Source organism: Sinohyriopsis cumingii, chromosome 3, assembly GCF_028554795.1.
Source record: "Sinohyriopsis cumingii isolate HCF-2022 chromosome 3, ASM2855479v2, whole genome shotgun sequence".
In the NCBI taxonomy this organism is placed as follows: Eukaryota; Metazoa; Mollusca; class Bivalvia; order Unionida; family Unionidae; genus Sinohyriopsis; species Sinohyriopsis cumingii.
In genome coordinates this window covers 149,513,130-149,579,463 of record NC_142963.1, presented here as the reverse complement: position 1 = coordinate 149,579,463, position 66,334 = coordinate 149,513,130, and the positions used below count along the sequence as shown (strand labels likewise).

At 37.8% G+C, this 66,334-nt stretch overlaps 1 long non-coding RNA gene across 1 annotated transcript; it reads left to right on the top strand.

Moving 5' to 3' along the window:
• Window positions 1–27,578: 27,578 nt before the first annotated feature.
• Window positions 27,579–53,291, top strand: LOC149804135 (uncharacterized). Its single transcript, XR_016420014.1, has 5 exons — window positions 27,579–27,624; window positions 28,638–28,729; window positions 30,014–30,137; window positions 31,356–31,425; window positions 53,187–53,291. It is a non-coding gene; the product is annotated as an uncharacterized LOC149804135 (long non-coding RNA).
• The last annotated feature ends 13,043 nt before the right edge of the window (window positions 53,292–66,334 follow it).

Sequence of the window (66,334 nt, the reverse complement as noted above, 5' to 3'; positions counted from 1 at the left end):
GACTGAAGACTACCCCGCATTATATGGTTCAAGCGTGGATGCGATAGAAAACATCCCTACACTGTTTAGAGTCGGAACGCTAAAATAGTTTGATTTGAGGGATAGCGAGAAGACAACGAGCATCGTTCATGATATAAATGGCAAACAAACGACAGACGCATTGTTTCAAAACTCAACATTTTTATTCAAATAACTAACAATTAACAATCAACAAATTTTTAAATTAACAATTCAATAAACAACAATCATTTTTTCTAATAACCATCTATTTTGGACAAGGTTGACAAACTTGTGAAGTGAAGTTAGACTTCCATTGATGGAAGTCATTGGGCTGTTGATGTACAATACGTTTTCTTGCTAGAGACAAAAGATAACCATAATGGTCACAAAACCATCGTTCTACTTTCTCATCTTTTCTAGAGGAATGACGTTCAAAATAGATCATTAAATCCTCCAAAGAATATCTAAGACTGAGTTGATGAAGGAAATACACACAATATTGTTCACACACCATGGAATATGTGCCTTGTAATTTCACGTTATTGAATCGTGTTATCTGAGCATTTCTTCTCATAAAGTCAATGATATCGTCTTCCAAAGGGGGCAATCCATACGAATGAAAATACTCCACACAGCCTTCTTAGGAAAGTAGACGGTTACCCAGTGGGTTCCTGGGAGATGACTGTTGTCCGTGTTGATCACATAAGCTTGATGGTTTTGAGGCTTGCGATGAGGCAGATCATCTTTAGCGCACACGACATTTTTTCAAGAAGCAGTGTATGAACTGTGGTTCAAAAGATAATAAAGTTCATAAGATCCATTTTTGTGTTGTTTTTCTTCACAGGCAATGATAAATGATCAATTCAATCATGACTTTCTCTTTGGAAATGTCTGACAAGTAACCGTTAGCTCGTCTTGTCTCTGCACTCTGAGCCAAGATATCTTCGATGCGATAGATCTCTAGAATCGTTAATGGAGGAAAGGAATATTCACGCAAGTCTTTATACCACTGACGCAACACATCTTTTTCGAGATCTGACTCCAAGCTTCGTCCAGATACTCGTTCAATTTTCCTTCTTGACTCAGTATCAGACATTTATCGTGTTGAATTTGACTGGGATGGTCGTTTTGCCATCCATTGCAATCTTTCTTGATCAATTCCGTATTTTTTTCTGCCAAGTGTTTGGCAAAGCAGGAGACAAAATGTTGTTATTGTCCTGGCCATATGGACTTCATGACTATGACCTTTTCGTCTTTGTCTTGGGGTTCTACCTCCATGGTCTACTCCCATTCCAAAGATTCTCCACTATTCAAAGAGGGATAACAGTCTTCCATTGCTTCTAATAGTCTAGAATGACTTCTCTTCAACTGTTGATTTCTATGGAATTGTCGAATTCGGCATACATGATGACATTCGCTGTGTTATCCGGGGGTAGTGGATTTGCAACCTGAATTTCCCCACGAATCTGACCGGATTTTAGAGGGTTAAAATGCCCCTCGTCACTGCCTTGGTCTCTAGTGAAATCATAAGACCACCAAGCATAACCTCCTGCATAATCTTCGTTGGTCCCTAACTCTCCGGTGTCTTAGTACAGGGACAAGTAAAATCTCAAGTAATTATTGTCACCAAACGTAGGCTCGAAGGGTCTGGTACACCGTGTCTTGCCTTCGCGACTGACTTCTATCTTGGTTACGTTGTAATGTTGAAATTGGAAAGGGTTTTCATTGTGAAGTCCATTGAAGGCTGAATTCTTGACGATGCCAATGATCAAACGTTTAGGCAATTGTCCTCGGAATAGATGATCTTCGATCATGGATCGCTGTGCAGCGGGAATAGTGAAAGTTTTCACTTCCACCCGTCGTATCGGATACTTGGCGGCCGTTCTACTCAAAGTGTGACTGATGTCGTTTCCTACTTTAGGTAACACTTCCACACGACGCACGTAGAGCCTGGCTTCTTGGATGAGGGTTTTGTATTCGTTGGCATGGGCCATCAAATGGAAAGCGGTACTGATACGATTCAGTCTCAGGCGGATATCCAATCCGTTCAGCAAATACGTTTCTTGTAACCACATGTCCAAGTGCAAACGATCCAAAAGTTTTAAACTACGTCCTTGTAGGATTTTCTTACGACGGTCATTAAACCCCACATTGTGAGGATCGTCATCTGCTGTCAGAACTGTGTCGTTAAACGTGTTCTCACCCGCTGTGTCAGGTTTCCATACCACGCATGCATCCAGATTAGTGTTGTTGGTCTCTTTTCCGTACGTCAATAGATTTTCCAGGTATGCTCGGTACGGGTAGATATCCATACTACTGCTGACGAGTTTGCTATTCAAATACAAATCCACTTCACTGAACGAGGAATGCATGAAATTGTTGATAGGAGCTACTCTAGCATCTGCTCCTGGAGGAGTGTTGTCCGTTTTGATCACTTTGACATTCAAGTACAAGTAACTGCTATTCAGATCGATGTATTCTTCGGGCTGTCCTTTGATAACAAACTCAATGGGGCTGAATCCGTCAGTGAGAAGACGGGATGAAATTCGACCCATTGGGATTCTTGCATCGTCATCATAGTGGATGGCATGGCAAACATATCCAGTTCCGACTTGCAACAGACACAAGACTCTCGGTGCATCATTTTTGTTTCTATAATTTAATAATCAAAAACGTCTAAGTCTCGAGCAAGTCTTCTTTTCTTAGTCTTTCCAGCTTTATGAGTGCGAATTCTTGTGAAGGGGTGTTTTCGTCGTCTTTTTCTGCCGTGTCCTAGCTGTGGCGTCAGCGAAGCGCGAATGCCTGACTCAGTAGCGTTCAGGGTATTTATAGGAGTTTCTAGTCGGCCCAAAATGTCTTTGCCTGTTTGAAGCAAGACATTTTTGCCTGTTCTCAAGAAAGTTGCTTTAGAGTTTTGTTTGTCGATGATGACATTTTAGAGAAATTCGTTGCCTTGCGTCAATGTGGCATCTTTCAAGGTGTGCAATCTTCGTGTCACCATTGGTTTCAACACGGGAGCCAAAGGCCGATTTCAACATATCTCCTAAATCATGTCCCGGCTGTCGAGAGATGGCTCGGTACACTGGATACATGACTCACAACTCGTTAGAGAATAGTTTTCGAAAATGGAGTGCACCGTGAATTTCCGTTTGGTGAATGGAATATTTTGTCCCAGATCTCCTTTCATAGCATTGTTGACAATGTCAAAATACTACTTGCTGACTGGTAAATGATGAAGATGTACAAATTCGCGGTGAACGTGATACGTGTTTGCACATTCCTCGTCAGCGTTCATTTCATCTTGATTGCAAAAAGTAAAATGACTACATTTTAAACGCCACGGGTCACTTCATATCCATGGCAGAGCAGCGTATGTATAAAAGGGTGTGTGTCGTCCCTTCCAATATTCATTTCACTCTCAAACCGAGCAGAACAATGGAAGAGCCCACACAGATCGAACTTTTGATCAGAGCTTTGCGAGGTGTCATAAGAAAATTTTCTTCAGACAAACCGACGGACTACTCCCTCTCCTTTCGAGATAAAAGTCAAGATACTTGTTATATTTTGTAGGAAGATAGGACATTGGTCTTCCGAGTGTCCAGACCGTCAAAAGAGCAAAACAGGTGTCAGCAGAGACAAAAGTCACGATACTTGTCATCATTGTCAAGAGAAAGGACACTGGTCTTCAGAATGCCCTGAGAAACAACAGGAGAAAGAAGAAGAAGAAGAGAGGGGCTCAGAACAGGAAGAAGAGGTACCCTCCTCAAAGGAAGAACACAGACACGTTCAGAAAGAAAAAAAAAGAGAAAAAAAGAAGACGTGGAGAAAGTGAGAAGAAAGAGGTGCAAAAAAGTGTGAAAGTGAAAAAATTCAAAAAGGAGAGAGTGAACACAGACACAGAAGAAATCTATGAACTTTTTAAAGTCTTATGTTGTGAATTGGATTGTAAACATTTGTACCAGAATAGACCAGACATAAAACGTAAGTGTCTCTTAGTTTTGATTTTTAGAATAAGAACCTACACTCACGCACTCACTCAAACATTCACACACGTACGTGATGGGTAAAAAAGGGCTTTTTGAGTTTTAATTAATTTTGGCAATTGAAATACTATCTCTTTTCGAGACAAGTGGGTGGTCCTAAAAAGGACGATTGGGGATTTGTTTGTTTAAAAAGCACACTCAGGAACGGGACGTAATCATCTTTTTCTGCCTTAAGCCTTTGCCAAGGCCAAGGCCTACTTCAGGACTGGCTACTGTCAATGATAATTTGGTAAAAATCACTTGGGGTGGTATGGCAGGCGTAGTAACAAGCTGGGTTGTTAAGCTCGAGAAGGTCTTTATCTCTTGGGTCATAATAAAGAAGTCTGATACATTTGTTTCAGACTCCTTAACTCTGCTAAAATGTCTAAGAGCACCGTGACCGTGTGACTTTCACTATTCTCTCTTAGACCTTGTTTCTTTGCTGCTTCTTTCTGTCGTTTCCTTCTTGCCTCTTCTTCTTCTTGCTTTTGTTGTTGAAGGAGAAAAACTTGTTGTGCCTCCTTCTGCTGCTGTAAAAATTTCTCCAATTCTTCTTTCTGTCTGTGTTTAAAATCGGCGACGTGTGGTAAAGAAGAAAAAGATGGCGGAGGTACTGGTTCTGGAACAAATTATTTTGAAGAAGAAAGAAAATCCACTAAATCCCAATTATAATCGACTACTTCTGGAAGTAGAGCTGTGTTAACTTTGGTAGCCGCTGATATTCCATCGCTTCTCGTCTCCATGGCTGGTGCACCCCAATTCATTGTCTTCTTAGTTTCCTTATTCGTGTGGTCCGCCTCAGAATTACATCATTTCGCGAACCCCCTAGATCCTAAACAGTAAAGTATTTTATGTCTGTTTATTTTCTATTTTAAATAGGTGTGTTTTATGTATATTTTATTTTAGAAATTTCGTTTGGATAAAATTTTGATAGGGTTTGCAACACCGCCCTATTCTAGTGTTTCAAAAACTCCATTTCCCTTGCTGGTTTTGGAGTTGTTTACATGAGTGATTCATTGCCAGTGGATCGGTATTGCCCGGTGTGTGCTATATGTATGGTGCTATATTGTTTAATTGCTTGTATTCTTGTGTTTGTGTTCGGACTGGCGTACTAAGTCAAATCTTGTCAAGTTGTTCTTAGCTGTTTTTATTTAATTGTATATGGAAGCATTTTAGTGTGGGTAAGTAGTGGGTTATAGAAGATTCGTACTTATTGATTGATTGATTCGTTTTTATTATTATTTTTTATGTGTGTGAGTAAAGTGTGTAAGAAGCGGCGTATGTAGTATTTGTGTGTTTATGTGTGCACTGTATGTGTAGTTGTTGTCAGAGATAGTGTAGTCTTGCAAGGACCTCTTTTTCCCAGAAATAAATCTGTCACCTTACATCATCTATATATATAAAAAAAACTTTTTTGGAGTTTAAGTGTATTTAATTTAGAATTATATTTTAAAATTTAGCATTTATTATTCAAAATCTTCCCTTCTTGTTTTTATAATGGAGTTGATATACCATATTATGTCATTGTATTAACTCTTGTCCTCGATATTGTTTGTAATAATTAGTTGCATGGCATTAAAAGTTCCCTATTGATTTATGATTTTGTTTTTTTATAATTTGTCTCTCCGTGTCTTTCTTTGTGCATCTTAATATTAATTTATTTAACTTTTTTTTTGAAACAATATGGTTTTTACATAACCTAAATCTTGGTATTGTGTTGATTACATGTCTGTTAAAAGCCGCCTCACTGGTCATCCAGCTTAAATGTAGATATAAAAATAGTCTACGTTGGACAACTGGTGATTTTATGTTCGTATAATTTTTCCATATTATCGGCCAGTTTAAATTCGGATACTTGAATTCTATTGTGTGTTTATCTTGGCTTGCTATTTCATTTAGTATATTGTATGTCTTCTTGTTTTTATCCCATATATCTTTGTTATCTCTATATTTATATAATAAATCAATTGTTCTTTTACAAGTCCCAGGTGGTTTTAATAGTTTAGTTAATAATTTATTTTGATATATTGTATTGTTAAAACGACATAGGTATCTATATAAGAATATGTAAATAGCTTCCCATGGTATTTGGGAAGGGTTTTTTATATATTTAAATCTATTCAAAATGTTAGATTTTTGTGTTATACTTAAGTTGGGTAGGGCTAATCCTCCTTTGTCGTTAGGGCTGCATATATTGTGTTTCTTTAAATGGTGGATTTTGTTATCCCAATTAAAGATCAGTATTTTTTTAAAATCTTATTTATCATTGATTATGTTAGCTGTATCGAGCTAATTTTATAGTTCAAATGGCTATACATGTAGGTTTTAGCTACCTGTATTCGATCCATGAGTTTAATCTTCGTATGTGCGCCAGTTCCTATTTGTGTTTCAATCTTGATTAATAGCTCACTGTAGTTTTTGTGAGTAGAGTTCGTTCTTTATATGTTGTTCCTAAAGCTTTTACTTGTTTCTTAATCAGGTTGGGGTGGGAAACCTGGGTGGTTACCCTCCAGTTTCCTATTAATAAAATCTCTGTCTTATCGTGATTAATAGCTGAACCAGAGGTTTTTCCAAATTTTGTGAATTCGTATTGTAAATGTTTGAAGGATAATCCATCTCTGGTAAAGTTAGTGCAGTCATCTGCATGTAATATAGTTTTGAAATCTCTTTTCATATTTGGTATTTTCATTCCCTGAATATTGCTATTTTGGTTGATGTTTATGTTCAGGGGTTCTATAGCTATTATATTTTGCAGCATAGAACGGGGACAGCCCTGTTTAACTGATCGTTGTATACTTATTTCTTTGGAAAGATCTCCGTTTATTATTATTTTTGAACTTATATAGTTATATATGGCTCTTACCCAGTTTATAATGTTGAGTCCAAAGCCACATTTTCCTAGTGTTTTAAAAATGAAGTCATGCTCTATTCGATCAAAAGCCTTTTCTTGATCGCATAGATACATGGCTCCTTTTTCCCATTTAGCCTTTAGTAATTCAATTATAGCACGTATAGATAGAGCGTTATTCATGATATTTTTCCCTTCCCCTCACATCTTTGATTTTTATCAATAATTTTATTTACACAATTTTTTATTCTGTTAGTTATAATTTTACTTTGGAATTTGTAATCATTATTTAGCAAAGTTAATGGTCTCCAGTCCTTTAAGATTGTTTTTTTTATCTCCCTTCCCTTTATATATTAGATTTATATATTAGAGTAATAATTCCCTTCCTTAATTTTTTTAGGCATTTCCCCTTTAAACAGTATATTATTATATAGTAATTCTAACAAATCTAAAAGTTCATACTTAATTTGTTTTTAAATTCCACGGTTATGCTGTCCGATCCTGGTGATTTTCCTTTTTGTAAGCCATTAATTGCCTCTAAAGTTTCTTTGTTAATTATAAAATTTTCACACATATTCTTGTCATCTAATGATATTAGTTATACACTGCTTCATTTATATACCTATGTATTACCTTTTCAACTATATTTTGAGATTTATATATCTCAGCAAAATATTGTCTTATACCTACCTTCTAATATGTCATTTTTATTTTTATAAACATTATCATTAGTTTGTATTAGGTCTATCATTTTGTTTTCTCCCCTTTCAATTTCTAGTCTTCTGTATTTTCCCCTCCCTTTTTTGTATAGGTTTTCGTACTTTCCCGCCCTTAATTTAATCCCTTGTGTAATTTCTTTTTCCATATTCTCCCATTGTTTAATTATTATTCTTTCTGGCTCTGTTAGCGTTCTTTTACGGGTCATAATTTCTGCGTGCTTTTCTTTTAACAATTGTTTTTGTAATTTGTTTTGTCTTACTATAGTATTTAGTTATCCGTTTTATTTCATTTTTAATGTTTTCCCATTCTATCATTATGTATTCAGTGCGTTCTTGTTTCACCCTGCTTAGGTGGGTGCGAACATCACCGAGCACAAGAGCACTGTTCATCTTCCACACCCAATGTCCCCATTTAAGTGTGTTCGGAATTTTAGTCTCTAGGAGTACTGATTTGTTTTCTGAAATCTTTTCTTGTAGAATTTCACAGTTTATTAGTGCATCGGTTTCACTTTCCGATATTTAAAAGATATCAATTTTACTTTCTTTAATTTTGTCGTATTTATGTGTAATCTCTCTTATTATTATTCATAAATCTAAAATTATCTACAATATTGTTTGTTTTTGTAGCGGTCCTAATGCATTTAAAAATGCTCCTGTTATTTTCCGTTATTCCTTCACTTTTATTTAGATCGGTAGTTTACCAGTTAAAGTCTCGCCTAAAATGCAGGGATCCATGGCAAATTTTTGAATATGGCTGTTCAAATTTTGTATATAGGTCGTCTTTTTTCTTGTGATTCCAGGTGGTATGTATTAGTTGAATATGTTCCAGTTGTTTAGTTTTAGATGGACGAAGCGTCCTTGTAAGTCATTCGGTATTCCTATATTTTCAAGGTTTAGTCCCTTGGCGGTCTGCCTGATAATTGTCGCCACCCCAGGTTGTCTCTCTTCTGGGTGGTTACTAATAAATACTAAGGCGTCTAAGTCCTCCTCCAGTTTTTTCATGACATGTATCGACATTCCGAGCCTATTTTTGGGGGTTTTGTTGTAATACTTTCAGTTTTATTATTTACATCAGTTACATTCATTGTAAGGATTTTCAGATTTAACTCCATCTTGACTATGCGACAGTGCTTAAGTTATATATTTAATTCTTACGTTATTGTTCAAAACAAAATTTTTGTACGTTCTATAAGATATTTATGTAGTCATTTAAGTTTTGATTTTATTGGGTAGTTTTTCTCGTCCTGTATTCACCTATCGTTAGGACTCTTCTTTCATCATCTCTGTTTTATCGTCTCTGTTGAGACTTACTGTCCTTCTTTGTTATTTTTCTCTTGTTTCTTTCCTAGGTTCTCTTTTTTGTGGAGATTTACATTCTTTAATGAGATAGTTGATTTCTGATTCGGACGGAGCTCTGGGTGTAGATGCCGCTCTTTTTCTTTTTTGCGTTATCTTTGGCGTTTCGGCTGTTTTGGGTGCTGTATTAGTTTCCACTTCTACTTGTTGTTCTATTGTCTCCTCTATCCTTGATACTTCCAGATTGGTTTGGGAATTTTCTGCTCTAGGCTATTTGAGCTGTCTGCCAAGTTTGGCTCTTCAAACACAAAGAACGGTGCGGTTTTTTTCTCTACCAGTTTTGCTTATCCTCTTTTCCTCTGGATTTTTTTGCTCTTGCCTTTGCCCTCTTTCTCTCAGCTAAGCTGGTTTGGTCAGCTGATTCCCATTTAGTTTCGCCATTTATGGTTTTTATTTCCTGTCCCGGTTCGGGAACAGTTTTCAGAATACTCTCCGTCTCTATTGGTATTATCTTGGGCGCTATATTTGTTACAGCTGCTGCATAAGATTTTGTAATTGTATTGCAGGGTGCCTCCTGTGTGGCCTGTTGCGGTGCTTGTTGGAATTCCCTGGCCAGGTGGCCGGTGTTTCTGCATTTATAACATTGCCTATGGTATTGACATCCCCTGTACCAGGTTTTGATTAAACACCCCATGAGGTAAAAGAAGGATGGCATCTTTTTTGCGTATTCTAGAGAAAGGCTTATTGCTCTGACTCCCGTGTATACTGATGAGAATCCCCAGTAGGTAGCCATATAGGATCTTATCGGCTTAACTCCCTATTTCTTCTGTATTTTAGTGTGGAGCTCTATAGTTGGTATTTCCAGTGGCAGTCCTGAGAAGTGCACTTCCACTGCTTTCTCTCCGATATTTTTGATCTGGAGCGGTGCGGCGTAGTTGTGTACAGCTTTTCTCCTAAATTCCATTCTTTGGTCATTCTTGTACAGCGGTACGTCTCCCTTCGCAAACAAGAAGAAGATACCTCTATCTCCGTTCTGCGGTTCCTTTATGTCGCTCATTTTTGTTGCCTTTGCCACCAGGTACTGTAATAATTCGGCTGGCCTTGGCCTTTCTTGTTCACTAAAATTTGTGCAGTCCAAAACCGGACCTCCTGGCGTTCTGTATGCCAGTAGCAACCTTCATTCAAGTGGGTAGTCCTCGCAATCTAAAATGGTCACTACTTCTTCAAAAAGCCTTCAAGGAGTGAAGATCAGGAATTATTTTTCTACAGAGCTACGGAACAAGGAAGGCTGCTATTGGCTTATAGATCTTCAGGATGCCAAGTGTTGGACCTGACCAGATTTACAGAGGCAGAAAGGCCAAGACCAGAAGAAATTTTGCAATATCTAATAGCGAGAGGAACTAAGACGGAAAACATTCGAGGCCTTCAAAATGGTGGAAGAGGTTTATAATTGTTATTTGCCAAGGGAGATATACCCCTCTACAAGAACAACCAAACAATAGAAGTTAAAGGAAAGGCGGTGAAGATATACGTCCCCCCCCACTGGTAAAAGTCCTGCGACATAAAAACGTGGAGCTCCACTTCTCTGGGCTTCCGTTAGAAATCTCACTGAGAGAGTTAACAAGTGGAAAAGAAATTCGGAGTTAAAGTCACCAGGGCCCAGATGGCGTCTTACTGGGGTTTCCCCACCGTATTCACAGGGGTAAGGATCTTGACCCTAGCAGCTGAAGATGCCAATAAGATTCAGCCATATTTCTATGTCATGGGTTTCATGATTAAATTATGGTATAGAGGGTGTGAGAACCACAGGCGATGTAATAGGTGTGGAAAAATAGGTCACCTTCTAAGGGATTGCCAAAACCACAACCAAAACAACCAGAAAACACAAGACACCGTCCCGAAATCATATGCGGTGGCAGCAGGAAAGACTACACAAGAACCCAAAGTCGATGAGGCCACGGAAAAAGCTGTACAACAAGTGCCAGAACCGCCAGCAGACAAAATAGGAGAAATGATAAGCTCTCCTATCCAGGATAGCCTGGAAGCGAGCTCATAAGTGCCATCACAAGATACATCATAAAAGTGGGAAGATGCCAGCCAAGCAGGCTCGGCAGAAAAGAAGGCCAAAGCCAGAGCACGGATAATTCTGAGATAGAAATAAATGGAGGCAAAAGAATAAAAAATCAAAGCGAAAAACTCTGTTTCATGCTACGTCATAGAGGAACCAAAATTCGGAGAAGAAAAAGAAACACCGGAAAGCCGTAATGTCATAGAAGAATCCATAAATCTAGAAGGATATACATGTCCAAACTATCAGGAATCTGAGGAATCCCCCTTGCAAATGCAGAAAGATACATCAACTTTTATCATTCCAACAAAGAGGAAAAACGCAGCCTCCACCCCCAGGACTCCCTCAGAATCCAACATAACGGAATTTGTCAGAGAATCTAGAACTGAGAAGAAAAAAAAGATCATGAGCAAGAAAGAGCAGTTTCTCTGAACAGAGACAGGAGAAAAATTAGTATAGAACAGAACAGAGCAAGAGGACTGCCCACTAAACAAACAAAATTATCTTAAATATAATTGCTTTTATAAGTCACAAGACCTTCACTTTGAAATTTACGAATTAATATATAAAGAAACTAAAACACCTGTCCATAGTCAATATGGAGGGATTAAACCTACATATCTTGACTATGAACATAAATGGAATTACAAATAAAATAGAGAAAATCATAAAACGATCATAATTTTAATACAAGAAACGCACAAAAAGCCTGAGCATGTGGTGAAGAAACTAGAGGAGGAATTAGACGCCTTAGTTATTACCAATAACCACCCGTCCAAAATCTTTTCCGGGGTGGCTACAATTGTTTGGCGTTCTGCCAAGGATTAAACTTTGAACAGTTAAAAATCCCAAATGAATTACAAGGTCGTTTAATTCATATTAAGTTGAATAAGTGGAATGTATTTAATATCTATGTACGATCTGGAAGCGTAAGCCCTAAAAAAGTAAATGTTATTATGAATGTAAATCATTATATCCAAAACTATGTTACAGACACTTGTATATTAGGAGGAGATTTCAATTGGATACAAATAGAATTGGACAAAAGTGAACAACAGATAATAGGCTTCATAAATGGATTAAATTATTCACAAAGACCAATAACATAACGGATGCATACCGATACTGTAACACAAATGTCAGGCAATATACGTACATGTATGGAAATAACAATGGAAGTAGGCTCGACATTTTCTATATCTCAGACAGCTATATTAATGTAGTTAAAAAGTGTGCAATTTTGGATGAGCAGATTTCAGACCACATATTGGTTACACTTGAGATACTGATTGCAAATACAATAATATGGGGCGCAGGCGTATGAAAGTTGAATAATACTCACATTTTAGATGATGACTATGCACATACCATACGCACACATATGAATAATTTTAAAACAAAATATGTCGGAAATATAAAAAGAGACTGGGAAATAATAAAGAATGAGATTAGGAGAATAACAAAATATTATAGCAAAACTAAAACAATACATAAACAATGGATTAAAAAGAAGTACTCTGAAATTAAAACAAAGAATGAACTTTTAACACATGAAGATAAGGAAGTTATTAGACAATGGGAGGAATTAGAAAAAGAATTAACCCAAGGTATCAAAATTAGAGGAGGAAAACATTCGAATTTATATAAAAAGGGAAGAGGACTGTATAAAAGACTAGTAATAAAAAGAGGGAATTTTAAAAAGATTGAATCAATTCGTTTTAATAACATAACATACAAGGATAAACAAGATACACTAGAATGCATTACAAACCACTACTCAAATATATATAAATCCCAAAATATTGATGTTAACGTTATAAACAACTATTTACAGCAAACTCCGTACAAACAAATACCTATAAGTGAATATGAAAAATGTGATATGTTTATCACAGATGAGGAAATAATAATGCTATAAAAAGTCTCTTGGATCCGATGGAATCACATCGGACTTCTATATTAAATTTCAGAACGAAATGGTAGATTTTTTAGAATTACTCTATAACAACATTTTACTAACTGGGGAAATGCATAAAAGCATGGGGTAAGGAATAATTACATTATTATATAAAGGGAAAGGTGACAGGGAGGAAATCGAAAATTGGAGACCGATAACTTTGTTAAACAACGATTATAAGATACCGAGTAAGATAATAACTAATAGGATAAGGAACTGTTTAAATTTAATAATAGATATAAATCAAAGCTATGGAGGGGTAGGAAGGAACATTTTAGATAACACACTATCAATATCAGCTATAATAGAATATTTAAAGATTAAAAATGAAAAGGGAATCATGTTTCTATTCGATCAGGAGAAGTTTTTTGTTGATCGAATAGAGCATGACTTCATATTTAAAACCTTAGAGAGGTGTGGTTTTGGTAGAAACATAAATTGGATTACATCCATGTATGCTAATATTACGTCCAAAATAATTATCATGCATTCACAGATGATATAAAAATAGAAAGATCAGTAAGGCATGGCTACCCATTATCTGTGTTGCTTCATGTGATAGCAATAGAATCCTTGAACATAAATATCAACCCAAACACTAATATTAATGAAATCAAAATACCAAGTTTGAAACACGATTTTAAAACCATATTACATGCAAATGACTGTACAAACTTTACCAGAGATGAATATTCCTTCAAACATTTACAGTATAAATTTCAACAATTTGGAAAAGCCTCTGGTTCCACAGTTAACCATGACAAAACAGAAATTTTATTAAAAGGAAACTGAAGGGGCAACCACCCTCGTCTCTCCCCAAACCTGATTAAAGCTGATGTAAAAGCATTAGCGATATTTTACGGAATGAACTCCACTCACAAGAACTACCGTGAGGTCTTAATCAAGATAGAAAAGCAGATTGTAGCATGGCTGCACACAAAGATCACTTAATGGACCGTATACAGGTTGCTAAAACACACATGTATAGTCAATTAGATTATGTTATGAATTCGGTGCAACTAACAGAAGCCATAATCGACAACATTGAAAGGAAAATAATGAACTTCATTTGGAATAATAAAATCCACTACTTGAAGAAATAATACACATGCCAATCCAAAGAAAAAGGAGGGCTAGCCTTTCCCAACCCCAGTATTAAGCAAAAAGCAATTATTTTAAATAGGTTTAGTAAATTAAATGGTTCTCCCAAGTTACCTTGGGAAGCAATAAGTATTTATATATACGGTTATTCATGCCGTTTTGATACTGATATCAATAAAAATAACAAATTAATTAAAATACTAAAACCCCCAGGGTCATGGAGAAGAGTTAGTGAACTGTTATACACCTACAGAGACAATACCAAAAGTATGGGACAGGAAGAACAATATTAATGAAATCCTGAATGAAATAGTCTCTCAAGATAAACAAGAAATTGAATATCGCTACCCTGACTTGAACTGGAAGGCCATCTGGAAAAACTGGGCAGGTATAAGGTCAGCCTCCGTACAAGGGAGACTGTTCCTATACCTGCATGACAAATGGGTAACAGGCGAAGTTGCCTTTATTAGACACTTAATAAATACCCTACCAAAATGTAGATTATGTGGAAAATCTATAGATTCAAAAACCCACCTAATTAATGATTGCCCTAAAAACTCAACAGAAAGACAGGCTCTAAAAGATAAAATTAAGAATAAATATTGAATAATAGATAAAAACAACTACTCTACACAAATAACATTCTTGATAAAGACATATATAAAGAGTTAACTTTATATATTAATTCAATCAAGAAAACATTAAGAGAAGATACTGAATTATAATTTACAACTCCTTCAACTATTTTATTCATTAATTACAAATTTCTTGGTAATGTTATACCTGAGATCCTTGTGTATCAATGAATAGACATTGAACAATAAAGAACATTACGAACACAGAAACACTGTACCTCATGCAGACATACCTACACGCAAAAATACAATTGCAAATACATATATCCAACATATTAATTCTACCAATCTTTCCTCTATATATCACTATCTTACAAAGCACACACATTAAAGTAAAAAAGGTTTTATCAACCAGGAAGAACGGTACAGATGACAACTAAGTCACAACCGAACTTCCCGAGTTACAAATGAACCAGTAAATAATTGACAACTCTTAGAATCTGATCCATATATAGCCAGTCCTTACAACTAAACAGGATAACATACAAACAAATAGCACATACACATTGCACACACAGGACACTACTGATCCCTGGAAAGGATCACTGTATATTAAATGAACTCCAAGACCAGCCAGGGTTGAGGAAAATCTATGCACTAGAATAGGAAGGTGTACAAACCCTAGAAACAAAATTATTAAAAAAGAAATTCTTCATAACTCCAATACAACATAATCATACATATTGTGGGGGAAACAGACATAAAATCCTTTAACTATTCGGAACTAGGGGTCCGTCAAATGATGTTAATTCTGAGACGTACCACACCAATAAAAGAATCATTTACTCTCGTATCGTCCAATGTCCCTGTAAATCTTGTCCCTACAGCGACCTTTTGACTGGGATTTCCTTGTCCGAATACCGACCCACTTAACTACTTATATGTACGGTCCATATGTGGCGGTCGGAATTACACATATCAAAGGTCGGAATAAACCACAACACTGTCGGATTTATCCCTGCGTATATAGTCATAATAAAATAATTTTACAGTAAGAAGAACTCAAATTATAGGCTTTTTTAATAATGAAACATTTTGCAAGAAGCCCGTTTGACTGCTTCCCGTATCACAGTTAGGGACACAGTAATCGGTATCAAATAATGAACTTGTCGATCTCAAGTCAACGACCTCATTGGTCGGATCGTCACTGCGATAAAGGGATAAGGGGGCAGGGGCCAGCTTTTATGCACAAATTGAATGCCACAATGAGTGACCTAGTATAAAAAAATGATGAAAAATCAAATACACAAGTGAGGTCAAAAAGGTCAATATTTTTAGATATCTATATTAAAACAAAGCATAATAATATTATCCACCTGACCAGAGAAGTCAATTGCAGTTCATAGCAGAAGAAGTTTATGCACCTCAACCCCAAATAACTACCTGCAATTTTCATGTCCGAAGGTCATTTGTTGACACCATGTGATGCTCACAGTGCAAATATAAGCCCTTTTCCTGGATGACAATTCTGCAAAACAGTGTGTACTAAACATGCTGATGCAATTGAAAATAGTTGTCATCCAAGCCGTTTTTGAGATATTCTACTTGCTCCCAACCCATGTGTTTACTGCTATGGGAGGCCCGCTCTTCTTCCTAGCCGACTATTGGTATTTCACTATCAACAGACTGCAGAGTAACTATGGAAGGTGTACATGCCTGAGATAAATTTCAAGAACAACACAAGCCCGAAACACCAAGTTCACAAATATATCCATATCTTTAAATAGTAAACAATAATAGCTTAAAAAGTCATACCATAGCCTTAAGTTAAGAAATTATACAGGGGCGAATTTACGAAACTGGACCCTGCCACTGAAACTAAACTAAAATGAATTTAATAAGAATAATAAGAATATTAAAAATACTAATTTAATGAACCATAAAAACAACAATGATATATTATCAACATATAAATTATATTGTTTTAAAAGAATAATTCAATATCTAAGGACTTTGTTCATTGGTTTAACCTTTAAATAACAGGTAAATGTTTACTGTAAATTGTATTATCTTGTATAAAGAATTGTAAAAAGATACTTACAAATCTCAACTTGAGTAAAAATGAGAAGTTTAGTGAAACCTGGGTTAGAAATTGGGACGAAAACAAGAAAGAAAGAAACTGAAAACATGGCATAAAAAATTTAGATCACTTGATCACACTTATAAGCATTAATGCTGGTGAAGATATATATATATATTTGCCTTCCTATTGTTTTTGTTTCTTTTGTCAAAGCATACCAAGCTGGTGCCTGCATCTAACGGAGCACGCAATCCGATATAGAAAATGTTCATTTAAACTGGCTTACTTAAAGAAACTACATATTCTTCTGACAAAATTAAAACTGGTCGATACTGGCAACCGCTATAGATAGACTTGTCTTAGTGCATCGATCTCTCCACATCTCGTTTTTAAAAAAATAATGAAAACCTCATCTCAGCGATAACATATCAGATGAAATTGGAGATTAGTATATTCTAAGCAGACAGGCACATACACACAAATACGAACATATACATCCACACACCCAAACACACTATTCATAGATATTTAAGAGATAGGATGCAGACATAACTCACAACTAGAAGCCAAACCCGTTACGAATTGCCCCACAATCATTAAATCTGTTGTTTAACGTTACGTTTTAAATCACGTTGGAGCGTTCTATCACTTTTTACACTACTCCAACCCTAGCAATGTTCAGTGTGTCAATATGCGCAAGAATTGTGCTGAAGAAATTAAAAATCTCTTCATTTTCATATGAAAATATTGATTACTTTAACAACAAAAGAATTGAAGAAGAATAGTAAGCACACACTAAATTTGTTACAAAAATTGCTGCAATACAATTATTGTAAAATGACATGAAATTTTATTCATGTAATGATGCTAGCATTACATGGCCACAGAATCGAGAAAGGAATCAATATAAAACAAAGGTGTTTGATTTAACAAAATATGTAACAATAAGAAAATCCACCTTTTATGAGTCGATAAAAGGAAAAATTTCACTCACGAAGGGAAAACAGTATTGTTACACATTGCTTAATTACACCTGACAATATAGTGGTTGCAATTCATTCATGAAATATTTCTTTATATCTACACGCTATATCTTTTGTAAGTAACTTCCAATAATTTGCAGTATATATTAGTTATGGCGGATGCGTCATAACAAATGACCGTAGGTTTTTCCTTCTTATGCATTATTTAGATAAAGTCAGTTCTTGAAGGCCGGAAATGTTGCAACAACAAAAAAATCTGTTCAATATTTACATATTTTAGTTGACATCTAGGTGTATTTTATTCTCAAGAGATTGATGAAGGAGTTAAATAAATATTATCAGATAATTTCAGGATTATCGGATCCGTGACATAACTTAGATTTGACGGACACCGATATGAAGTCATGAACTATTGACCTTTCAAGGCCCCAGTCAAATTACAGGAGAGACGTCGTTCAGAACCATATTGCGATATTGAGCTTAATCATGACTCTTCCAAGCCCTAAACGTGTTTGGGACTGGTTTGGTTTGGTGCTTTTACAACACAACTTGGTCATTTAGTGCATACGTAATTGGAATCAAGTGTCTTGCCCAAGGAGACAACTGAGTAGTTGACCCAGACTGTTCCGATAGCAGAATTCCAAACAGCGCTGTTTCGGTCGTGAGAACCACTGGGCCACCGCGGCTTCGCTGAATCTCGTGCGCTTGTATTTATTGGATAGATTATATGGTATAACGGTACGAATTGCGCAAGTCCAGGTGGGCGCAGCTTAAGGTGTAGGGAACATTGAATTCAGAATTAAAGAACAACACTATCTGTGATTGGTGCATTATGTAAGAGTTTTACTTTCTGTTAGGCTTAAAAAAGTTGAGCCTCTTGGCAACATGTGAGTTTATGTTTATTTCTATCTAGATCATATTTTGTAATTTTTATGATTTTTTTAAAGTATGGTACACATGGCTGAAAATGTGCCTGTTGTGACTAGATAACTCTTACCCATTTCTAGTTCCTGTAAAGTTATCTCTCTTAAATGCAAGGGAGTACCTGGTTCTGTCATTGTCAAATTGACAATATAACACTGCTCTCTAGAAAAGTGTGTGACATGCACGCTAAAGTAGGATAGAAAATATATTTATTTCCCCAAACATTAGCATTAAGGTCCATGGAAAAACAATTGGTACCGTGATTCCTAAAGATAATATCAGCTTCACAGTGTATCCAGAGTAACGAGTATACGTAGCCGCTATTTATAAACTGTCATAGTGTTATTTTGTAAAACAATGGATATTGAGAAGTTTTGGTCTAATATTGACAGACTTTTACGTAGAAAATGTATAAAATCTTCAACAAAAACACATGCTGGCGTTCGAGGGGGGCATTTGATAAAGACGGCTATGGCAGACAGAAAGTTGTATGGCCAGATGGCTCAATGTCAGTGGAGTCTGCATCTTAGACTGTCATACATGCGACAAAATAATTTATTTAAACACAATATACCACGTATGGATGATTATGTTCACCTTTTAGATATTTCACATATAGGTCAAAATAAATCATGTATAAATAGTAAACATCTAGTTCTAGAGCAGCATGCCGTAAACCAGGATAGAGAACACTATAGGACTCAAGGAAGGTGTATCGGCTGCCATAGACCACTTTATGTCATATATGAAATGCAGGCTTAAGTGGTTTTTGTAATTTATTATATATATGGTCTTCTTTTCCCCTTTTCTTTTTAACATTTGGCAATAGCCCTTTCTTGTAAGTTTTTCTCTCTTGAAATTCTTCATACAATTTATAAAGATAAGTTCTTTTCTCACATCTTCTTCTTTTAAATGCCTGTGACTTTTTGTATGCTTTATATCGTGTAAAACGTTTCTGCTCCTGATCTAGTGTTTGAGCAACCCTAGTTCCGGATGAAATGCAACAACCAATTGCATTGCATAGTTTTAGTATGGATTCCCCAGGCCCATTATTGAAAGAGTGCACTGCACTGTGTGCTCTACCAGGACAGTTTCTTGTCCATGTTATATATCTTGGCAATGAACGCCTTAAAACCCTATTTGCTGCCTCGACCTTTTGAGTATTTGTGTTAGATTTTTTTCTTCCAAATTTAATGGTCCCAAACGATAATTAATACAATCCCGCAATATGCCATCAGACTATTTTGTTACATGCATTTTAAAATTAAATGGCATGTATGGACTTTTCTCCAACCAGTAACCTTGCATACATATGAATTATCAGTACACAGACATTGATCTTCCTGGTGACACTGTAGAATATCATCTACACTGTATGATAAGCAACCCTTGACTCTGTCAGTATCCCCGTTAAGTTTATTAAAAGCATTTTCAAACTCCACCTGACACCGCTGACTCAAGTCAATGGCAAACCTGTGACACAGTGTGTTTGTCTAGCAGCTTTCGTAAGCATTGGCATCATGTGAACCAAATTTGGGCACCTTTTTATATATTTCCTATGGTTTTCGTCGAAAAGTCTTGTGTCGATAAAGTGTTTTAGGGACAGTGTGAGTGATCCCCTCATTGTATAGGTTGACTGCAGCCCTATAGCTGCTTGTATCTGGATGAGTTGTTATGTTCCGCACTTCAAAATTATTTTCTTTTAGGTTGAGAAGACATTTCAAGGCCCAAGTTTCCTCATCATCCATATTAGTTTCCATACTTATGTTTGCAGTGCAATCACAGGTCTTGTTTCTTATATTAAGTTCATCTAATTGGTGCTGTATGTAATAAGAACACAATTTATTTGTAGTTGTTAGGGCAATAATGTCATTCTTTGATGTTACATTTTCAGCCTGTAAGTAGCTGGATGAAAGGCAGTTTTTCCAACACCAGAATACAAAGGATTATTGTACATCAATGATATCAGGTGGATTTTCCCTAGCGATAATAATTTCTCTTAGCTTTTGTCTCCAACCTCTCATATCCAAAATATTTTCTTGTATGATCTCTTTACAAATTGTGTTTGAAACCTTTTGCATCCCCTTTGTGGAAGGGGCAGGAATAATGGCAGGCATTAGTAATTTCCTTAGGCCAGCATTTCCCATGGACACTTGTGTCAGCCCCACCTGTAGCCCTCTATTTATATTGGCTGCTTTGTGTCCAGGGTTTTTATGATACATTTCTTCATACAGATTAAACATTTCTGATTTATAACTGCATGTGTTGCATATTGCCTGTTCTCTCCAACCAAGGCCTCATTGTTCCTCAGACTGTTGGTCCCATTGCAAAACCCCCATACACTTTGGGGATATTTGTGCATGTTCCCTGAAGACGGTGTTCCACATTACTTCATTCTGATGAACATTTATAATGCGATTAGTGGATGACTCCTCATCTCTGACAAAAAACAAAAACAATAATAACTACCCTGAGACTCTCTGCTATACTTATATAAAGATATATGTATAGATCTCTGATTATGTAAGCACTCACATTCTGACATTGTAATTTTCCTTGATTTAATGCATATAATTTAAATCACTTTTATGTGAACTGACTTGCATGACATGAAGAATTAAGACATGAAAAGAAAATTACTGCACATGTGAAGGTATCTCATTAAGTTATCTCCCTTCATAGAACAAATCTTTTCAAGAAATAAAAAGTTACATTTTCAGTACTTTTTCTGTCAGTAATCAGAAGATTAATAATACAATATTACAGTATTTCTAAATAACTATGCAAATTATAGCAAAACTGCTTTCATAATTTGTCAGGGCAAAACTTTTGTTTGTTTGGTTTGTTTTTTAAATTATTCTTGCACCGGTTTAATTGAAGCCAATTAATATTAACTTAATGTGTATGACCCATACAAATTACTTACCCTTTTATTTCAGATGGATATGCACACTGTTCCACCTGAAGTTTTGATGCAGGTAGTTGGCGAAGCAGTACCGGTGCCAATGGACTTTCATTGTTATGATTTGGTACAGCCACCACATACTGATCCTATGTGAGTCTTATAAACTTTCTATTCTCTGTTTTCTGTTCATTGTTGTTTTGATATGTGAACCCTTTATTGTGAGGTACATGTCCCTTTTGGAAACACACTGTCCTCCTGTTTTTATCTCCTTGGATTTGCTAGGCTTAGTACTTTTTCTTGGCATTTTTCTGTTCTTTATTCCCCAAATTATTCAAAATTCCAAACCAAAGTGGTTACAAGTTATACTGTATAAGGTATGATCAGAGAGTGGCTAATTGCATGAATATTAGTCACTATTTAAGGGAGGAAAGTTTTGTTGTTTATGTTACAGAAAGGATGGGGGAGGCTGAACTGTGTGAAAGGACTGGGTTAGTGACCTCATTTATTAAGAGGCAGTAAAAGTTGTTGATAGCCTAGATTTACTTTAAAGGTTGGGTCATGTCCACCTGTCCCTGATGTTAAGTTCTGTGTTATAAAACAACTATAAAGTCCTTTATTTTAGATCAAAATGACCTTTCAAGAGTAGAACAGGTAGATGCTAACTAGTGCATTGACCTTTGACCTTGCTATTACATACTATAACATAATGTGATTTATCCCATATTGCCAAAGTGAAGTTAGATAAGTGCTGATATGAATAAGACACAACTCATAGTTAATACAATTCATTTTATTTCAAAATATGATTTTGCTAGTGAAGCAAAAGTATGAAAACAAGAATTCAAACAGCTCAATGACATTTCTATACACATTCATAAAAGACATAGCTTAGTACCTCATAAAATTGTTTTTCACAATTGAGACTAAGTACATTTGCTACTTATACAGTCCCAAACTATTTCACAGGTTATTGGAAAAATTAAGTTTTGCTATAGGTATAACGGTACCAATTGCGCAAGTACAGGTGGGCGCAGCTTAAGGTGTAGGAAACATTGAATTCAGAATTAAAGAACAACACTAGCTGTGATTGGTGCATTATGTAAGAGCTGTACTTTCTGTTAGGCTTAAAAAAGTTGAGCCTTTTGGCAACATGTGAGTTTATGTTAATTTCTATCGAGATCATATTTTGTATTTTTTATGACTTTTTTAAAATATGGTACACGTGGCTGAAAATGTGCCTGTTGTGACTAGATAACTCTTACCCATTTCTAGTTCCAGTAGAGTTATCTCTCTTAAATGCAATGGAATACCTGGTTATGTCATTGTCAAATTGACAATCTAACATTTCTCTCTAGAAAAGTGTGTGACATGCACGCTAAAGTAGGATAGAAAATATATTTATTTCCCCAAACATTAGCATTAAGGTCTATGGAAAAACAATTGGTACCGTGATAACATATGCTTAAGGAATGCGACCTTGCTAATAAAAAACGATGCTTGTATAATAGAGTGATTTGTTGCATAGGTTATTATAAATAGGTGAACCAGGAATTCCAAAGTTCAGCACAACACCAACCTCCATGGACGCCCAATCAGACCAACATTTTAGAACTTGATCTCGAGTTTAATATAACTGATATTTAGAGTTTAAATTGCACCGAACTAAAGGTAGATGTCAAAAATTAAAATTTCCTGAGCAATCGTTCTCTAGTATATTTCTTTAAATATCAATTTTACTATGCAATTAGTTTAAACAACTACTCTCTACTTTCAGTCTGATCATATAAAAATATCCTTGCCGTTATAATACATGTAATATCCTTGCTATTATAATAATATCCTTGCTATTATAATAATATCCTTGATAAAATAATATTATCTTTGATATTATAATATCCTTTCTGTTATAATAATATCCTTGCTATTATAATAATATCTTTCCTCTAATAATATTATCATGGCTGTTATAATATCCTTGCTGTTATAATAATATACTTGCTGTTATAGTAATGTCTTTGCTATTATAATAATATCCTTGCTATTATAATATCCTTGCTGTTATAATAATATCCTTGCTTTTATAATAATATCCTTGCTATTATAATAATATCCTTGCTGTTATAATAATATCATTGCTCTACTAATATTATCTTTGCTGTTTTAATAATATCATTTGCTATACTAATATTATCCTTGCTATAATAATATTATCCTTGCTGTTATAATAGTATCATTGCTATAATAACATCCTTGCTAATATAAAAATATCCTCGCTATTATAATAACATCCTTGTTAGAAGTAAATCGGAAATACAAAGTTCACAAGATTTTTAAAAAAATATAATCAAATAAATATTTCTTAGCAGGCACCTTAAGGACTTAGAGAGATTATGAATGAATGATAAATGAATGATAAATGCACAATCGCTTATCGAATTCAAACGAGAACGATCAAACATCTGAGAAACGGAGTTCCCACCTTGTATCAAATTAATTACGAAACAATAGGAAAGCTAATTTTAGGAGGCAAATTGAATGGAATGAAAGCAGAGCATCTTGATTGCATTACTTACTAAATTTGTCTATTCCGCCAATAAAGCACCTATTCTAAATATGTTGACTTCACATGAGGTAATAAAGATAATATAGCAAGAAACTTTGCACTAGTTTTAATATTAGAATCGTTACGGTAATCGCTATATTTCTTTTCTCTTCTGTCCTGTCCCTATGTTCCTTTCATTGGTGTCCCAAGAAAATTTTTCTCAGGATGGGGTTAAAGCCAAATTATATATATACTGCACAGTAGTTGTAAATAAAATATAAAATAAAAATGGGGTAGGCAATGCTCACTCCGGCAGGCTTCCTTTTTCCTTTTTCCTCTTGTCTCCACCTTCATCCTTATTATCTCAGCCCTTCTATTCTCAAATCCCTCAGTACAATAAATGAAAATAGTACATTATAGTAAATATGTCAGTTATCCTTTCCTTTTCTATTGGGCTTTTTTTTTCTCTATTATTCATCTGTCCCCACGCCTCGTTGTCCACATAGATCAGATATTACTGAAGGTCGGATCAAACCCCATAATGTGGATTTGCTGAAAATCGGATCAAACCTGACATTGTCTAACACCAGAATACAAAGGTCCTATCAGCCCTCACAATGTCTATTTGCTGAGGTCTTATCAAAACTCATAATGTCTATTTGCTGAAAGTCGGATCAAACCTCACACTTTCTACTTTTACAAGTACAAGAAAAGTGTACTGTCCTGTAAAGAATCCGTGCGCAAGTTTACAAAGTTATTGAAAGTGAGACCAAGGTTGAGGAGGCACATATCTAAATTGAAACACTACATATTTACCATGCGTATTAAATGTCATAGTTGATCGAAATTTGACTTGATGCGATTTAAAACATAAAAAGAAGTTTCATATGAAAATAATATCAAGAATTATTAAAAATGCCCAAAGAATGTTCTAGTACATGCTATCCACACCGACTAACGACCGCCAGTGGAACGATATGATCAGTTTATATATTTTTCTATTTCCAAAAAAGCACCAATATCTGCTGAGAATGTTCGATTATATAGTGTTTTATGATCTTTTTCATTAAATATATTTCTAATAGAAACTAGATTTTTGCTCAGAAGGTTGTGTTTCTTGCTGTGACCGATTAATTCGTGACCCGGGCGATTGTGGCTCTTTTTGTTCTTGCTCTATTTGTTGTTGCGGTGGAGGAAGTCGAAAAGAAGGTTCTTGCTGTGGAGGTTGTGGTTCTGATTGTCTTGGTAGCCTTGGTAGTTTTTATTTCTCATCTTCTAAATGCTGTAAAAAAGTATTTATTCCCCTAACATAATTAATGTAGTTTACATCGTTACTATCTACCTGATCAAATCCTTGATGTAAACAATACACCCAAGTATACCGTGTATTACGACTAACACCTTTAACATGTTTAGGGTTTTAAAAATTTCTTCTTCGAGCATAACCTAACACAGCAAACTCAGATAAATTAACTATATTATTTTGACATTTTATTTCTTCAACACCTTTATCAGTAACTTTTACCATAAATTTAACACCTTTTCTCCCCTTTGGTTTTCCTCCCTTGTTTTTCCTATAGATTCATTTATATCAGCCAATTCATCAAGTATTTCTTCACCTACAGGAGGAGGCTGAGCAGCAACTATTGCTTCTGGAAGTTTTTGTAAAAGTCTTTTTGTTCCCTTATTATATTTAGCCGTCTGTTCTAACGTTGGACGAAGACTTTCAGTAACTGCTGCAGCTTTTGCAGTAACCTTTGTAATGGGTTTAAATAATTAGTCTGTGCTTTCGGTATATTCAACCTGTGATTCCTGACGTTCTTAAGTTTTCATCTAAGAGAATCACGAACAGGCAAAAACATTTTGATTGCCTCCAATCTTTCTCGAGGAAATCTAGCAGTACAAGATTCCACACCAGGTGCCATTATTGATATATAAATAATGATTTAATTATAGAACATAGATGGCGCGACCTCAATGAGACGTTAGGCGTGTAAACGACAATATATATACAAATTTAGAAAAACACAAACGACAAAGACAAAGTAACAAAAAAACTAACCCCAAGAGAGACTCTGGGAGAGAAACTTTCGGTAAGTTAGAGGCTTCGGTTTAGCGTTAATGACTTTATGTTTTTATTTTTTACTACAGTTTTAATTTTCAAAATGACGTTTCGGCAAAAGGTTTGTTCGACATCTGCTGATATATATATATATATATATATATATATATATATATATATATATATATATATATATATATATATATATATATATATATGTATGTATGTATGTATCTATATATATATGCATATATATGTATGTATGTATGTATGTATATATATATATATATATATATATATATATATATATATATATATATATATATATATATATATATGTGTGTGTGTGTGTGTGTGTGTGTGTGTGTCTGTGTGTGTGTGCGTGTGGAGAACAATTGTTAAAACAAAAACAAATAGAAAAATTCCGGATTGAAAAGAAAATTCCAGTCCGCCATCAACAACCACAAACACACCGCTCCAACAAATGAAATGCTTGGTCCTTTATGTAACTCGTGTGAAGTATATTATGTGAAGTGACTCCTTGTTGCATGCGATATCAAAGAGTAAACCCAGAGAATCGGCGAGCGCATAGCAGTAGGTTAAATTGCTCTTTAAACAGTCTCAGCTATTCTCAGTGTCTTTAATCCTTATTTAAGTAAATGCCGCCATTTAAAATATCTTTTGATTTTTGGTTCAAAGTCAAAACGATTCTCGCACACCACATCCACTTACCGTTTTTAACTTCTAAGGTGACGGCCGATACGTAATCAATGCCCTGACAACGGATTTATTTCAGTTTGGTCATGTCTCCACCAAAAGCACAGACATTTTTAAAATTATTTATGCTTTAGGAAGAACAAGATGTATAATATACAAAGTAAAATGCAAATCATCTATGCAGGGAAACATATTCATGAGTGACATATCTAAGAGTAAGGTCTATAAGAGATACATAAATAAAAAGAATGTGGATAATGAATGACATATATGAGGATAAACATATAACCGCATATGGATGCGTTTACATATATGTACGCATATAGACATACAGAAGGAAATACATACAAAATAATTATTGATACATAATCATAGTTAGCATCATTAAGAGTCACATAAACGTTTAAACAGTTTATAATTACGCAATCGTAACACTGCCCTTATTTAAGTAGGTTGGAGTGGTACGGTCAAGATAAAATTCCTTATCCAGCGCATGTCACGATTTGACGTCAAAACACACCTAAGAAATGTAAACCATGCAAATTTCAATAAAAATAAATCAAGCGGTTACATTCAAAATGTAGGATATGTTTTCCTTAATTTGATTCTATTGTGTGTACGATTACATTTTGTAAAATTTATTCATGAGATATAATTTTTGGTTTGTACTACTAAAGATCATACAATTTGTTTGGCGAATCAATTTTTAGAATGTACGTGCAGTTTGGTTCCATGTCCGTGGCTCAGTTTTGTATAAATAGCAATAAGAGCAGAACATCAGTCACAGCTGTGGGTCAAAGTACAGACAAGACGCGTCACAAAAAGGTGAGTCAAACTACACTGAATTATTGTATTTTTTAAAAGATAAACTTATAGTTCTGTATTTCAAACTTGACTGTGTCAATTTTATGATGTATATGCATGTGGTTAACTCAACATCTATAATATAATGTCCTTTGTTATATTATTATATTAATTGGCTTGACAAATTGTTTTAAAAATATTTAAGTCCTTAGATTGGGAGGAATTTACAAAAACAAAGAGATTATATATATATATATATATATATATATATATATATATATATATATATATATATATATATATATATATATATATATGAACGAGAAAAAATTATATGATGTATGTACAGAGACCTCACGGTTCCGATCTAAAATATGATGTAATTACTAAAATATGATGTAATAACTAAAATATGATGTAATAACTGTTGTTGGATCCTAGATATACTATACCTACTCTATAGTATTTAATTTGCAAGACAATTCAATTTGATAAATTTGTAATGTTATTTAAAGCCTGATTTTTACATAATGCATTTATTCAGAACAGAGATTATTAATATGTACTTTGTGTGTGCCGAACTACTATTACATGTTGGGGTTGTCACTAATTCATACAATCATTAGAAAACACACACACAAGATGCAGTTATGCAACATAAAATCCTATGCAAAATCTATTTGTTTCGCAGCCGGCGATCTGTATGATAAATAGGTTGTGCGTTTTTATTTTTACAGAAAACAATTAGTGACTCTATAACTATATGATATTCAAATAATTTGCTGAAGAGATGTTATTTAAAGCCTCATAACGAATCTTAGAAAAAGAAAATTATAAACGTGAAAATCGATGTCGTTATTTTCTCTCAAATCATCCACAAAGTATATACTGAGGAAATATTCAAAGCTACTATGTTCTATACATTGCTAAATTTACACTGTATCCAGCACGAAAACATCAAATTCTATTACGTTCTATACATTACTAAATGTACTGTATCTTGAACGAAACCATGAAATGTCTTATATTTGCAGCATCATGAAGCTCGCCTGGGTTTTTCTAGCCGTGCTCCCACTTGTTCTCTCTGGACCTGTGGAGGAGAAGAGATTTCTTGAGGCTCTCCATCGTATGTCAATTATTCTTTTAGTTTAGTTTTGTATGTTGCTTTTCTTGTGTTTTTTTGTGGTTTGTTTCGTTTCTCTTGTTTGTTGTTTAGAAAGGTACTTAATGCATTCTGTTTAAAACATTGTCCAATAAAACTTTGATCATCTAGTGACATAGAGATTATAAATATGTACAAGTGTTTCCTTGTAGCACCCCTCTCTCTCTCTCTCTCTCTCTCTCTCGTCAATCCTTCCGTTACATCCCCAAGAAAACAGCTTAACTTTGGAGTCTTCCGAAGGAAATAAATGGGATCGGGTTGCAGCATGAAAACATTGAAAACAATCGCGTCCAACATTTCGTGCACGCGATCTGCTCATCATCTTTACTATAAAGCGGGGAACTGTACATTATGTTTATATTTTGTTATACATGTCGTTCAATATTCACTGATGTTATTCTCTTCCATGTAATCACATATGTTTATAGTTTATATGCTTCGGATTACAAGTAAATGCTAACATCACTTGTTTCGAAGGATACACTTTTCGGCAATTGTTAGCCAAGATATTTATGTACATTTGTCCTTCACAGAAACAAAAAGTAGATGCAACTTTTCCTATCTTAACAAACGAACGTTTGAAAAATAAAATTTTGAAAAAGACAATTAGCACACAAGTTCAAATTTTTTGATGATCTTTGGAAAGATATCATATTGTTTTCGTTAGATTTATCTAACCTAAGCTTCAATAACAATACATGTACAGTCCCTGTAATCAGAAAGATATAATGATTTGATCGAGGTTTAAAACAGGAAGAGACCTTGTGTGGGCTAAATTTTTTGGATAGTTTATTAATGGCATTTAGCATATATCTGAGTCGAATGTTTCATTTTGTCCGAACATCATGCAATGTGTTGGTAAGTGATCAATATCATCTTCAAATCTTCTTCAAGATATAAATTATTGTGCTCGCTGAAATGTAAAACACTTTATAACTGCGGCTGATGACATACAAAAATGTTGTTTCTGTCAATATCTTTGTCGCGTACACATGTTTGATTCATTCTTTACTCTCTGTCTGTTATATATATATATATATATATATATATATATATATATATATATATATATATATATATATATATATATATATATATATACATACATACATACATACATCTCTCTCTCTCTCTCTCTCTCTCTCTATATATATATATATATATATATATACCATCTCTCTCTCTCTCTCTCTCTCTCTCTCTCTCTATATATATATATATATATATATATACTCTCACTCTCTAAAGTCGATGGTTTGGTTGAACTGCTAAGGACTGTGGTTTACCCTGATATGTCACATGCTGCGTGTGTAACCCTCTGCCATTCGATCGCCGGTACTCGGGGTTTGTTCTGTGATGCTGCTTGCACCAAGTGAGTCACTTCGCATATTTTGCCTAACATGAGTTCCGTAAATGATGGACCATTTTATTTGTTGGAGGGTTGGTGGTGGTGGGTTGGGATACTGGAATCTTCTTTTGAATTCGAAATTTGTTTTTTATCACAAGATAATTCTTGCCAACTAATACAATAGATACATTTGCTCATCAATTGTATGTATTATGCATTAACTAGTTTCTAGTTATAAAAGACAATAAAAAAATGTACTGATATCCAGTTTGCGAAAGATCGAAATAATAACATAAATGGATTCTACTTATATAGTATTTCGTTTGTCAAAGCTTACTAAATTGACACGTAATCTAGTAGACTCTTCCTTCCGATATAGAAAATGGTCATGTAAATGTACTTACCTAGACAAACTATATATTCTACTTATCATCAAGCATATTAAGGGATCTGATACAATTTAAACTAGTCGATATTGGTAACCCTACAGATCAACTTAGTGTATCGATTTTTCCACATCTAGTTCCGAACAAACTAGTGAAAACCATTTTATCTTTCATTTAACCGAAACAATAATGACATTAGATGAAAGTGGATATTTGTATATACTATTTGATGTAAACACACACACACAAACACACACACACGCACACATTATTAATAGGTATACAAGGTGTTGGATGCCGACTTAACCCACGAATAGAAGCCTCAATCCTTACAAGTAAATTCAGAATCATTCTAATCTGTTCTTTAATATTACACTCTAAATTCTGTTGGAGCATTCCGTCATGTGTGTACACTACTCCCACCACAGCATTGTTCACTGTATCAATATGCGCATGAAATGTGTTGACATAAGTTAAAATATCTTCATTATCAGATGAAAATATTGATCAATTCAACGACAGTCACAATTTGAATCATTATATACACGATCGAAATTGGTGAAACAATAGTTGCCTTAAAATTATCGTAAGATGTCATGTCTTTTTATTCATGTAGTAATGTAGCCATTTAATTATATGACCACAGAATGGAGAAACAAATCCATGCAAAACGAAGGTTTGTGAGCAGATATATGGCAATAGTTCATTCTAAAATGAAAACAGCTTGTATTGTTTGTGAAAATACAATGTATCCACTTCATTCGTGAAACATTTCTTTATATCTGTTAAAAAATAGACAGCCTATACATTTTTATCCTCTCACTTATAAATGGCAAAAGATCATTTTTGTTTGCAGGGTCCTTGCCGAACTTTCAGGACGCAGATAATGATGTCACGATTAGATATTAGACACCGACACTGGAAATGTAATTAACTTTCGATACTTTTCGGTATCTATTATATTGCCGGATTCACGAACAAACGGCGTAAGACTCTGTTTTCCTGTGTGTCTTATCTATATAAAGTAATTATTGAAGACGAGAAACGCTGCAAATTTCAAGATTTGCATATATTTATGTGCGTGTAGGTATATTGTATTATCCCGAGAGGGATGAAGGATGCAACTAAACATAATCAAATAAATTCAGCAATATGATTTCAATCGGGATATCTGGCATGATGTAGATCTGAGGTCAGAGACTGTTGACCTTTCAGTTCGCCTGTCAAACTGCAGATCATTCTGTGATATTGTGCCTAATGATGATCCTGCTAAACCCGAAACGTGTTTTGGAATTGGTTTGGTGCTTTCACAACACAAATAGGTCATTTAGTGCTGGGACAATTGGTGTAAAGTGCTTTGCTCAAAGACATACCATGATTGTTGACAGTAGTAAGGTGGGACGGTCTAGGGACTAGGGGAGTTCCATGTTAGAAAGGCAATATCCACTCTGGGGACTACGTAAATTTAACATGGGAAGCATTATCCACTCTGGGGACTATATCAATTTAACATGGGAAAAAAAAGGCATCCACTCTGGGGACAAGGGAATTTAACATGGGAGAAAGGAAATATCCATTCTAGGGACAAAGGCATTTGAACAATGGGAGAAAAAAAATATCCATTCTAGGGACAAAGGCAATTGAAACATGGGATTATTTTTTTTTAAATTAAAAAAATAAAAAATAAAAATAAAGAGGGTTGGCAATGGAAAGTCAATCTCTTTTCGAGACATATGAGTGGCCCTGAAAAGGGCCTTTGGGTTTCTTCTTCTTCTTTTATTTCCTCCACTTCTTCATCCATCCCCTTATCTTTTCTGATAATCCTTTCTTCTTCTTCTTTATATCTGACTCCGGTAACCAGTCAGGATGGCCCAACTCTCTAAACTTCGTCTGTATCTTCATCCAATTGTTGTTAAGCCTCTCAAACTCTTCCTTTTCTTTTTGTTTTCATCATCTTTTCTTTCTTACCTCCATCTCTCTTTAATCTTCTCTACTTCTTCCTCCATTACTTTTCTCATCAGATCTTCCCCTTTCTTCATCTTGTCCAACCCCCATTTTACATTCCTCCACTCTGTCCAGTACAATATCTTTTCTAGGAAGCACCGGACTTGGATGACATGATCCAGTGCTTCCTTCAAACTTCCCACTTTGAAGTAAGGTGGGTTAATGAAGCCTCTTGACTTATTGACTTCTTCTTCTATCATCCCTGCTATGATATCTCTTGCTGTCTTTAGGCCTTGAACTTGACTGGTTACCAAGTCTTTCATATCTCCATGCCTCCATTCCTCTTCTATTCTTCCTACAACATATTCTACATCCATTATCCAAAAATAGATGTCTCTCAATAGATTAAAACAAAGCTGATATTTGAGTCATTTTGTCTCAGTTATTCCTTAGAATGGTTCCAACATCAAACTTTGTGGGTTCTTACAGTGAAAGCGCGGACGTGATGGAAAACATCCCCTAAAACAAAATTGATTTTACCTAGATCATAACCGAACAACGCGCGGACGTGAAGGAAAACATCCCCTACTTTTCTCATTTCATATGATCTACTATCCACATACGTGAAGCATCAATAAACTAACCCCTAATCTACTATTTACACACGCAAAGCTTTAAAATGAAACCCAAATCTACTATCCACACAAACCTACGTCAGCGCTTACAAACACAAACACAAACACTATTGAAAAAGAGTCAGTGTTTATATTCACACTACTCTACATACACACATTGGCAAATCGATTGTTATTTCTTTTCTAGAGTATTGGGTAGCCCTGAAAAGGGCTGTTTGTTTTTGAACTCCAGTGACACCTGGTTAATGATAGCACCTTCCAGGCCTGGCACCACACACACATCTTCTTCCCCAGTCTCCTTTTACTTTTTCTCTTGAAAGCGCAGAGGGAGGATGATTGGCTTCAGCACCCCAATCCTCTGTCTCTGATATCTTGTAAGCCATCCTCTCTCCTATTTTCTTTTCCTCCTCTTCCCTCTGTCTTCTCTCCTCCTCTTTCTTTTTTATTCTTTCCTCTTCTACTATGGCCTCCGCGGCCAGTTCATTTAACAGGCGCATGACATATTCCAGATGTATCTGGAGTTCAAGAAGTTTGCTTATTCTGGTATTCATTGTCTTGTTAACGAATGAACAGGGTAGCTAGACTGCCCAGCGAGATTCAATTTATACTGAAAGCGCGGACGTGATGGAAAACATCCCCCTAAAACAAAATTGATCTTACCTAGATCATGACCAAACAAACGCGCGGACCTAAAAGAAACACTCACTCACTTTTTTATACTGCCCATTACTAATTTAAAAATTTTCATTAATCACTTCAATATACTATCCACATACGCAAAGCAATCAAACCCCAAATCTACTCTCCCCACACGTCAAACAGCAAAAAAACATGATCTTAATCTACTATCCACACCAACGTACGTGAGCACTTACAAACACACAATCCTATACACAAACACATACCCTCACACTATAAAAAAGAGCTAGTGTTTATATTCACACTACTCTACATATACACATTGGCAAATGGATTGTTATTTCTTTTCTAGAGTATTGGGTAGCCCTGAAAAGGGCTGTCCTCTGAGGATAGGCTTTCTGACGATAGGTCTGCTTCTTCGGAAAGAGAAGAAGAACTCTTTGGTGTCGATACGACAATCGACAAAGCCTCTGTCAGGTTCAGGTTCCTGCTGCTGCTGCTGCTGCTGCTGTTGTTGCTGCTGTCTCTGAAGTCTGTACTTCTCTGTCCATTCTTCTTTCTCCCTGTTCACTTCTTCTCTGAAGAGCTCTTCTATCAGGTCTTCAGTGACTTTTAACATTCTCACATTCTCTATCTCTTCAGCTTTCGGTATCAGCCTGTGTCTGACCCTATGCAAATTCACGTAGGCTTCGTTTAGCTTAGCTAGTTTGGAGCACATCTTCGTAGGAGAATGAGTCGACAATGGATGGTTAGACTGGAAACTACCCCGGTTCTTAAAGTCAACGCGCGGACGTGAAGGAAAACATCCCTCTACGGTTTTCGAGCCGGAACGATCAATGAGTATCATGAGAGGGATAGTAAGAAATCAAAGAGCATGAATCAACATTCTTATAGCCAAACAAAAGACAAAGGCATTTTTTTCAAAACACAACATTTTTTTATTTAAAAATCACTTAACACTAGCCAACAACTCTAACATTTTTAACAATAATCCAACAATATAGCATCAAACATTTTTTTCAAATCACAAACATTTTTTTTCCATTTACACATTATTTTGGACAGGGCTGACAACGTTGTGAATGAAATTGTGATTTCCACTGTTGGAAGTCATTAGGCCATTGATGGACACTACGTTTCCTAGCTTGAGACAAAAGATAAGCATAATGGTCACAAAACCATCGATCTACTTTCACATCGTTGCTAGAAGAAGAACGAGGATCAAAATGAGTCACTAAATGTTCTAAGGAATAGCCCAGGCTGCGATGATGCAGAAAATACACACAATATTGTCACACACCAAGGAATCTGTGCCTTGTAATTTCACATTATTGAATCGGGTGGTTTGAGCATTTCTTCTCATAAAGTCAATGATATCGTCTTCCAAAGGGGGCAATCCATACGAATCAAAATATTCCACACATCCTTCTTGAGGAAAGTAGACGGCTACCCAGTGGGTTCTTGGGAGATGACATAAGCTAGATGGTCTTGAGGTTTGCACAGACGACAGGATTCCAAGAAGCCGTGTACGAACTGTGGTTCAAAAGGTAATAAAGTTCCCAGGTATCCATGTTTTGTGTGTTTTTTTCTTCTTCACAGGTAATAATAAGTCATCAATTCGATCCTGACTTTTTGCTTGAAAAGGTCTGACAAATAACCGTTTCTTCGTTTCGTCTCCTCACTCTGATTCAGGAGAGCTTCGATACGATGGATCTCTTGAGTGGTTAATGGTGGACAAGAATGTTCACGCAAGTCTTTATACCACTGATGCAACACGACTTCGTCCGAGATGAGACTCCAAGCTTCGTCCAGATACTCGTCCAATTCTTCTTCTTGACTCAACATCAGGCATTTATCATGTTGAATTTGACTGGGATGATCGTTTTGACATCCATAGCAATCTTTCTTGATCAATTCCGTCATTTTTTCGACCAAGTGTTTGGCAAAACAGGAGACTAAATGAGCTTCTTGTTCTGGCCATCTTGACTTCATCATAACTTCATCGTCTTTGTCTTGGGATTCTCCTTCCACGGTCTCCTCACATTCCATCTCCAAAGTTTCTCCACTAGGTAAAGAGGGATAACAGTCTTCCATGGCTTCTAATAATCTAGAATGACTTCTCTCAAACTGTTGATTTCTATGGTATTATCGAATTCTGCATACAGGATGACGTTCACCGTTTCATCAGGTTCTCGTTTTGCAAACTGAATTTCCACACGAATCTGGCCTGATTTTATAAGATGGAAATGTCCCTCGTCGCTGCCTTGGTCTGGAGTGAAATCAAAAGCCCACAAAGCATAGCCTCCTGCATAATCCTCGTACGTAATGCCTTGACTGGTATTGGTTCCTAACTGTCCGGTGGCTTCGTACAGGGACAAGTACGATCTCAAGTAATTCTTCTTCTCAAAGTGAGGTTCGAAAGGTCTGGTACACAAGGTCTTGCCATCGCGACTGACTTCGATCTTGGACACGCCAAAGTGTCGAAAGTAGAAAGGATTTTTGTTGGCAGCTCCGTTGAAGGCTGTATTCTCGACGATACCAACGATCAAACGTTTGGGTAACTGTCCTTGGAAAAGATGATCTTCGATCATGGATCTTTGCCCCTTGGGAATGGTGAAGGTTTTCACTTCCACGCGTCGTATCGGATACTTGGCGGTCGTTCTGCTCAACGTCTGACTGATGTCGTTTCCCACTTTAGGTAACACTTCCACGCGGCGTACGTAGAGTCTGGCTTCTTGGATTTTGGTTTTGTAATCGTCACTATCAGCCATTAAATGGAAAGCGGTACTGCTACGATTCAGTCTCAGGCGGACATAAACTCCGTTCAGCAAATATTTTTCTTGCAACCACATGTCCAAATGCAAACGATCCATCAGTTCTAAACTTGTGTCGACTCCCATGATTCTGTTTCTTCGTTCTAGAAATCCCTCATTTGTTGATTTATTTTTATCCTTTGTATCAGTTTCGAATGTTTCAAACTCGTTAGCTTCGTCAGCTTCCCATACCACACAGGCATTGAGATGAGTGTTCTTGGCGTCTATTCCGTACGTCTAGAGATTTTCCAGGTACGCACGATAAGGGTAAGTATCCATGTTGCTACTGACTAGTTTATTATTCAAGTACAAGTCCACTCCACTGAACAAGGAATGCATGAAATTGTTGACGGGAGTTACTGCTTCATCGTCTATAGGACCTCCAGTCTTATCTAGAACTTTGACTTTCAGGTACAAGTAACTGCTATTCAGATCGATGTAATCTTCGGGCTGTCCTTTGATTTCAAACTCGATGGGAGCGGAATCGGTCAATGAGGAGACGGGATGAAATTCCACCCACTGGGATTCTTGCATCGTCATCATGGTGGGTGGCATAGCAAACAGATCCAGTTCTGACTTGGAACAAGCGCAAGATTCTCGGTGCATCATTTTTTTTCTGCGTCTCAATACTTTAATAATCGAAAACGTCTAAGTCTCGAACGGTTCTTCTTTTCTTTGTCTTTCTAGCTTTAGAAGTGTGAAGTCTGGTGAAAGGGTGTTTTCTTCGTCGTCTCTTTCTGCCTTGTCCTTGCTGAATGCCTGACTCGGTAGCGTGAAGGGCATTTATAGGTGTGTCTCGTCGGCCCAAAAGGTCTTTACCCGTTTGCAGCAAGACATTTTTTCCTGCCCTCATGAAGGCTTCTTTAGGGTTTTGTTTGTCGATGATGACATTTTGGAGAAATTCTTTGCCTTGCGTCAGTGCGGCATCTTTCAAGGCGTGCAATCCTCTTGTCACCATCGGTTTCAAAACCGGGGCCACCGAACGAAAGGCCGATTTTAACATATCTCCTAAACCGTGTCCTCGCTGTCGAGCAACCCCTCGGTACACTGGATACATGACTTACGAGTCGTGAGAGAACCGTTTTCACCGTGACTTTTCCTTTGGTGAATGGAATATTTTGTCCCAGATCTCCTTTTATAGCAAGGTTGACCGTGTCCAAATAAGACTTGCTGACAGGCAAATAGTGAGGATGTACAAATTCGCGGTGGACGTGATAAGTGTTTCCACCTTCCTCGTCAGCGTTCGTGACAGAATTCACTTTGAAAGGGATGACACGCAGTAACGGTACGGAGGTGTGTCCCACCACGTTGTACTCCACCACATCGGAGTACACAAACATCAAATTCAGTCCTTGGTTCAGTTCTACCGGGGTACGAAAATACTTGGCAAAAGTATCGTTGTCAGAAATGACTAGTAATTCGCCTTTTTCTTTTTCTACTTTCTTCCTCATCTCCATGTCCCCGCCCAACATGACAAACAATTCAGGACAAAATAAGAAAGACATGATTTTACGCCCCTCAGGAAATTTCATCAGGAAGCGACGAGCTGTTTTGTGGTATTCCAGGGTGACACTTTTATTGACACTCTCCAAAGCTTTCAGAAACACGACATTAAACCTGGAGGCTATGGTGCTGACCAAATGTTGATCACTAAAATAATAGCCTGCGGGAATGAACAAGTGATAGTCGGTCCACTTTGGATTTTTTGTGTTAGGGTTTTTCTTGTCATATTTGCCATGGGTATCCAAGTACAGTTGCATTTGCTCGTCATGAACTTCCACCGTAAAAGAATTTTGATTGGGAAGGACATTGAGGACTTGGGTCGGGTGAATGATTTCTACTAAAGCCACTTCCCAATGGGCTTCGTTATCTAATGGAATGGCCTGAGGTAATTTGGCCGTGTAACAGCACAACGTGTTCTTGGGAAGCACCTCCATGGAACTGTCACTGGGTAAGGTTAAGTAAAATTGGTTTTGGTGACTCATAATTCCAGAGTTCTGTGGCTGTAAGAGGGGTTACTGGACGTCAGAGGCGTGTCTCCGTCCAAAATGGGGTTCTGGTTGTTGTTGAAGTGGTGACTGGCACTGGCACTGGACACAAGGTTTCCGTGGTTCCCGTTCGAGGAGAATTTCAGAGAGGGATTGGGAAGCAGGTAACTGATGCAACTGCTCAATAAAATGGTCCACAATTGTTTGTCTCCTTGTTGCAAACTCAGATTGGCAATGGCTGCCCCGATGACACAATACACCGCGAAGATTTGGCAGAAAAAGACGATTTGCGTTTTAGGCACACGTTCTCCACACCACACCCACAAGGGTTGTTTTTGTAAATCTTGCAGAGAAGAACTGGGTGAAGGAGTGGTCGACGTAGCTGCGTCTGTGTGAAAGGGCATGATAGTCACTTCTTTTTATAGTCGATGACTTGCGAAGCGTCGATCCAAGAATCAAAACTGGGTGGATATCCTTTCCAACGTACTTTGACTTCTTTGACACGTCGTTTGCCCACTTTACGGGTTCTGCGTTCGAGAATGCTTTCGATGTCGTACACGTCGTCTTCTTTTTTGGTGACACGTTGTAACTCGGGCAAATAAAACGTTCCTTTGAGCACTTCTCCGTTCATGTCTTCCAATTTATAGACGGTAGGATGACGTCCATGCACTCGTCCAGTGACACGAAACAATTCGGTCGTCCAGTTAGGTAAGTAACCTTTGTCGAAAGTGCGTTTGGTTTTGCCAGTGCGTACGCAATCTCCTACGGCCAACTCTCCACTTTTCTTGGGGAGAGCCCTCGTTGGGGGACGTACCAAACAGGCGCTCAAACACCAACACTTCGTTGTCGGGAGTCACGTCTTGCGGGGCACGTCCGATGCTTCGATGGTAAGATTGGTTGTATGCTTGTACCAGGTGCGGTAAGATGTCGATGTACTTTGGAGTGTGGTGATGCGTAAAATATTTCCACATGCGTTCTTTCAAAGTGCGTTGAAAACGTTCCACGATGCTGGCTTTGGTTTCGGGATTCTCGGTGGTAAAAAAATGAATGTCACGTTTCTTTAATTCTTTTTGGAAAGCTTGGTTCAGAAATTCGGTACCTTTGTCCGTTTGCCATCGAAGAGGGTGACGACCGCTTTGTTTCAACACCCGTTGCAGGGTTCGCACTAACTCGCTGCTCGATTTGGAAGTCAAGGGCACGACCCAGGCAAATTTGGAAAAGACGTCGATGACACAAAACAAATATTTGTAGCCACGATTGTAGATGGCTAAATGAGAGACATCGGCTAAATCGGCTTGCCATTGATGATAGATGCCTTCCACTCGGGTGCGACTTCTGGCAAACTTGCGTCGAATGGGTTTGTGTAAAGTGTAGGTAGCTTGTTCTTGTAACCATCGTTGCACTTGAGGTAAACGGAGACTTTTCAGTCGAATTTTGGCAGCACGATACAATTTTTGAACTCCTGCGTAACCTGCAGGATGGGAGGGATCGTAGTAAATGCTGGCTAACACCTTCTCCAATTTTTTGGTGTATTAATAAGTCACCCACTCTTCGGTGATGCTAGTTTGGGTGGGACGAAAGGGTGGTTTAGAAACGGATTTACGTGTCCGATGGGCTACGGGAGTAGAAGTCGAAGGTAGTGGTGGTGGAGGTGGCAATGGAATGGCTTTGGTCTTCTTTTCTTTTTTCACTTCTGGTTTCCCTTCTTTCTTTTTCACTTCTGTCTAAGGAGGAGTGGACATCATCTTTTTAACCCAAGCTTTCATTTCTTCTCGTTGGGGTGTGGGGGACGGGTCAACAAGGATGCTGCAATCTTACTCGAAATGGAAGCTGCTGACGGTGTTTGAAACACTTGTCGCATCTCTTCTTCCTCAGGTCTTCGTGGGGTAGCATCTCTGGTGAAGCCTGGGGATGGTAGTAGTGGTGGTGGTGGTAGTGATGATGGTGCTGGACTTTTCATCAAGGTCTTAAAATCTTTCAGAGTGGGTAGAGCTGTTTCGTCTAAAGCTTTCTGGTGAAAGAGTTGCAGTCGTTGCAAGAGTTGACCGTACTTTTGCGATTTTTCTGTTTCGGACAAATCTTGGCGATCCAGCAAGGACTGCAATTCGTATTGTAACTGGGACATCTCGCTCAAATTGGGATTGGGAGGTAAATGCGGGGTGCGTTGTTCTTGCCAACGATAGTATTCCATCCATCGTTTGTAAGGCACTAAAGCTAGTTTTCGTCCTTCCATGGGGTTGTCAGGGGTCGATTCTGAGATCTTGGGACTTCCGAGGGCCTTTTTATCTTGCTCCCACCAGTCCTCCCAACATGGTTCCCAAGACTCCTTTCAGTAAGGGGCCTAACAAGAGGGGTAAAATACCTCCACGTTGGACTAACATCTTCTTCTTTTGACGAATGGGAATTTTCTTTTGAACCATTTGGCGAAGAACGTGACGATGTTTGCCTAAGCATTGTTTCTGGTGTTTGGACAAAGGGATCGTACTTTCAAGACGTTCAAACAGCATTCGCACACGGTATCGATGACCTCTTTGGAGGCTGATTGAATGGGTTTTTTTCGGAGGGGTGGAGAAGCTTTGGACAGGACAGATAACATGTCCCCATGTTTGACTAAACGAGGAGGCAGTCCTTTCCTTTTCTTTCCTTGGTGTTGTTTAGAAGAGGGATGTTTTCTGGAGGGTGACATCTTCAGGAGCACCAAAACACTGATACCCTACTTGGTCACAGGCCTTTTTTATACTGGAACGCGTCGCCACTGATTGTCTTTACGTCGTATCAACTTCAGGACAGGCATGACACGTCGTGCAGGGGTACGCAACGGACTAAATCGAGCCAGTTCTTGCTTGGACAAATCCAGTAAACTTTGTAACATGCCCGATCTTTCTTGGACTTTGATTTTGGGAGAAGGTACTTTGTGAGCAGAAGCCACTGCCACTAAATTGGAGGGTCCTGCCACTGGGGAAGTTCTTGGGGTCATCAACGGAGAAGTTCTTGGTGTGATCAACGTCTCCAAGTACTCTTCAGTTCTTGGTGTCATCAACGGAGAAGTGGATGAACGTGAGGCTGCCGGAGACGCAGTCACCGCCGTGGCAGGTCGTGGTTTGCGAGTGTAAGGTTGCGTCCTGGCCGAAGTGCCTCTCTTGCGACTATTTTCTTTTGTGGACTTTTCTTTTTCTGGGGACTTTTTCTCTGTTTCTTTTTCTGGGGGCTTCTTTTCTTTTTCAGGGGTGGTGTCTGGTAAGAGGAGGGTCCCGCCACTGGAGAAGTTCTCCTTGGGGACCTGGTCTTTTTCTTCTTCTTGGAGCTTCGTTTGACTTTTTTCTTGGGGATAAGTTTGGGGGCATTAGGATCCCATCTTAAGACAGAGCGAATGATGACCCCTCCTAGAGTACCGCTCCCTCCAGGTTTCAAAATGATTTGTTTTTTGGTTTGAGTGTCGATGCGGGGATCGGCCAGTTGGGTCAAAGCGACTTTGTTTCGATCAAAAAAGCGTTTGATTTGATGAGGAATCTGAATGATCCCTTGGAGTAATTGTCGTGCCGTCACCGTGAACCATCGTAAGACTTCTTTGAGACTAGCTTCTAAGACACGAGCTCGTATTTGTGGATTTTTTTCTCGACTGATGCCATACAAGGCACGAATCAATTTGACGGGAAGATGCGACTGAAGGGACGTCATGTTGACGTTGTGTGAGACAGACGAAAAGGGTCTGAGGTTTTTATAGATTTTTTTGTGGAGTGAAATTAAGTCGAGGACGGAGACACGTACAGGACAGTCCCTCCGTCTTGGCACCAGTGGTGAAACAAGTGGGTACGAAATCGCAAATCATCGGGGGTCGTAGGTTTCAAATCGACGAGTAAATAGGCGTGTGGAGTTTGAGTGGCATCGTCGTACGCCTGAGTCAGCCAAGGCGTTCCTAACTGTTTGGCTAAGACTTGCACTTGCGATTTATCTCGAGGGCTTTTAAACAAGACCTCGTAATGCACATTGAGACTGATGGTGCTATGGGCTTTACTTTGTTGAAACAAATTTTGGGTGATGTAAACGACACTGGCATTACGGTGATGCCCTTTGCGCGTGAACCACAGTTTAATTTCTTCTTCGTCTTCTCCTAACATGTCGTCGAAAATGACCAAATGGGTTTGACGGGAGTCAGAGACGATGCCGTCGTCTTCTTTAGGAATGCTTTCCACAAACACAATGGAATCGCCTTGACTTTCTCGCCAGAGGCTGTACGCCGCTTGCCACTCTTTGTAACACCACACGATCCGCTGAGGTGGCCGATCGATCAAATGATGTTTATGTTCGATCAAACGTTTGACGAATTCGGTTTTGCCTGAACCGCTAGGTCCAGCAATGAGCATGTTAAAGGGATGGCGAAGATACAAAGCCTCCCAACTGGCACGATCTAAGTGTTCGTCGATGACTTTGACAGTAGAGGAAGAGGGAGCAGAGACAGCAGAGGTAGCCATAGTGTTAGGAATGTCACTTGTGACACGAAAACAAACAAGACTAGAGTTTATATACTTTTTTTCAGAACACGTTTATTGAATGTTTTAAACATGAATACGAAAGACAAAAATACATAAAAGCCAAAGGCACATGAAAATCATTCACGTGGAATAAACACAAGTGTCTGTACAACATGTTTTGGGTAAAGTTCTGACCAGTTCTATAGGGGGTAAGGTCACTCAAGTGTCCTCCCGAAAGGGTCTTTCAGGCCTGTCCACGACAGTCCTGTCCTGGGTGACGGGTTCTTCTGGCACCATCACTAACACAGGTTGAAAAGTAACTTTTTTCTTTGGACGTTGAAAGGAAGGATCTCAACTCTCGAGCATACTGGGCCACTTCTTGGGTCCAAGCCTCAAAATCCCATTTTTTCCAGGCACGGACTTCTGTCCAATGGGGGTGTAAGTCACAAGCTACACACACATCGTCATACACGTCTTGGGTAGCTAAAAGTTGACGAATCTTTTTTTCCCGTAGAGGTCGAGAAGTATCCAGGTGAAAACGTAAGGCTTTGAGCAAAAGGAGTCTCTCGTGAACATTTAAAGGCACCACTTTCATGTTGAATGGGGTGGTAAATACTGTTCGTAAAGAGTCCACAAGGAATCGGCTGGTAAACGAAATCCCAGAAAACAAGTCACTAAGACACACACCACTTGTCGACCCAAATTGAATGGATACAGTTCTTGTAATAATTGATGGTAATGATCCACGGTTTGAATATGGTCATTGAGTTCCTTCCACGGAATCTGTTCAATCACTTGTGACATAAGCCGTGGCATGGATTCCGGTTTTTATACTCTCTTTTTTTCGGAAGCAATACACTTACATTCTACCCAGACATCTTCGTTCTCCAGTAGGAAATCTAGAATTCTGTAACCTACAGTTCAAACTTCGATTAGAAGTTTTCTCTTCCACTAAGCAGATTCCACGTAAAATATGTTGGTAATCCTTTAACTCGTCTTCCTCAATGCGTTGCTCTAGGTGAATCTCGAAGTAACGAAAATGATGAACATTTCGTTCATTCACTAACTCACTAACAAGGTCTGACCACTGAAACAATTTCTGACGAATCAGTTCTTTTATACCATTCAGGTACCAGTGATTAAACATCTGGTGACGTAACGGATGCAACTGTTCTTTACGTTTGACTTGTATTTTCACCAGCTCTCGGTAAATGCGTTCTCTCAACTCCACAGGCAAGCCCAAAATGTTCTCTTGTAAAGTATCCATAAGTATATACACTGTTTTTGGAATCCTTGGGTGGTGGCCAATAGCCTCGTTTACCTTTGTGCCTGATGTAATATCCACTCATATTCAGTCTTCCTATACTTTGGAACAGAGCATAATATAAAAACGGATGAATAACTTTGCGTTTGCGTTTCACTTGTATTTTGATCAGTTCTCGGTAAATGCGTTCTCTCAACTCCACAGGCAAAGCACGAATGTTCTCTAGCAAAGTATCCATGAATAGGTCAGTCCGTACAATTCAAGAGCAAAAGTAATCCACATAGTGAGTAATTTCTGGCCACTGCCATTCAGGGTAACGTCCAAGGATGTCACTGAACTCTTTTGATGTAAACGGTCTAGAGTAATACAATAGGACGAATACACACTTGACCCAAAGAAATCTAACACACTGGTTGACTTTTTTTCACTTTCCTCTTGTGAATTTCTCGGCACAAAAGTTCTACAGTTACCCATTGAGATTTCACTCTGGCAAATCCCTGACAAACTTCCTTGTAAATCTTCTCTTGCAGTTCTTTAGGTAATGATTCAATATCGTTTTTGAAATGAAGTTTAAATACTGGTCTCGGTGATGTCCAACATTTGACTCCTAGCCAAACTGGTTTCTTCTTCGTCAACGACATGGCAAGTTACTTTAATGTCTCGGTCCCACTAGGGGTAAGTAATGACAATTCGGTGACCATCGAGCATGTTCTACGTAGGCCGAATCTTGCGGTTCCCAGTGGTGAAGTGACACACCGCAACTGAAGCACTTGACTTTATCTCCTTCGCCCAAGTAGAAAAATCCGGCTCTGGCTAATTCTTCGGGGGTCGGTCCTCCAAGATACTTAGGCCATTTTCCTTTGAACGATTGAAGACGATTTTCAAAGTCGCAGTATTCCGACAAACGCACAGGAAACGAATATTCGTCTTTCACAGGTTCGTTTCGATGAGGGTTGGGTGACATGGACAGGAGTTTGCTCAGAGCTGGATGACATCCGTAGGGGGGTAGACGTGAAGGTCGACATTCCCCTTTAAAACGAAACCCAGTAAAATGTCCAAGAGGACGAGTGGCATCGCTTTCGCATCCCTCAGGTTTGACACGCACAGCATCACTTTCCATGATAGGGGTAGTGAGAACAAAGTTCCCATGATGCTTTACGGCATCGCTAAGGTCACAACGTACAGCATCGTACCCATCGCAAGGCTCACAATCGCATTCCACTTCCGAAGCCCCACACTTGAACTGTGCCTGTCTAAACTTGTTTTGTGTTTCTCTGAAAGTATTCATCTTGTTCGCTCGGTCTTGGTAGTCCCAATGAACTATCGATCTTGACTATAGCCCTTTTTTATACTAGTCGCAATGCAGTCTCAAGCTTGTACATCGTTCCTTTTTTATGTTTTTTATGTCTTGTTTTGGAAGGTACCGTCTCTAAGGTACCGTCATCATTGTACTGTAATGTCATGGGTGGAAAGGCCATAGAAAGGTAAGGGCAGTGCGGAGACCATCGAGTATGTTCCAGAATAGCTGAATCTTTATAGATACATAGATCCATTCGTAACTTCAGTCCGCAAGCGAAACACTGTACTTCGTATCCCAATCCAGACTCGGGTCTCAAGTAGACAAATCCTGTTCTAGCTGAAATATGCGAAGAAGGTAATCCTTTCCTATCCGTAGGCCATGCTTGAAACGTGTCCAATCGACCGGCACAATCACAATAGTCAGGCAAGAAGACTGGAAAAGGGTAGGGTTTGAACTTGGAGTTCTCATCGGGTTTCTCACTCGATTCTTGCTGTGGCGAAATCATCCTTCTGGTGGGTGGCTATCCGCTTACAACCAAAGTTTTCTACCAACATGTCCATACGGCAAAGTGAAATGATTGGGAAGTCGCACTCGCTTCTGGTACACGATTTGATAGACTTTTTCCAAGGGTCGACTGACGATGTGGTGAGTGGGTAAACGTACAATCTTGTTCGGTTGATAGGTGGTCACTTTAAAATGTTCATCCTCTCCGGATTGCAAGGCTTCTTTCAATACCCCAAAGTTGACCACACGACTGGTACGATAATTCAGAGTCAATCCTTTCACTTTGCACGTCGTGTGCACTTCTCCTTGTGGGTCCCGGCATTCGTAGCCGTAATTTTTGGGACCCCCACTGACGAAACTTAGAATCTTGTCGTCGGGATGCTCGTCTGTCCAGGCTCCTAAACGGTCTCCTTCAATGTCAGGGTGCTGTTGACTCGGGTGATGGATGTAAATGCAACTGTCCGTGTCAAAGTACAGGACGCGTTCCCCTAACAGTTCTAAAGCTTCGTACAATTTTAAGCGAGCATGAGCTGCCACGTAAGCCGCAATGATGACATTTCCAAAAGGTTCGTCTTGTACAAAGTCCAGATCTTCTTCGTAATTGACCAAGATCAAATCCTCACGAACGACGTCCACGTGTTTCATGAATTTGGTTTTGTCGTGAATCATCTGGAAGTAGCGGGAAGGTTCGGTCAAATATTCCGTCTTGGGTAAACACGGGCGTTGTGCCATTTTACCCCACAAGCAATTTAACATCACTTTGGCAAACGATCGCCTGCCTTCGTTTTTCTCGATGTGGTCTAAAGAGATGCCTTCTTGTTCATAGTATTTCTCTTTGAATTTTATTTGGTCTTCGGGAGTGTGACACCAGGAAGGATAGCCGCTGGCTTCTTGCTTCAGTTTCAAAAAGGCATCCACGTAGTCGGCGAAAATGCCTTTCTGACTGGGGTCACCCTTGTGGTATTGTTGTGTCTTGGGAAAGTGACAAATTTCGTACACTTCTAACAGTTGGTATCCCATGTCCAGAGCTTTGAACAATTCTACGCTGACCCAGGTTCCCGTCAAGGCCCGTTCTTCCTGGGTGTGCTGATAAGGTTGGTCTTGGTTGCACGTTTCGGCACAAGTACGGAACAAAGGAAACATCAGTTTGCCTTGACAATGGTGAGGTAACACGAAATGGTACAAGTCCGTGGGCGGCAAAACTTTACACTTGATCAGACCTTCGTATTGTCGAATGTTTTTCAGGTCGATGTGTTCCGTGAACAATTGTGGGTGCCCTGCAGGAAAGCGACAATATTTCCACACGTAGGGATACAGCGAGCACACGTCCAAGTATTTGATTTCTTCTTTCTCTTCGTCGGCTTGGTACAGCAAACAGGTGGCATTGGTCCTTCCTCCGTACAAACTATCCCTCGGGTTCAGCGGGTCCATGAACTGGTAACTTTCCACGAGGCGTTTAAACTCGGGATCGGTTTTCAAACGGTGATCGTACTCGTGTTCCCACATTTCCACCACTTGGTATCCTTCCTGTTCTAACTTTAGGCGTCGCTGACAAGTGGCCTGGTACAAGCCTTCCATGGTTCGTTGTAAAAACTGATTTTTGGTGTCGCGGTCAGGGTAACAGACGGGACATCCGTGAAATAAGCAACCGTTAAACTCGTACACGATCTTGGGGTTTTCTAAGTCCCAGCCATCGACCGAATGCGTTCCGATGGTCTTTTCGCCTCCTCCGTTGCGGGCATGCTGAATCCATTTGTCTTCCTTGTCGCACAAGTAATGTAACCAGCGTAGGGCTTTGACCGAGTATTGACGTTTGACATACTGGGTCGTTTGAGGACTGATGACAGCCACGGTGTTTTCAGGCATGAATCGTTGCCTGTACACTAAGGAACACGCTTTGGCAATGGTGCAAGCTTCTTTCAAAGGATCGACCTCTTCGTGTTCCATGAACAGTTCTCGAAATTTTCCACAGCAACGCCGTAAAATGTCCACGTCGGAACGACAATACTTTAGCATTTCTTCCTGAAAGTCGAAAGGGTCCTAGGCGTGAGCCTGGTACCAAGCGTAGAAAGCTTCTCGTTGTTCGGTACGCATGTTGTCTGGGTCGTAATAATGAGCCTCAGGTAAATGGTGTTGATTGGCTTCCGTATTGAAAAAGTGAGGAAAGTACAGTTTAGCCATTTCTGTCATTACAAACGTTTTAGGCATTCGACTCAAAGGCATGGCCAAATAGCTCATCGAATCTTTAAACTGTACTTGTCCCACTTGCATGAAAATGATTTTGGCTCCGTTCAAAGTCACTTTAGGACGTTCGGTGCCATGTTCCGTATAGTATCTCAAAAGAAACTGTCCATCGTATCCGGAGAAATTGTGAGCCATCACCGTGGCATGGCGATGACAATCTCCGTAACGTTCGATGTCCTCTTGGCTCCACGTCTTGTCGAGGGGGTCTAAGACCCATTGGGCAAAATCGGCTAACGTGTTCGGTCCTCGAAAGATTTTTTCACGCCCTCCGGGAATCTTGCTACAGTGAGGGCAATGACTGAAGATAGGTTCTTGAATGCACTTCTCGCACGCTCGATGAGCCACGCAGAAATTAGGAATGTGAATGCCGGTCTCTTGCATGAATTCGAAATCGAAAAAGATGAAATTGCCTTTCTTCTTGTGACCGTCCTCTTTCTCTGGTGGGGGTTGGTATTTTTGCACGTAGCATTGGTGTTCCAAGTCCACGATGTGGTGACAAATGTGACATTTTTTCTTTCCTGAACATACGTGTGCCTTGGCACTATTGGTACGTAGGCCTTGTCCACACGTAGGGCACACTCTCAGGAGTTGACAAGCACATTTCTGCTATGAACCTTCCGTCTTGAGATGTTGCTGGTAACAGGCAGGGCTGAAAAACGTGCGCAGACAAGCAGGACAATGTACTCTTTCTTGTCCTTCGCTCAGACAGGGTGGAGAGGCCAAACATCCTGAGCATTTCCATCCGCAATGTTTGTGTTGCTCTCGATTATTATAACCATAGTCACATTTCTCACAGTAATATTTGTATCCCAGGAATCCGGTGATAGTGGTAATGGTATCGAAATGGTCATCGTGACGATAAAGGTGAATGTATTTTCCATCCTTAAAGTCTTGGCCTCGAAACAACAGAGGCCCGCGCACTTCTTGAGGGTGCACTTTCAAGGTGTAGAATGGAACTAGGACATCTTGCAATGTTTGCATTTCAGGAATACCGCAGGGTGTGTCTTTGGACAGGCCAGCTTGTTGTAATAGGAGTTCTGCTTCACTTCGTTGTTTGGCTCGGTTCGATTTTCGAATGTTCTCCCAGGCTCTTTTCCATTCTACCGTGTCGTTCTTGTTGGCATAGGTTCGTCCCACCACCATAGCCCTGGCTAAACACATCTGGTCTTGAGGGTTGTGAATTCGGACGAGGCTCGTTTTGGTGATGTGAAGGTCGTTCACCAATAACACCTTATTGCGTTGTCCGGTCCCTTTGAGGAGGAGAGACGTGGGTCATGTCGAGTATGGCTTTTCCATCGGTGATGTCAAACTGGTCATTGGATTGTTGTACGTGTTGAATCTTGTCCATGACTTTGGAAGCAGTCAATTCTGCAGGTGTGCTAAACTCAATCCAAACCGCCGTTTTGTATGGAAAGTCTCAAGCGATCGTCTTCTTTGGGTTGACATTGTCGCTTGAGTGCGGTGAGCAAAGAATCCCACACCCCAGTGATGAACCCTTGTGCTTTCTCTAACGGTACGTCGGACTTGAAATTTTTAAACTTCACTGAGTATTTGTAAGCCGTGGTTCTAAATTTTCTAGAGCAGCGCTTTTCCGTCTCTCGAATGGAATAGTAATTTTCAGGGTTGACTAAGGGTGGTGAACTTGGTTTAGAGGGTTCGGATTCTGGTTCACTCATGTCCTCTTCAAAATCACTGGCATGAATTTGTGCCAAGACTTCAGCCCTGGTACGAGGGGATAGATCACGTTTCTGCCTCTTACTTTCTTCTTCTTTCTTCTCAAATGAATTAGATCGTTTCATCTTGAATGTAAAACGTCAAATGACTCAAGTTTAAACACCATGGACTAATTTATAGTCATGGCAGACCAGCGTATATAAAAGGGTGTATGTCTTGTCCTTTCACTATTCATTTCACTCTCAAACCGAGCACAACGATGGAAGAGACTAGCCAAATCGAACGTTTCATCAGAGCTTTGCGAGGGGTCATTAGAAAATTTTCTTCAGACCAGCCGACGGACTACTCTCCTTCCTTTCGAGATAAAAGTGAAGATACTTGCTACATCTGTCAAAAGAAAGTTCATTGGTCTTCAGAGTGTCCAGACCGTCAAAAAAGAAAAACAGGGGCGAGAAAAGACAAAAGTCAAGATACCTGTTATTATTGTCAAGAAAAAGGACATTGGTCTCCAGATTGCCCAAAAAAGAAACAAGAGGAGTCAGAAGAAAAGAGGGATTCTTCAGAAGAAGAGAGGGATTCTTCAGAGGAAGAAAGCAGACAGGTGAAGAAAAAGAAACAGGAGAAGAAAAGAAGAAGGGAAGAAAGTGAGGAGGAAGAAGAGGAAAAGACTGTGACGGTGAAGAAATTGAAAAAACAGAGAGAGTAAACAATGAGATAGAAGAAGTCAATGAACTTTTTAAAGTGTTATGTTGTGAATTGTGAATTGGATTGTAACTAATGAATTTTTTGAATTATTGGCAATTGAAAGTGTATCTCTTTTCGAGAGACGTGGGTGGCCCTGAAAAGGGCCTTTTTTGGTGTAGGGGTGAGTTTAAGCAATCAACTTTAACTGCCTTAAACCTTTGCCACGGCCAAGGCCTACTTCTGGACTGCGTAATGTTGATGATGATGATTTGGTTGAAATCACTAAGGGTGGTACGGTAGGCTTAGTCACAGGGTTGACGTGTTTAGCTCGGGAAGGTCGTATTCTCTTCGGTCGTAATAAAGAAGTCTGATACATTTGTTTCAGACTTCTTAACTCCGCTAAAATGTCCAACAGTTCCGTGACCGTTTGATTTTCACCCTCTTGTTTCTTTGCTGCTACTTCTTCTTGTTGTTTTTTTCTTACCTCTTCTTCTTGCCGCTGTTGCTGTAGGAGAAAAACTTGTTCCGCTTCCTTTTGTCGTTGTATACATTTCTCCAATTCTTCTTTCTGTCTCTGTCTAAAATTCTCCACTTACGGTAATGAAGGTGACGAAGGTTCCGGAACAAATTCTTGCGAGGTAGGAAAATCCACAAAATCCCAATTTACCTCTTCTGAAAGTAAGTCCGGGTTCCCTTGGACGGTCCCCACTGCTGGTGCACCCCATTGTATCGTTTTCTGAGTTTCCGTCATGTTGAATCACTGTCGCATAGATTGACTGCACAAAGGCGCTAGCGAATCTATATAGACCACGTGACGTCACAGACTGCTCTCTTCGGATTGGATGCGGGCTGACTGAATTTTGTAACGCGTGTTTGGATTGGTCAATGAACTCAATCCGTTTCAATCCTTCCTCTACCTATAAATAAGCGCAGTTCACTGCATTGATTCACCTGTTCTCGTCGCCTCAAGATGTGGACCACAGTCGAATCATCCACCCTTGTGTCTTCAATGATGTTTAGGACGGACATGCTAATGTATGTCAGATCCAAGTGGACAGTTGTCCACAAGTCAGACACCAGTCTGTGGATACGAAGAGTCTATGTGGAAAGACAAGGTTGCCTCAAGAGGACTCTGATTTATGGCCCTACACTAAGACGCAGCTTGAGGACAAGAAGATGCCGCAGATGCCCTTTATGTTAAGGGCATATTAACATAAACCCAAAGGCCCTTTTCAGGGCCACCCACATTTCTCGAAAAGAGATTGACTTTCCATTGCCTACCCCTTTTTTATTTTTTATGTAAAAATCCCATGTTCAATTGCCTTTGTCCCTAGAATGGATATTTTTTTCTCCCATTGTTCAATTGCCTTTGTCCCTAGAATGGATATTTCCTTTCTCCCATGTTAAATTCCCTTGTCCCCAGAGTGGATGCCTTTTTTTCCCATGTTAAATTTATATAGTCCCCAGAGTGGATATTGCTTCCCATGTTAAATTTACGTAGTCCCCAGAGTGGATATTGCCTTTTTAACATGGAACTCCCCTAGTCCCTAGACCGTCCCACCTTACTACTGTTGACCCAGGCAGGTCCGATAGTAGGATTCAAACTTGCGATTTCCCGGGGTGAGTACAGCACGCTAACCACTGGGCCACCGAAACGTGTGTGCGTGTTATTTATTGGATAAACTATATATCCAAGTAATTCGACCTCCTTGCTAGTAACAAAGTATATAACAAAGTATTTTATTGGATAGGTTTTGATTTAAAAGTGGACCAGGAATTCCAAAGATTACCAGAACACAAACCCTTACCTTCTCCCATCAGATCATCTTAGTAGTATTAGGTCTCATAAACTGAGAAAGTTTAAATTATAATGTACCAAAGTTAAATGGCAAAAATTAAAATTTCTTTATCAGTCCTTCTAGGATAAATTTCGACACTTCTTTAAAAATGAATTTTGACTTATGCAATTGGTTCAAACAAACACTCTTTACTTTAAATCGATTTATATCATAATATCCTTAAATTTGTGTTGATTGATAATACAAAGGTCACAAGATTTTTACTTATTCAACACGAAATGAAAATCCAATAAATGTGTCTTAGTTATGCTCTCAGATCGTATGTTGTTTATGAATGAAATGTCATATTTCCTACCATGATGTTAACTTTATAATGTTAGTAATTAAATGAATTAATTATTGAATTAACAGGGAAGTGGAGATATGAATATGTATATAGACTGGTATACACGTACAGACATACTTTCATGTACACAAAGAAGCCTGTTAATTGATCATATTTTCATAAACATATCGAAATTTCACAAATTCAAAGCTCAAATGAATAGTCGCTTCTCAAATCCAAAAGGAAAGAGATTAAACCGCTGAAAAAATGGATTCCATACCTTGTATCAAATTTGAAAATAAATACTTTTTCTATGCAACAATAGGATAGCTGCCATAATGACGCTAAGTAGAGTGGTATGAAAACACGGCATCTTGTTTGATTTCTTCCTTTAATTTTCAGATAGACAGATGTCGTTATTGACTGCATTTAGCATCTCCCCTAGTGAAATCGGTTTTCTAAATCTGTTGACTTAACATGAGGATATAAAGATATTAGAGCAGGAAACTTTGTACTATTTGTATTATTAAGATTGCCGCGGTAATCGCTATATCCCTTTTCTTCCTAATATCTTCTTTATTCCCTTCATGATCGTCCGCATGAATTGTTCCTGTCAAAATCAATATATATATACTAGCACTGACGCCATGCTTCCTCTCCTATTTTCCTTTCTCCTTCTTTTCTTTATCTCACTCTTCTTCTTCTCTTTTCTCCCTCATGTACAATAACTAAAAGTAGTACATCTTGTAGTAGATATGTTAATTATCTTCTTTTTGTTGTTTCATGTTTTCTATACTATTCTCCACCCCGACTCCAGTCGTCCAGATAAAGAAAATTTTACTGCAGGTCGGATCAAACCCCATAGTGTCTACTTAGTGAAGGTTATATTAAACAGCACAGTGCCTACTTTTAAAAATAAAGTAAAAGAAAATGTGATGTATCCTCTAAATGCATCAGTGTGCAAGTCTTTGAAAACAAGTTGTCAAAGTTCATGAAAGTGTGGCCAAGGTTGAGGATACACAAAGTTGAATATATTGTGAACTTACCATGCGTATTAAATGTCACAGATGATCTTAATTTGGCTCAGTTGGATTTATAACGCAAAAAGGATTCATATCAAAACTATAACATATTTTAAAAGAACATGACGAAATACTAAATCTGTTCAAATTTATTTAGTACATAGTCCTCGCCGATTAATACCTCCTGTCGCGAATCGCGAGGATCAGCTTGTATTACTTAAAGTTCCAAGTAAAGGAAATCCGAGATATGAACGAAAATAGGCGATTGGTCAAATCTGTACACACACACACACACACACAATTTATGAAATGAATGAATAAAGAAAAATATATGATGCAAAAATACAATGATCCTCTCACGCTCTCAACATATGATTGACCCAATCACTCTACACAACATTCTCTCATTGAAAATAAACCAGAAATATGAATTCAATATGAAGTACATATCAAAGAAACTTCATGGACTGCAGATACGTTTCAAACAGTATTATACACTACAAAAGAGATTCACATAATCTCAAGCATGAACTCAGATTAAGAATCGAAATAATCTTATGATATTCAAATGTGTTTCCAAATAATGTTATAAACTATTAGAGAGATTAACATAATCTCTAGAAACACGACTAAGATTCAAAATAATCTTATGAACATAAAAATGCACCCAATTGGAACGACAATTGAACCAAACGTATGCTTCTAGACCCCTTGTACAGTCGCACGATTCCTTGGGTTGGCCCACACTCTTATCGGCGCTCGCACCCTTTATGGATCCACCACATGTACACTCATACGTATATACGTACAGACAGCATAAAGCCCCCTTTTGAATTAGCTACGTCTACGTCCGTGGCTCAGACATACGTTCATACATAAATACGTAACGACAGCACGCAGCCTTAAATATTCTGGATACTCCAGACAGCTCTAAACAGCTTCAGATAGTTCTAGACATCTATAGTATACTCTAGTCAGCTCTAGTCATAGTCAGCTACAATAAAACCAAACTGGTCATAATAATAGTTTCTGTAAAATCTCTAGATATATGCTAATATATTAACCTCTAATAGTGACTTGTAATTCAAAGTTCAAATCTGCGTTGTAATAAATGCAATATTACGCGATAAGACATCACAAACCGAATAAGCTTCGCATATCAGATGAAATATAAATTTAACACTTACCCCTATGGCTGGAGAACAATGGAGAGCGTACACTCTTTGACGTGATCCAAAACGACCAGTGTCGGTTTAGAAATTGATCTTACTTAAATCCATAGGAGAGTGAGCAATAGTCAGGGTAAAATACCCGTGGATATCATGTTATTAATGTCCCTTCGTCGCAGGTAATCTCCTGCGAGGTACATGTTAATACAATCGCTTACCTGGAAAAACACTTATTCACCCTAGATAACGTTGTACGCATGTACAACGAAAAATAGTCAAATAGTTCTAAGGCAAACCCAAGTTATCAGTTTGCCTAATTCTGTAACAATTACCGAATTCTATCAGAATGACTATAATAGGTTCTTCCGGATCAGGTAAAACATAATTACTGCTTAACCTTATAATGAGATGGTCAAGTGGGACAAGTTATATTTAGTTGTACCATCAGCTGATGATCAGAGATGCTACAATGCACTTAAAGATTTGAATAAAAATGCAAAATTGTTAAATGAAGATGGCGATGACATTATTTATTTTTAATTATTTGGCTATAATTCAATTTAAAACTTCTTTTCACGAGCACAGTCAACCCCGCACGGATTTATAACAATAAATTTACCTGATCCTCGATCATGATATCGTATAGGCCTTGATAAAAGTTTTGGATGATATATATATATATATATATTTCGTATTTTCCCGCCCTTAATTTAATCCCTTGTGTAATTTCTTTTTCCATATTCTCCCATAGTTTAATTATTATTCTTTCTGGCTCTGTTAGCGTTCTTTTACGGGTCATAATTTCTGCGTGCTTTTCTTTTAACAATTGTTTTTGTAATCTTTTTTGTCTTACTATAGTATTTAGTTATCCGTTTTATTTCATTTTTAATGTTTTCCCATTCTATCATTATGTATTCAGTGCGTTCTTGTTTCACCCTGATTAGGTGCGTGCGAACATCACCCATTTAAGTGTGTTCGGAATTTTAGTCTCTAGGAGTACTGATTTGTTTTCTGAAATCTTTTCTTGTAGAATTTCACAGTTTATTAGTGCATCGGTTTCACTTTCCGATATTTAAAAGATATCAATTTTACTTTCCTTATTTTTGTCGTATTTATGTGTAATCTCTCTTATTATTATTCATAAATCTAAAAGTATCTACAATATTGTTTGTTTTTGTAGCAGTCTTTATCCAGTTAAAAATGCTCCTGTCATTTTCCGTTATTCCTTCACTTTTATCTAGATAGGTAATTAGCCAGTTAAAGTCTCCGCTTAAAATGCAGGGATCCATGGCAAATTTATGAATATATCTGTTGAAATTTTGTATGAAGGTCGTCTTTTTTCTTGTGATTACTAGTGGTATGTATATGTTGAATATATTCCAGTTGTTTAGTTTTAGATGGAGTAAGCGTTCTTGTAAATCATTCGGTATTCCTATATTTTCAAGGTTTAGTCCTTTGGCGGTCTGTCTGATAATTGTCGCCAGCCTAGCTTTTCTCTCTGTTGGTTGGTTACTAGTAAAAACTAAGGCGTCTAAGTCCTCCTCCAGTTTTTTCATGACGAGTATCTTGTATTAAAATTACACCACATTTTTTGGCGTGTGCTGTCATACCTTCAGTTTTATTATTTACACCATTTACATTCATAGTCAGGATTGTCAGATTTAGCTCCATCTTGCCTATGAGAAGGTGCTTAAGTTATATAGTTAATTCTTACGATATTGTTCAAAACAAATATTTTGTACGTTTTTGTAAGATATTTATGTAGTGGGTAGTTTTTCTCGCCCTGTATTCATCTAAGGTTAGGACTCTTCTTTTATCGTGTCTGTTGAGACTTACTGTCCTTCTTTGTTCTTTTTCTCTTGTTTCTTTCCTAGGTTCTCTTTCTCGTGGAGATTTACATTCTTTAATGAGATCGGTGATTTCTGCTTCTGACGGCGTTCTGGGTGCAGATGGCGCTTTTTTTCTTGTTTGCGTTATCTTTGGAAATTTGGCTGTTTTGGGTGCTTTATTAGTTTCCACTTCTACTTGTTGTTCTATTGCCTCCTCTATCCTTGATAATTCCAGACTGGCTTGGGAATTTTCTTGTTTCTGCTCTAGGCTATTTGAGCTGTCTGCAAAGTTTGGCTCTTCTAATACAAATAATGGTGCGTTTTTTTTTCTCTGCCAGTTTTACTTCTCCTCTTTTCCGCTGGATTTTTCTTGCTCTTGCCTTTGCCCTCTTTCTCTCAGCTAAGCTGGTTTGGTCAGCTGATTCCCATTTAGTTTCGCCATTTATGGTTTTTATTTCCTGTTTCGGTTCTGGAACAGTTGTCAGCATGCTCTCCGTCTCTATTGGTATTATCTTTGGCGCTATATTTGTTACAGCCGCTGCATACGATTTTCTAGTTGTAAATTAGTGCACCTCCTGTGTTTCCTGTTGCGGTGCTTGTTGGCATTCCCCGGCCAGTTGGCTGGTGTCTCCGCATTTATAACATTGCCTATTGTATTGGCATCCCCTGTACCAGGTTTTGATTAAAAAACCCATGAGGGAAAAGAAGGATGACATCTTCTTTATGTCTTCTGGAGAAAGGCTTATTACTCTGACTCACGTGTATACTGATGGGAATCCCCAGTAGGTAGCCATATAGGATCTTATCTCCCTATTTCTTCTGTATTTTAGTGTGGAGCTATATAGTTGGTATTTCCAGTGGCAGTCCTGAGAAGTGCACTTCCACTGCTTTCTCTCTGATACTTTTGATCAGGGGCGGAGGGGCGTAGATCTGTACAGCTTTTCCCCTAAATTCCATTGTTTGATCATTCTTGTAAAGCGGTACGTCTCTTGGCAAAGAAGAAGAATATACCTCTATTTCCGTTTACCAGTCTCTTTATGTCGCTCGTTTTTGTTCCCTTTGCCACAGGTACTGTAATAATTCAGCTGGCCTTGGCCTTTCTTGTTCACCAATATTTGAGCAGTCCATAACCTGACATCCTGTCGTTCTGTTTATGGTTTTCGGTGTTTCTTATGTCTGTCGGAAAATAGTCCTTTATCTTCGTTTGTTTTGCGTGTACTGACTCCGTCATGTTGGGCTTAGGGAATAACTACCCACGGTCTTAGGAGGGATTAAAATCCCACAATTTCCAAAATCAAAACGAAAATATTTATACAGTTGTAAACAAGCAGAAAACCGTACAATACGAATGCAATCTAAAGTATAGTAGAAAAAAAAAGATACGAAAATTAAGGTGTACCTGAGGGCCTTGTAAGAAATTTACCAAGAAACACAGAATAAAGATTCACTATCCGTGAGCTGATATCAGGTAATCCGAGAACGTCTGAATAACACTCACAAGTTTGTAACCCCAATAGTGTAGTTTCCGTCATGTTTGAAAACTGTGTCGCATGGACTGACTTCGCACAGACTCTAGTGTCTCTTTATAGACAATGTGACGTCACAGAGTGCTCTTTTTGAATTGGAAGACCGACTCCGTGTTGTGAGTGAATTTTGTAATGCATGTTTGGATTGGTGAATAAAGTCAATCCGTTTCGATCCGCTCTTTCCCTATAAGTAACAGCAGCTCACTGCATTCCGTTCAACTGTTCTCGTCACAAGATGTGGACCAACGTAGAATCATCTACTCTCGTATCGTCAATGCTGTTCCGTACGGACTTACCCTTGTATGTGAAATCATCTTGGACAATTATCAGGAACTATACGAGTGTTTGGAAATGAAGAATTTATGTGGAGAGACAAGGCTGTTTGAAGAGAATTCTTTTCTACGGACCAGAAGTCAGAAGAAATTTGAGGAAGAGAAAAAGCCCTATGCGATGCCCTCTATGTTAACAGAATAATGTTAACAAGATACCAAAGGCCCTTTTCAGGGTTATTCATATGCCTAGAAAAGATTAGCTTTCTTGCCTAAATTTTTGTTTAGTGTGTTGTATAAGTGTTTGTGACTGGATATGATATGTGTTATATAAATCTGTCCCACTCTTTATTCTCGATTGAGGTCAGTCCTTTGCACACCTGCCCACCCGCTCTTTGCTCAGTACCGTGACGTCCTACATTGTGCAACATTGTTACCAATCTCCCATACCGTGAGGTCAGACGCTATACAGACCCCACTTTCCCTTGTCCGTAAACAAGCCCAATATTCCCCATGTTAAATTTCCATTGTCCCTATAAATCTTGTCCCTAAAGCGGTCCACGACCTTTTTGACTGGTTTGTCCATTGTCCCTATAAATCTTGTCCCTATAGCGACGCACGACCTTTTTGACTGGGATTTTCATTGTCCCTATACCGACCCACTTAACTACTTATATGTACGGTCCATATGTAGTGGTCGGAATTACACATATCAAAGGTCGGAATAAGCCACAACACGGTTGGATTTATCCCTGCATATATAGTCATAATACAATCATTTTACAGAAAGAAGAACTCAGATTATAGGTTTTTTTAATAATGAAACTTTTTGCAAGAAGCCCGTTTGACTGCTTCCCGTTTCGCAGTTAGGGACACAGCAATCGGTATCAAATAATGAACTTGTCAATCTCACGTCAACGACCTCATTGGTCGGATCGTCACTGCGATAAAGAGATAAGGGACAGGGGCCAGTTTTTATGCAAAAATTTAATGCCGCAATGAGTGACCCAGTATAAAAAATTCATAAAAAATCAAATACAAAAGTGAGGTCAAAAAGGTCCATATTTTTTACCTATATTACAACAAAGCATAAGAATACTATCCACTTGACCAGAGAAGTCAATGGCATTTCATAGGAGAAGAAGTTTATGCACCCCAACCCCAAATAACTAACTGCAATTTTCATGTCCGAAGGTCATGTTTTGACACCATGTGATGCTCACAGTGCAAATATAAGCCCTTTTCCTGGATGACAATTCTGCAAAACAGTGTGTACTAAACAGGCTGATGCAGTTGAAAATAGTTGTCATCCAAGCCGTTTTTGAGATATTCTACTTGCTCCCAACCCATGTGTTTACTGCTATGGGAGGCCCGCTCTTCTTCCTAGCCGACTATTGATATTTCACTATCAACATACTGCAGAGTAACTATGGAAGGTGTACATGCCTGAGATCAATTTCAAGAACAACTCAAGCCCGAAACACCAAGTTCACAAATATATCCATATCTTTAAATAGTAAACAATAATAGCTGCAAATGTCACACCATAGCCTGAAGTTAAGAAATTTGACAGGGACCAATTTACGAAACTGGATCCTGCCACTGAAAGTGTTTGCTGGCCACTCGGAACACCTAGGAATTTGTATACAGAGGCCGAAATGTTAGCAGGTAAAGCAGAAGTGTTGCAAAAGCTTAAAATGACAATGCCACGAACAAAAGACGTTTGCATGGGACTAACCAACGAATGGGGGGGGGGGGGGCACGGCAGACACAATCAACATAAAGGGTAAAAAATAAATATACCATGGTGTGAAAATATTTTCCTTATATGTTAAGCAAGTTAAAAACGATTTCCAATTCGAAACCTTGATTATTGTCCTCTTAACAAAACATCAATACTCTGCAGTGTAGAAATCTAAAGATAATTTTAAGAACTAAAATTAAATTAATAAGAATAATAAGAATATTAGAAATACTAATTTAGTCAACCATAAAAACAACAATGATATATTATCAACATATAAATTAGATTGCTTTGAAAGAATAATTCAGTATGTAAGGATTTTGTTCATTGTTTTAATCTTTAAATGACTCGTAAATGTTTACTGTAATTTTTATTATTTTGTATAAAGAATTGTAAAATGATGCTTACAAATCTGAGTCAAAATGAGAAGTTTAGTGAAACCTGGGTTAGAAATTGGGATGAAATTAAGAAAGAAAGTAACTGAAAACATGGCACCCAAAAATGTGGATCACTTGATCACACTTATGAGCAATAACGCTGGTGAAAATTAAAATGAATAAGCAAAGAAAACTTTTGCCTGTATGGTAAACAAAGAAACAAATTGTTTCAGGAAGAATATTGTAGAAAGGAGTACAGGGTACTTATGTAATATTGTGGACATTGTAGAGCTGTACAATCAGGCACAGCAAATGATATAGGTTCAAAATAAGGTCACTAAAAAACCTTTGCTACTGTGTGCATTGTTAAGATACAACCCTCCTGATGGAATTTTACACACTTTGTTGTTATGTCAAGCGTTTCATTTATGAAGAAACATCTACATCCTCCACAGTTCAAGTGTTTACCATCTTTTTGGAAATGTGTTCTTAAACAGTAAGAAATAATTAATGTAATCATCTGTTTGGTAGTTTTTACATTTTCCCTCCCAATTTAAGGAAATCACTGTATGTCCCAATCCACCAAGATTTACTTATAAACATGGTGATACAATGAGATATATGGAACTTTGTTGGGATGTCCCAGTAACACATCATCTTCCACACTGCAATACTGAATGTGCTTTGTGTGAGATACACAAGGCTTTGCTGCGATGTCCCAACAAAATATTCAGGTTAATCATAAGCAAGTACACTTACGTGTAACTGAAAACAGAGTTTTGTAGTACTTAAAAGTAATTAACACAAACATTCTAGCTTAAATGATTACAGCCAAAAACACTTTGTGATTAAGATTACTTTCAGATCACTATATGATTATAATTTCATGAAAACATAAGACTTGTAAGTTGAACTGTGATTTTAAACTCTTTCAGACCTCAGTGATACACAAACATTCACAAAAAATATGGAGGGTATTGGCATCTTGTACCAAAAATGACTTAACAATTCACTACAATTTATTATCGTATTGCCTTACCACCTAATATGAAGTCCAGGGTCACATTTCTCCAAATACTGTGAAGTCTTGCATATATAACATTATTGGCCAAAATTTGAAAAAAGAGTCCCCTGTCTAGAAACGACCAGTCATGGATGCAGAAACTCTCACTATGGAGAACTCCTTTTTGTGCTTTTGATGAAAGATAATACCTAATGATACAAAGGCTTAACTAACAGTATAATGTACTCTTAATAATAATTATATGTTGTTGTCCCGTTGCCTGCCAGCGATTACGTAAATCAAGAACAAATGCATTGGTTAGAAGTCATATATATACATATATGTTTGTCCCCGAGGCTATAGTGGTCCTGTTCGTAATTGTTACAAGAGCCCAGCTTTGTCGGGTGTCAAAATTCACATGTGGACGTTGAAAGCTTTGTTCAAGAACAAAGGACCCTTATTGGCGCCGTAAATCTCACCATTTCAATCCGAATTTAATTGAGTAATTTAGACTAGAAACTTCAGTATTTTGAAACATCGTGCTGGAAAGTTAAAGCAATAACTCCGGGAAAGCCACTCATAAATTGACGGAAAAACTTTGGAAATTGCAAGGAAAGACAAAGCTTCGTAAAGGTCAGTGAGTTATTTGCTCGATTGTTGCAGAATATTACGGCATTGTAATTGTAATTATGTGCAATATGTATACTTCATTACTAGAATCGTTAGTACGTAGAATTACCTTTGCAGTATTTAATTTGCATTTCGCTATTTGGTTACTTCGTAGTAAACTAGTGCATTTATTCATGTGATATTCTAGATTTTGTAACTGTTGAATTGAATCGTAACTTTGGAAAATGGTTGCAGTGTGTAAAATTAGTTAATATGGATATTTGAATATTTGTGTACTCTTGTGGGAGTGTAATGTACAGAAACGCGTCTGATTGCTGTGCTATTGTTCAGCATAATGAGATTAAGAATATATATACTGATGTGACGCAATTTATTGATGTCTGTATGATAAGTAGTTGATACCGTGCTTTTATTACGACGTTGTTTACCATACAAGAACGTATGGGTATTTCGATGTGCACGAATGCGTGACCTAAAATGTAATAGCCTTTATCTGATAATTGATTGTTGGTTTAGTGCGAGACGAGATGGCTAAGGAAATATGCTAACGTCCTTGTGTTTTCACCGGAAGCTTTTATGGGACAGACTTCCTGTGTGGTTTAGTTCCGAGTCTCTAGGAGAGACACGGAATAGAGACTAGCGGAGAAGTCGATTGTAAATCGAAGGCTAGTCGGCGAACAGAGTCAAGGAGGAGGAAAAGGAATCTATGAGTAGGAATTGGAGAAGGAGCAGTCTAGGAGAAGACTTTGGAGGGAAGTCGGAAGGAGAGAAGAAATTGATGGGATAGGAGAGATACATGTGAGTAGAGAACAAGGACAGGTTGAAAAGCGATCTCACACTATAAATCAAAGGATGCAATAGGCTATCACTTGGTCGAGAGGAAGAAGAGTGATTGGGAAATTATTATCATTTGAACATTGAATTGTATTAAATTGTTATTCTTTTGAATTTTTCCTTTTGTGTTCTCAATAATTTAACTGTTGGCATTGCTGACTGAGGGCTCGGAACCTTACCACTCTCTATCACTAATTTCACTCCCTACAAAATCGAGCCCGGGGTGGGACTTCTATGGTAATTTAAATAATATATAGGGAGCACCCCTCCCCAACCCTACCAAACGCCATAGTTGTGATATCGTTCATCATCAAATTGGCACACACAATGTGACTGTACAAAAGTAAGAAGCAATTCTTGTGATATTGATAACCAACTGCTTGTACATTAGTGTATCTTTATGTGTGTGGTTATTTGTTTTCACCCTTACAACATTAATTCACAGTTTTTAATGAAGACATTAGTGTTAGTTAAAACATTAAATGCACATAAATTGATTTGTGATTTTGCAATGAAAAATAAACAAACATAAAAACAAACAATGGATTACGATCCTAAAAGTAACGAAGTGTAATCACTTACATTGCTCCAAAATAGAGTAATTGTAATTTTAATTGTAATCCAAAAGAAAAAAGTATTTGTAACTTAATTGATTATGTATGCAAGAAGCCAGGCCACAATCTGCCCAACAATCCATCAATAGTGTGGTTTTATATCACATAACTTACAAAAGTGAAATACCCAGTATATAATACGTTGTTGGGATGTTTTCATTTTTTCCTTTGAAAGCTAAAGTGGCAGAATTTACCTCCTACTCTGATTCATAATTTGGCAAACTTTTCAGAAATTTATTCTTAAATGATACGAATTGGTGCAAACATTTAACCATCTACGTGGATACCTTTGCTATTCATTGAAATGTTTTGGAAATCACTGGATGTCTCAACAATTCATCAAGATCTTGCATACTGCATATGTGAGATGCAATACTGTTGGGACATCCCAACAACCCAGCAATGATCAGGATCTTTCCAGCCAAGCATGTTTTGCATTACGTCTACAAGTGAGATATGTAGCACTTTGTTGGGATTTCAGAATTTTATATGTGAGGCTGAAGAGTGCTGTGTGAATTATCAAATTGTCACCTACCTTGAAGAAATGTATTCTGAAACAGTAAGAAATAGCAAATTTTTAACCATCTGCATTGAAGTTCTTCGTCTTCACATCAAAGGATGTCCCAATAATTCAACATGATTTTTTAAAATACATTTAACAGGTTTTTGTGTGACATAGTGAGGTATAAGGCACTTTGTTGGGATGTCCCAGGAACCCATGACCCTTTTCCATACAGCGATACTAAATCTGCTTAGTATGTCATCACTGTCCAACAATTGAGATATATGTGACTTTTTGGGAATGTCCCAACAATAAACTTGTGGTAATCATAATCAGTAAATACAGTCATCTGGAGACTGCTTACGGAGTTGTCAGGGCCCAAATAGCTTGTACTAAACACAAAATAATGATAATTTTAACGATAACAGCAAAAACATTTTAACTTAAGATTGCTTTAAGATCACTACATGAGTACAGTTTAAGGTCATATTGTCTAACCGCCTCAGGATTCTCAACAGATTTAAAAAGTGAAGAGGCATTTGACCCTTGACTCCACAATCTCAAGAGTCAAAATGAAAATACCAAGTGTGAAAAATGAAATCTTAGTTGTCATCAGTTTTGTATAAATTGGGGTAGGACACATAGTCTGGTCTATACCTTCTTCAGTTGAAAAACTGGCACTGTTTGAATTTTGAAATGCATGTCATCACTCTACACAGTAACCTCGTTAAACATGCATTCCTGGAAATAAAAATATTCCAGGTCTGGTTTCAAGCCAATTTTTTCATATTAATGTTTGGAAATTTTGAATAATAATTTTTTGCACTAAGTATATACTTGTACTGCTATAAATCAATGGAGTACATTATACAATCAAGAAAGCAAAATGTGTTTCATCAACACTTTGAAAATCATCATTTTAACCAACAAAATGTTATCAGCCATGACGACCAGTAATGTCAGAATATAAATTAAGCGGCTGAGAACACATTGTTGGCCTAAATTCATTCATTATACACTATACCTCAATAGCTTCTAATGCTGAATATTCACGACGATGGCATCTGGACAGGATAAACAAACAAAACGGACAACTTGTTTAAACGAAAAAAGTGACATAGATAGAACAGGATGTTCCCGTCTCTTACTCTTTGGTAGTATTCCAATCTATGGAATGTACAGTAGTCCTATCAAATTTCTCCTCGAGTTTTCATCTTCTTTGTTCAGTTTATTTAAGAAAGAGAGATTTTTGAATATTTTTATTTTTGGAAATTTTGAATTTAGAAATCTATTTCTGAGTTCTAAGAAGAATCGGTGTCTTTATATAGAGCAAAAAGAAATCCTAATGTTTTTATGAGTTCACTTTTGGGGTGGCTATTCTCTTTTTCCCTCAGAGTAAATTTTGAAAATACTGTGCTATGTTTAATAAGAAGCCAAATATTCTTTATTTTCCTTTTTAATGCTTATCTTATTTTGTGAGTATAGCCTTTTTTTACCGTTATCCTAAAACCGGCATATTTATTTTCCAAAATGAATGTAATTATATTTTTTCTACTTCTTTAGAGTAGACACACTATCTTGTTGTAGTAGATATACCTAATCTCTCGTAAGTTTTTTCCTTAGAGCAAAAGAAAGTTCTAAAATGGCCTATACTTTTAGTGGATACCCGGTATTACAAATTTGTTCTTATATTTGTCCCCATTTGTATGTTTCGTTTATCCATATCATGTATGCTGTTTTCTTCATTCGTGTAGCGCTGACACGAATTCCTGCGATGCTTCAGAAAAAAAGCTTTTGTCGGGTTGCTCGTTACACGCTTATTATATGTAGATTACGGGTCAAAAGACACTGCGTAACAGACTACGGCTTGCATCACCGGACAATCGGAATGCATTGGCTTAGTCTGGTTCACCGACCTATCTCCACTCCGTTAGTCTTCGTTATGACGAAGAGTACAAGAGTAGAGAGAAGTCTCAGGTTGATCTTTTCCACCAAGAACAGAAGTCACACGCACTAAATGGAGAAGAAGAG